This window comes from Musca vetustissima, unplaced genomic scaffold (genome assembly GCF_032173495.1).
Source record: "Musca vetustissima isolate MV318-11 ecotype Yass unplaced genomic scaffold, APGP_CSIRO_Mvet_v1 utg14204, whole genome shotgun sequence".
NCBI lineage: Eukaryota > Metazoa > Arthropoda > Insecta > Diptera > Muscidae > Musca > Musca vetustissima.
Window position 1 is genome coordinate 44,850 of NW_026882906.1, and position 72,089 is coordinate 116,938.

Consider the following 72,089-nt stretch of genomic DNA (forward strand, 5'->3'; position numbering starts at 1 on the left):
ATATGGCTTATAGGAACTGAACGTACTGAAATTAGTATAACTTAACCTGTGACAAGTTTCGTTGAAGTCGTTTCATATTTGGGTATAGCTTCTGTATATACTTTTGTCCGATTTTAATTAAATTGTAAATCAAACTCCTCATGTTTGTCAGATTGACATCAAATTGTGCACAACGTACAAAATTGAGCCTAGAATAACGTAGTTAAGTTTTCTAGAAGTACAGACAAAGCCCAAAGGATGACCTATTGATATTTGTTTGGAGTCGATTTTCATACTTGGGTCCCAAACGAATGACATGTTTATGGATAGATCTAGTCCGATTCACATTTAGATAAATATCACATATTTTATTTCATCCAATTTCATGTTAATAATGCTATTTAATATACCCATAGTGGTGAAGGGTATCATATAGTCGGCCCCGTCCGACTTTACTACTTTCCTTACTGGTTTTCTTTTTCTTTTGTAAATAAAGCATATTTAAATACCCAACAATTTTAGAACTCCAAACATATGTTTTTTGACGAATTCTGTCCAATTTTTGAATTTCAAACATCTTTTTAAATTTGTTCAGAAGAATTCTATCCATTTTTTGACACAAAATAAACTTCTTCTAAAAACATGTTGGCCTGATCTGAACAATTCTGAAGGCCCTTTACTACCTTCTCCCTCTTGGAAAACTCCCACCCCGCCAATTTTGTTTTAATTTCCATTATCTTCCTTTAAGTATTACGAACTTTATGCACACATGTCTCCTACGTGTAAGACACCTTCATCAAACGAAGAGGGAGTTATGACCAACAGCCCGGAACTTTAATTACCAGACTAATGATCGACATGCACCGGTCGCATGTGACCTTTTAGAGCAAGAAAACTTCAAGACACATGTCTACGTTTATCATAAGCAAATTTCTTTCCTTCCTCACCTTTTCTTAGAAAAGTGAACATATGTCTTTGAAAAGCATGAACCACCACCAACCAACATCACCCACTTTCTTAAGTTGCAATTGCAACCACCTTTTTAACTCCCCTCCTTAAGAAACACCTTGAGTTTAATTTGAATATGAACCTTGCCTGCAATAATATTATTAACTAATTTTATGTTCACCCCCCAAACCTACCCAACTGGCCTGTCCTCAAATCGAAAAATTCAAATTTGTGGACAACTGACAAAAAGGGACAGACGGACAAATGGACGGACGGGTGGGCAGACGGAAGAAGTTATACACATAATTACTACAAATAAAAATATTAAAAAACGAAATAATAAAAAAATTGTTGTTTAACGGCTGATCGTTAGCTCGTGGACACATCTGATATGAATAATCGGGTGGCTAATGTAACACAGTGGGTTGAGGCGGTATAAGGCAAGAAATATTGAGCATTTATATTTCTCACCATGTTAAATAAGATGTCTTAAAAATAATTGAAAAAAAATATACAATTAAGTCTTCATAAAAGAATTTTAAAAATTCAGCAGGAAATCGTCAACAATATGACCTTTCCAAAAGTTTTAAAAAATCTCAAAAAATGAAATATGTACACTTGCATGTAAAAAAATTCTTAATCTTAATCAAATCTCAATCAAGGGGTTGATTGGATGCATAGGAACATTTAAACGAATACAGTATTTAAAACTTACAAAATTTAAAGCCAAAATTTCTTAAAAATGTTCGATTGCATCTTATAAAAATTATTTACAAATCTATCGTTGGACCTTACACAAACCTTATTGACCATTACATTTTTTTAATCAACCAGTTTCAAAAATCCGCTAAAAAAATTAAAAAAATTTACATAAATCCCATAGGTTGTTAAAAAAAAGTCCATAAATGGACCTCCCAAAATTCATTAAAAATGCTCGATGGAACTTCTGAATAAATCACTAAAAGTCCTCAATTGAACTGAAAATTATGTAGCGGAATATACAATTTTTCAAAAATTCATTAAAATATTCATTAAATAATTGTATTAAATTTCAATGTACAAAATAAAAGTTTGAGTCCCACAATACGACCTCTTGATTCTAAAATCGAAACCATTTAATTCTCCTGAAAAAATTAGCTCTCCCAAAATAAAACTCTCTTAACCCACTGTCCGTATCACCTAAAGAAGGCACAACATTCAAATGGATGTGCCACGAAGTGTTTGTATATATGTGTGTGTACTTAGGTTTATGTTAACAACACCCATCTGTGAGTGGGTTCAAAACGGTGTACCTATGTGTTTTTTTTTCGATCGAGTTGCTCTTCTCTACTTCATGGCAGGTATGGAATGTGCCTTTACAGATCACAGAAAATTGTCGCATACGTACAACCTATTTGGCATGTGTTACAACAGCAACATGCATAAGCCCTATGTAAGCAAACAGGGAGGGTGCCCCCACCCTCCCTATCTATACCAACATTAAAGCCAGTGTCATCATTATTACAAATGAAAAAATGCATTTTACAAAAATAATGTCCATCAGGTTTATTAGCTTGCTACTTGATGTGCTAGAGAAGAGCTCACCTAACACGAATATACGTTTTAAGCCAAAGCACGAGTTGTGTGTCATCATTGAAACATGTGCTGGTATTTTTTGAAGTTTTGTTGTTGTTTTAGATTTTTGTTCTGGGCGTTTTGGTGGTAAACAAGTGCTTCGTAGTAGTGGTTGTAAGTACTTTGTGTTATATGTAGGCACGAGTTATGTTGCTTGGACGATCGTAGTGAGTTTAATCTGCCCTTTTTAGATCGTAGATGTATTTTTAATGTTGTTGTCACGTTGATATGATTTTTGTTTCATCGTCATGGTCAAGTTGGATTAAATTCCGTTACATTTTATTTAGTTTTTTTTTTTTGTTTTTTAATGAATTTTTAGAGTGACATGTGAGTTTAATTTTTAGCTCAAATCAAATTTTAGATGTTATTTGTATTTTCAAAATATTGAATTTTTTAGACTTTGAAAAAATTTAACATGAGATTATTCTTTATAGATAATTGTCATATAAAGTGTCCCAATCACAGATATGAAAAACTGACCGGCATCCGGAAATGATTTGGACGAAATTAGTCTTCATATCAAATATCGAAAATTTTTAAAACTTTTTTGAATATTAAAAAAACTCAAAATCAAATACTTCTACTACCAGTCAAAATATAATTTTCGATCAATGTTTCTTCACTGAACCAATTATTGTATTGATGCACAAAATTTGGGTCCTTAAAATAACCATTAATTTGATAAATAATTTCATCGTATAAAAGATTATTTGTATAGGGCTTCGGGTTTTGACAAAGACAGGTTTAGTCAATCCAATGAAGATTTTTATAGTTCTTCAACTAATAAAAAAATAATAAATTCTTCCAATAAATTTTTATGAAAGGAAATATGTTCTTCACAAAAAAAAACGTTATAATATGCTTCGTAGAAGAAAAACTCCCTAGACCGTGGACTTTTCTATAAACTTAGTGTTTAAGTATGTATCTATATGTCGAAGTTTTTCGAAATTTTTAATGTCTTCTAATAAAGGACCCTGTATTATACACTCAGCCATTATATCACATAAAGTAGAGAGTGTTAAGTTTAATATATCTTCCTATTTCTCAACATCCTTCAATTGAGTACATATTTAAAGAAAAAATAAAAAAAAGCAACGTAATTTTTGATTTGATTACTTTGGCCACAAAAAATTGTCATAAAAATTCACACATTGAAAGCAATAGCATTTCTTCCTTAAAATCCTTAAGCACGACATGAAAATAATGGCAATAAAAAATCAAAAACAACAATGTAAACTTTACAGGACAATTGTCAAATATGTTTGTGTGTAACATAAAACATACAATGTAACGACGTTGTTTTCTATGGTGTAAACATGTTCTAATAATTCTATGGCTTTGGCAAAGTTATTTCAAATAAAATTTTGGGAAAAAAGAAATTATACCGAGAATATTGAGGAAAATTGTTGTAAGATTTTTTACGATTATAGGAAAAGTTTGTCGTATGGCCAAAACATTTTAAAGTGGAAAAAGAAAAGAAGATTATGAGAAGATGATAATGTTTTGCTGTGGCCTTATGAAAGGAATCAACAAGGATATGCAAGTGTGTGGATGTGTATTTATTCTAATGTGGATATGGGCAATTGCCAGTATAACAATGAAGACAAAAGGCATTATGCTAAATAGCCAAGCTCTAAGTAAGTGCAATTATTGTAAAGTTTTCTTTAGATTGTTGTTGTTGTTTTTGTTTTTCTTTTAATAATAGGCATATTCATATGTAACGAAAGTAGTTTGGCTTGTTAACATATAGCAAACAAAAGTTTTGTATGCGATAATGCAAATGGCAGGAAACGGGATATCTACAATTAGTAATAGAATCTTTTATTAACTACATACTAATGGAAGGATTATCAATGTTATAAGAAATGGCCATAAATATTTAAAAAAATTAAAATTAAAGATTATGGCAGGAATCTCTCCTTTATAAATCAAGAAATTTTAAAATTATGAATTTCATAAAATACAGTGCACATTTGAAACTACTAGCAATATTATCAACCACTATAAAATGTCAGGCTTCTAACAAATTTAAGATAAAGAACAAAATTCGGAATTTTACTAAGCTCAAGAGTTATAATGACTCACATTCAACTAAGTTACATATAATGAATATTCCAAATTTAAATTAACGAAGTATTAAATAAAAATTACAGTAGAAATCGCTAATACCGACAGTTCGTATAATATTTCACCTCATGACACTTCGTATAACAACATTTCGGTTATAACGACGAAATTCCAAGCTTCCAGGAAAACTTCTGTTTTTCTCTATACCTTATACTGGCAAATTTTTTGACCCATTGTCCATCCTTATAACAAATTTCGAATTTAAAATTCCTTGACAAACATTAATCGATCTACAAAACTTCCTTTCACATTTCCTTGTATATTTCAAAACTTATTTAACACCTTCAAAACGCCTATTACCGCTACTGCAATTTGTGGCATCATGACCAGCCTTGATTGACAAAACAAATGTCCAACCAAATCTGCGGGTATCAGGTAAAAAATCATAGTTAATACCAGTTAGTTGTAGTTATTGTTATTACTTCGCGTTCATTTAACGACCCTTAACACCAACAACATGCAACAAACACACCCATACAAACACCAAGGCAGCGACACACACTACAAACAATTTTACACTCGAGACTTCGGAGTTCAACAGAAATTGTTTCATACTGTCCTCATACCACACCATCGTCATCAACATCTTCTTTGTGATGATCATCATCATCATTATTATGTTAAGCGAGACAATGTTCTTTAAATTGTTGTTGTTATTGTCGCTGCTATTACCAGTTGATGAAACACCACAATTTGAAAAAAATTGTCCAGGTGTGCAACATAACTTGTGGCACGCACCGTCGTCACACAACAACTATAAAGATGGGGATGAAATGAGGAGACGAAAAGGAATTAAACATATTTTATTGTTCAGCTAATGTTAAAAATCTGAACATTATTTTTGTTTCAGAATGCTAAAAAACGATTAAGATTTATTTTGGACTTGAATAATGTTTTAAAACTTATAAAAAAAATAGCTAAATAAATTACTTATCAGAATTTTCTAATTTATTTCGTGATTTTTTATACTTTTTTAAATCATAAGACCTTATAAACATTCAGAAACAAAAAGTTCAAATAAAAAATATAGTTCAGATTTTCAAAAATTTTCAGAAAAAAGGATACTTTGGGGATTCTAGAACATTATATTGGTATATTCATGGCATATCCTAAAAACGGAACTATGTAGAATCATATCTGCAGGATTTGTGGAACGAATTGACCATTCGTACCTTTTTAACTATTACAAAAATTATATTTTTTATTACGTTGGGGAAGAAGAAATCTATTATTTTTTTATATGAACTAAAGGATTTTATTTTACATGTTTCGGAATGTTCGATTTGGACCACATAGACACCGTTTTGCTGTATGATTTGTTGGCATTTAAAAGGTAACTTCATAATGCCTCTTTCATAGAAGTCCTGCTCTCCATCTGCAAAAAACTCTAGTAGTCAATTTTCATAATCCTCCCTAGATACCTATTTTTGATATTTAAAGAAATTTTGTAATGCCAGAAATATGTGATAATAGCTTGGTGTCAAGTTCGCAGTGTATTGCGGATGCATTAAAACTTGCCAACCAAGCTCCCGAAGTTTCTGGTGAGTCACTGTAGGTATGTGTGGCCTAGCGTTGTCCTGGTGGAACACAACACCTCTTCTGTGGGCCAATTCTTGCCGTTTCAGGTTAATTGCTATCTTCAAACGGTCCATTTGTTGACTGTATAGCTCTGAATTTAGCGTTTGACATATGGAAGCAACTCATAATAAATAATCCCCTTTCAGTTCCACCAAATGCATAGCAGAACCTTCCTGGCCGTTAGTCATGATTTTGCCACCGTTTGAGTTGATTCACTGCTCTTTGACCACGATCGTTATTGTATGTGATCCATTTTCATCGGCAGTCAGCATCTGTTTAAGAAATGGGCCTATCTCATTCCGTTTGGTCAAGGCTTCGCAGATGGAAATTCGATCCATCATTTTTTCTGTTAATTGGTGTGACACCCAAACATCGAGCTTCTTTTTGTGTCCAGCTTAGTGTAAATGGTTTAAAACAGTTTTATAGTCGATCAACTTCGATCGTTTCTTCGATTTTATCAACATTTCGATTTTATCAACATTTTTCCCCAACCTAATATTTCCTGCCTAGGTCTAACTACGGCCGTGAGATAGAAGCATCCTAGAGCATTTCTACTACCAGCAATTTTTCAATATCACATATACACCTCGCCCAAAAAAGTTTGTTTTTATAGGATCCTGTATTATCTGGTGCAATGGAATTGTGAAAAAATATGATCAAGGGACTTCAAAATAACTTTAAAATATAGTATGAGGTGTTTAATGAAATTAATGTATATCTCAAATATATACTTACCATTAGTTTAAAAAAGGCACAGCAGCGGAATATCCGGATCTAAAATAAATTAAGAAAAATTATGTTTTTTCATTGTTTTTTACATGTTTTGTGAATATAAAAAACTAAATGAATATTAATAAAAAATACTAAATAAGTTGCCTTGCTTTCATTTTACAGAATTCCAACCTCAATTTATAACATTTAAAATAATAAATTTTTGTCTTTTCTATTTTCAGGAGGATTAACGATGGACGACAGAGCTAATAACGCTTTGTTTGTGGTAATTGATTGTTTTTTTATTTATTATTAAGCTATAATTATTATTCATTATATGTGTACTTATCGTAAATAATACAAAAACAAAACACTTACTTTGTTAAACATTAAATGGAAATTTTGTTTTGAACAATTGAGAATTATTAGGTAAATATTACGGATTCAAAGACAAATTAAGGCAGGGTTTGTCCCCCTATTATACACTTCCTCGTGTCTATTAAAACTTTAATAAATGCCACATGAAATACTTCTTTGTCCAACAAAAATATAACAAGGAGAGCTACTGATATATGGGATCTCTAAAATGTGGTAGACTATTCTGCCCCGCTTTCAGTATCAACCATCGTAGCAGAAACTTCAACGTATATGCAAAAAGCAACTAATTATTTGTTTTATAAAATTGTAGCTCTATCAAAATTTTAACCGACAAAGAATTCTTTTCAAAAATAGGAAAATGTCGGAGGATAAAATCTGACATCAGAAACCTTGGCTAAAATTGTTAGCCTGCATATTATGGCGGTTCCACACCGAATATTTGACTAATGAACTTCCAGAGCCTGAAAACATCATTAAGTATAAAAGTGCTCTCAAATAGAACAGATTTTTTAAATACAGAAAAATTAATTAGATTTAATATTTAAGAAAAAAATTACGGGAAGGAGAGCACTTTACTTATCCCTAAAAGATAAGTATTCGATTTTTGTACATCACAAGATCATTTTATTTTATTCAAGATTATAAGACTTTAAGAGTAAACATTACAGTACTCTCAGTTTCTTAGAAAGTATTAAATTCCTCATAGTACAAAAGAAATGTTAACTCCTGTAAGTACCCGATGACCAATTAATTTCTCCTAAATATTGGTTGCCAAGACAACTTTTATGACTTGTTGGCTTTATTTTTTGACATTTTTCAAAAGAAGAGCATAAAAAACTATATTTTTACTAAAGGAATGTTCCCTTTTTTTTCAAATGTTTAGTAATGCATTTTTATGCAGCCACACAATGTCCTTGTTTGTTATCCTTTTTTTGTGAAATGTTCAAGGGGTGGTAGTGGTAGTTTCTTGCCTATGTCAATATTTTTGAGAAGCTAAACTTTGTTCAATAACGTTAAAAAATGTTGATGAGGTCGATGGTGGTGGTTACAAAACTATTACCCTCTTGGTCATTGTCCTTATTCATCGATTTGTGTTTGATGATGACGATGATGAAAATGCAACAGCATTATTTTTTTAATGAGGACATAGGGTGGTAAACGGAACAGCGGAAACTGTACTGCACACATTCCATTACATTGGTAGAAAAAAACTAAGTTTTCTGTTCCGCACTCTCTTTCCATTGTTTTTAGGGGATAGAATTGTTGCAATGCATTTCTGGCTTACTGGCCTTACGCAAATGCCTATGCAGGGAACCTTGGTTGGATGTAAAGGAATTTTCATTTGTTTTAGAGTTTTATTTTTTTCTTCGATGTTCATTGTTAGGTAGTAAGTTCCATTCGTGGTGGTAGTTGCTTCAATATAATTTAATTTGTTAAGAAATCATTTTGGATTTTCTTCAAGGGAAAACAAGTTTTATTTGAAGTTCTACGATGTCTTAAGATTTTCTTTTTATTTCCTTCTTTTATTAAGATGATTTTAATTTTCTTGGGAAAATCCTCAAGGATTGAACTAGTTTTGTGTGTGTTCTGGCGACTGATGGGAAAATCTTGGCTTTGCTTAAGCATATTAATTTAATAGCTGACAATAGTTTGTGGCAAACGGGTAATGTGGGAAATTGTTTTAAACTTGAACTTATTAGCATTTGTTATGAAGGTCGAAGTGGCTTTTCTTAGACCATAACAATGAAAAAAAAGGAAACACGATCAACATATTTCGGATTATTGGGGAACCTATGGCTATTAGAGGTTTTGATTGGGATTTAAATTAATAAATATAACTAGTAAAAACGATGTTAAGTTCGACCCGGCCCAATTTTTTATATGAGGATGACAATCAACATATTTAAATTTAAAGTTGGGGGCTCCTAGCAGATATCTCATGTTATGATTGGACCTTGAACATACCGAAAATACGTGAGGAAAAGATGATTGAAATTTTCAAAATATCTAATAGTGGGGCTACCGTTATATTGCAGCTATAATAAAACGAGGATCAATATGGATATTTTTGGTAGTGAGATCTGACAGCCAATAAGAATACAAAATACCAAATTACAGCTAATCCGGTTGAACAACGTGTCAAAAATTCTCAAAATACAAACTTGGGGCAATATTAATAATTTATTGTGCGGAGATGTGGTGTGATTGAAAAACGTTTCAAAAATCCCCATTTTGAGGGCATATTATGGGGGGGTCCTGCTCTATTATTATTAGCAAAATAACTCTAGTAGTCGATTTTCACAATCCACAATAAATACCAATTTTGTATCATTAAATAAATTGTGCAATACAAGAAAAATATGATATTCGCTTGGTGCCAAGTCCGGACTGTATAGCGGATACATCAAAACTGGCCAGCAATTTATCGTTTGGCCATATGAAAGCAACTATAATCCCCTTCCAGTTCCACCAAATGGATAGCAGAAACTTCCCGGTCGTTAGTCCTGATTGGGTCACCGTTTGAGGTGCATCACCGCTCTTTGATCACAATCGTTTTCGCGCAGGTTTTTCGTTTAACAAATGGGTATATCTCATTCCGTTTGGCCAAGGCTTCGAAGATGGAAATTTGATCCATCATATTATTTCTGTTAATTGATGTGGCACCCATATATCGAGCTTCTTTTTGAATCCTGCTTTATGTAAATGGTTTAAAACAGTTTTATGGTCGATTTTTAGTTCCTGGGCGATGTTACGACTGCTAACATGCCGGTCAACTTTGATCATTTCTCCAATTTTATCGACATTTTCGACGACCGGCCTAATGGATTTTTTCCACAAACTATTATTTGTACGGTTGTATGTTATACACTGAAAACCCAATTGCCAAATTACTGTCAATTCGGTTGGAAAATCTGTCTAAAGTTACCAAAATACCGAGTACCGTTGCATGGTGTCTACCCTTGAACTTTGGTCAATAATAATAACTTTTGGTACGGAGAGGTTAAACGTGCATTTCTTTCTTAGCGTGCTGAAATAAAGCCATTACTACATTAGGGCTGTAAGACAAATTACCCACCAATCCACGTTTTGGCCAGCTCTGATTTCAATCAAATTTTCAAGGTACACAATTATTTGTCTTTTATTATTCGACTTTCGAATATCTCCGAAGACCCTAGATAAAATATTTTTTACTAATAGAACTTGTTAAAAACGTTTTGATTTTTTTATGAATTCTAAATATATGTTTTGTGGCCTAAAAGTGTAACTGTTTATCATCCACATTTTATCCAAAACCCTTAATATCTAGGCTTAAATATTAGCCTATTAATTCTATGGGTTTCTTTATTTATTTATTTTAATTCTGTCCATATTAGTAAATTTGGTCACCACAAGAGTCGTCAGATGTTGAAGCTTTCCATTCAACTTTTAAATGTGATGATAAAAATATAAGGCCACCAATTTTAAGGACTACTTTAAGTTAAATAAGTCACAATAAGTCAAATTTTAAATAAGTCACATTTTCAACAATATTTTTTTTTGACCTATATTTCCGTGAAGTAACAACTCTAACCATAGCAACGAGAAGATAAATTGAAAATTTTAAATTTCGAATATATACATTGGAAAATTCTAAACTCCCTTAGCTTTTGTCTTCGGTCTACATGAGTAGAATTTAGGTTAAATCCCAATTCACTCTGCGAAGCTTTAAAAAACTCAAAAATTTTAAGTGAAAGTTAAAATTTCCAACATTACATGGCATCCCACTCTCTCACTACCAAGTTTATTTAAAAAGGGTTAGAAATAAGGATGAGTATCTAAAAATGTTAACATAACACAACCTGTGTAAATAAAGGGTGAATAGAATTATCTATGTTAGGGCTTCTCCTTCCTTTTGACATCTTCTGAATAAAAAAGAAGAGCAAAACAAAATATACCCCTTTTTTCTAAATGAAATTTAGCAAAAAGGATAAAATCCTTATGTAAATTATCTAAAGGGGAATTTCATTTACATACAAAATCTGACAACATACAAACACCCACCCAAACAATATATTTTTTATGTTTAGATGAGTGTAAAATAAAACTCATTCACTTGAAATATTTCCAAATAACATTTCCTTTTCTTTTTTGTCTATTTTTTTTCTATACTTACAGAGAGACTTTTAAGCGCGCGTAAAAAAGGAGAGAGTTAAACAAAACAAAATACAAACTTTTGAAATTAAAAAACAAAACTAAATAAAAAAACATTTAATACCAAAAAAATCCAAATTTTTAAAGAAAAATCATTGAGAAAATTAAAACAAAACGCATAATTTTTCTTTATAAAAAACCAAACAAAATTTGGAATCAACCAAACAAATTACCAATCAATTTGAATGTATCAACTAAACGTAAAACAATACCCAAACAGAGACAAACTGCAAATTCAACCGAAAAAGCACAAACAAATTAATTTTTATTAAAAATTAAATGCAAAAGACATTCGCATGTGTGTGGTGGTGGAAAGAATTAATAAAACAAAATTTACAATTAGAAAAAGGAAAAAACGTAAACGTCACATTTTGAAACGGAAGGCTAAAACTAAAGAGAAAACTCAAAACTTAACATTCCGAACCAATCAAAATTTCTAAGTTTGGCGAAATAATTAACAAGCTAAAGGAAGCGTCAGGATATCAGCGAGAACCAGAACACCACAAAGAAAGGCTTAACCAACTAAGTCAATCTCTATTTTTTTAAACAGAACGCCAAAAGAAAACAAAACCAAAAAGCAAAGGACGTGAAACACGCACACACACACAAAGTAACGAAATTTCCCTCTACTAGACTGATAACAACAAAAATTAAATCGAGTCAAAAACAAAAGTACCCAACAAGTCGCCAAGGCTGAAGTCTTCATTCAAATTCATATCAAACTTTTTTAAAAGAGAATAAAGAATTCCATAGATTTTCATTGCCACAACAAGACAAAGGAGAATCAACCGACCGACCAACCAAACCAACCCACATCGTGTTGAGTTAAATTTGGCCCCACTCCCATCATCAAACGACCCCTTCAAACAAATACCAAAAAAATCCATTTTGAAAACGCATTTTACGTGAATATATTTTTTGGATTTGTTTTTGTGTGTGTGTTCGTATTTTTTAGGTGGGGGAGACAACCACCGACCAACCAACCAAACAATCTAACAAAGACGGCGAATTTTCTCTAATTTGTTATTGTTGTTGGCGTGTATTTCCTCCACAGCAGTGTTTTGATTTTTTTGGGGGGCAACCAAGTGAGACCAAGCGAAACCAGTGAGTGAGTAAGTGAGTGAGTGAAATTGTCTGCCTGTCTGCCACCAATAGAAGTTTCAACAAACAAACAAACACACGCACACACACACACAGAAAACCAGCGGAGACGACTTCTTGGCTCTTTCTCTCAGTACACAACACAGCACTGCACAAGATTAAGTCAAACTCAGAGAAACGGCGAATTACTCTGAGTAACAAAACGAGTGTTTGTGTGAGAGTGTGTTTTGAAACGCTAAGGAGAAATTATAACGGCGAATTCATTAACTTCACCTGAGGAGTTATTTCTTAAAAAAATCCCCAACAGCAAGTGAGAGCCAGGCAGAGAGAAAAATATTACTGCTCTCTGTTTACCTCTTCAGGAATTGAAAATACAAAAACAAAAACCGAACATCATCAAGACAACGTGTTGAAGGGTGATTTCTACTCCCCCGCCCCAACAACAGCTGCGCCTTCGTCTTCGTCCTTCCGAATACAACTGGTGGTGCTGCTGCTGTTGCTGCTGTGGTGGTTCCATCGCCCCCATACCCCATCACCGCAACAATCCAACCATCCACTACTCTCCAGTAACGAGTGGTAGTGGGTGGCATCTGATGATGTCATCAGAGGAGGACACAGATTGTTTTGGTTTGTTCACCGATGATAAGTCTTTGCTTAAGGCAACCTTAACAAATTCGCACTCAGCTTTGACCAACAACACTACCACCGGCACAACGGCGGATATCTATGAAGCGGCGAATAACGACAACAATAGCTTCGACGAATGCTCCAAGTCACAGCTAACAGCCACACTGACAAATCTTAAAACGGAAGCGGAAACACACAGCAACGGTCACTGTTCGCCCCAGCTAACAACTCTGCACAGTAATCTAGTGGGTGCCGGGGACCAGAACCAGAAACCCGAGCCACAAGAGGAGGAGGAGGCAGAAGGGCAAAAACACAACTCCAAGCAAAAGGAGAAACAAACAGAAAACCCAGTTGCCAGTAGTGGAAAACGGCGGTCACAAGCCAACAACGGCAACACTGACGGAAAACTCAAACGCAAAGGCGAAGGCGAAAATTCTTCTCTAAACAACTCAAACAAAACGAAAGGCAACAAAAAACAACAGCACACAACGGCAACTAAGCAAGAGCAGCCCAGCAAAGAAGAGCAGGCAATAAACGACAACAACAACGACGACGACGGCACAGACGACAACGTAGGGGAGCCCACTACAAAGGCAACATCCTCTACTACGGCACAGAACGAAGAAGACGACGAAGTTATATTTCTCTTCGCCGGTAATTCTCTTAATAACAGCCCTAAACGCTGTGGCCGTAGTGGTGGTAGTGGTGGCACAACCAACACAAAAACACCACCAAACGTAGCTGGCACAGCCACAGTCACAACAACAGCAAACACTAACACAGCCACAAACACACTCATTACAACAACACCACCAACCTTAACAGAGACTCAGACTTCGTCGTTGTCTACGACTCAACAGAATACAACCACGGCTGCCACGACGTCGTTGACAACGGCCGTAGACAACATCCACGGTAAACAACAAGTCGTCCAAGTCGTTGAAACATTTTCTGAAAGTAGTCATAGTGGTGCCGTCAGTAAGACAACAACGTCAGCTCCGTTAGCTCTCGCATCGACCACAGCCACGTCTTTGTCGAGCACCTCGTCGAGAAAATTTACGGAACTTAAACAAAATTCGAACGCGACCCAACAAAGTAAATCAAATAAAAATTCAAAGTTACAAACGAACTCGTCTCGAGCCAATAAAACGAATAATGTGCAAAGTGCTTCTTCTTCTACATCGTCCTTAAATCAAAATCAGAATAATAATACGAGTAGTAGTAGTAATAACAAAAAGAATAAGAATAATTCGCTAAGGACGACAACAACATCGCGTTCAAGTGATAATTTTGTGAATGAAAACAATAATACAAACAACAACAATACCAGTTCGAATCAAACATTTTCTAATGATTTCGAAGATTTTGACAAAAGTGATTTGAATATTTTCGCATCATTGCCAAATTTTATACAACAATTAACTCAGCAACAACAACAACAGCACCAACAAAATTCAGCCAGTCCCTCATCATCGTCAGCGACAACAGCGGCCCTTACGCCACCCACCCTATTGACGCCGTCAACAGCTGCTGCCTTAATGAGTAGTGCTGCTGCGGCTGCCGCGGGTGCCGCTGGAGGAGCTCTATATGGGGCCTTACTGAATCAAACCACATCATCATCGTCCACTTCACAATCGCCCACTGCCCAGCATTGTTCTGCAGCATCGAAAAACTTTCCCCAGAATTCACCCAGTTCCTCGACAACATCGCCCACCGCCTCCCTGCTGACCGGCCAGTTTACGGCAGCTCTAGGTAATTTTTTCGGGGCCAACGGTTTTGGTTCGGCCAAAATGTTGAACGAACTATTCGGCCGTCAAATGAAGCAGGCCCAGGATGCTACCAGTGGTCTACCCACAAATTTGGATAATGCCATGTTGGCCGCAGCCATGGAATCGGCCACCAGTGCCGATCTGCTCAGTGCTGCCGGACTTGTCAATTCGCTTGGTCTGAACACAAACAGTAAATTGCTCAACAACAATTCCATATCCAGTGACCAACAGATATCCTCCTCACAATCGCCCAAAAATCGTCGCATCAGCAACTGCAGTGAACGTTCCCTGGAAGAGAACACCAATGCCCAGCGCAATGGTTCGGGTACACCACCCCGTGCTCCATCGGTGGGCAATAACAATTCCAATAATGCCAACAGCAACAATGTTGGCTCCACCAACAACACACAATCCACCTCACCCAGTTTGCAACAACAACAAAACGATTTGGCCCATCACATGCTGCGCAATATTCTGCAAGGCAAAAAGGAGCTAATGCAGCTGGATCAGGAACTGCGCTCGGTTATGAATCAGCAACAGCAACACAAAGATAATCAGGACTCGTTAAAATTGAACAACAATAACAATAATGCCTCAGCCAATAACAATAATAACAACAACAATGTCACCGATTCAAAATCGGACAATTCGAATGTGATAAACCTCATTGAGGACTCACTGTCGGAAATCAAAATTAAAAGTGAACCCAATATGCCCACATCATCCATGGAATTGATGAATGGCTCAGTGGAGCGTCGCAAATCATCCGATTCAGATTGTGGAGGCATGAATTCGCCACACAACTCTCAGCACGAGGACCAACAGTCGGAACTCGATGGCCAGGATTCCCAGCATGGCCAGGAACAGGTCGACAATGAACAAATTGATATGTCCGGTGTTGTGACGAAAAAGGAAGCCGATGACATCCTCGAGGATGTGGAACTGATGGGTCTGAATTCCCGTTCCGATCTCGAGTCACTGGCATCTCCCTCGCAATCGGATATGATGCTCTTGGATAACAGCAAAGATGATATGGATGAGGATTTGGACAAGGACATGTCCTCAGGTATGCCCAAGAAATCCGATTTGAAACGCGCCCGTGTCGAGAACATTGTGTCCAGTATGCGTTCCAGTCCCTCGGCCTCCAACCAGGCCCATCTGCAGGTCAACGGCTGCAAGAAACGCAAGCTGTACCAACCTCAACAGCACGCCATGGAACGATATGTGGCCGCTGCTGCCGGTCTAAATTTCGGCTTGAATCTGCAATCGATGATGCTCAACGATGCCGATGACTCCGACGAAAATGAGTCGCCACAACTGCAACAAAAACGCAATGAGAAAAATGCCCTCAAATCCCAGTTGCGCTCCATGCAGGAACAATTGGCCGAAATGCAGCAGAAATATGTGCAATTATGCTCACGCATGGAACAGGAGTCGGAGTGCCAGGAAGTCGAAGATAATGTCAGCGATTGCATGGAACAGGAGGACAATAACGGTGATCTCTCACCCTCACCACCGCTCATGAATGAAGAAGCTTTGCAGGAGGACAAAAGTTCGGGTCAAGAAAATGAACGGCCCAATTCGGCCTCACCGTTGCCCATGAAAAATGGTAAGCTTGTGAGCAATCCCAATTCTACCGCACTCACCTCCATGGAAAACGCTCCCAATATGCTATCGCAAATGATGAGCAAAATGATGTCGGGTAAGCTACACAACCCCTTGGTGAGTCATCCTCATATGCAACAATCATTCAACGGACCATTGCCACTGTTGCAACATATGCCACAGTTGCAGACCGGAGAGGGTGGCCTACCTCATCCAGCAATCAGTAATGCTGCCGCCATGTACTTGGGCCAACAGTTCTTCTTCGAACAGGAGGCCCGTATGGCCAAGGAAGCTGCCGAACAGCAGGAACGCCAACAGCAGCAGCAACAACAACAATTGCAACAACAGCAAGCTCAGGAACAACAAGAACAACAACGTCGTTTCGAACAAGAGCAACAACAGAGACGCAAGGAGGAACAACAACAGCAGCAGGCTGCCCAACAACAGCAGGCCGCTCAACAACAACAGCAGCAGCAACAATTGCGCCAACAACAAATGCAACAGCTGAAACATGAGCAGCAAAGCTTGCAACAGCAACCCACACGTCCCCAGCTGCATCACAACAGCAATCGTGTCAGTCTACGCCACAACACTGCTCTGAAGAGCGAACTATCTGAAAAATTCAATATGTTGCGCTCCAGCTCAAGCTCCATCATGCGCATGTCCGGCGCCGATCTTGAAGGCCTTGCCGATGTGCTCAAGTCGGAAATTACAACCTCACTATCGGCCCTGGTCGATACAATTGTCACACGCTTCGTACACCAACGCCGTCTGTTCAGCAAACAATCCGATTCGGTGGCCGCCGCTGCCGAACAGCTCAACAAGGATCTCTTGCTTGCCTCCCAAATCCTCGATCGTAAATCGCCACGCACCAAAGTTGCCGACCGTTCCAACGCGAACAGCACCAGCAGCTCAGCATCCGCCCAATCGAATGGACACTCCGCCGTAGCCGCCGCCGTCGTCAATCAAGCAGGTAATAATACTGGTAACCTCCTCTTAGTTAATAACAATAACTCTAGCTCAACGAATAGTCTAAATAATCCATTGAATCCACAAAATACTAACCCATCTAATGCCCTGCAAGCAACGCAGCAAGCTGTCGCCCAAATGGGCGGCCACTTGCCCAACGTTGTGAGTAGCAGCGGTCCCCAGGTGAATGCCATGCCCATGGCCAGTAACCAAAACCCCAATGCTACGCCAGCTAGTATGGCGGCAGCACTGAATGCCCAACAGTGTCAAAGTCTCATAGCTGCACCACGCCTTAACGGCAATCAGTTGTCATTTCCCTCACCCGCAGCCGCTGCGGCTGCGGCAATGGGCTTACAAATGCATCATGCTGCGGCAGCGGCTGCTATGTCAGCGGCGGCCGCTGCCTCTGGTCAACAGCAGCAGCAACAGCAACAACAAAACCTTAACAATAATCAACACCCAACCCACCTCGGCCAAGATGGTGTCGTCAATGGTGGTATGGTGGGTATTGGTGGTGGAGCCACCCAGCTCAATAGTTTGAATGGTTCCAATTCGAATATGACCCTCAATCTTAATGCCCCAACAAATAATACTAACAACAACAACAATAGTTTAAGTACAATAAATATACCACCACCTCATATTCGACCTTCGCCCACAGCGGCAGCAATGTTTCAGGCACCGAAGACACCTCAGGGCATGAACCCGGTGGCAGCAGCTGCCCTCTACAATTCGATGACATCGTCCGGACCGCAACAGATGAATCCCTTCTGTATGCCCGAGCCTCGCGATCAACAGCAGCAACAACAACAGCAGCAGCAACAACACCAGCAACAGCAACAACAGTTGCAACAGCAGCAGCAACAACAACTGGAACAAAACGAGGCATTGAGTTTGGTGGTGACACCGAAAAAGAAACGCCATAAGGTCACGGATACCCGTATCACGCCACGCACCGTTAGCCGGATCTTGGCTCAAGATGGCCTGGTGCCACCCAGTCCCGTCAATGGCATGACCCAAAATGGACAACAGATGCAATCCCAAATGAATGGCCCCTGCAATACCAACGGTCAGAATCCTATGAATCCCGCCTCGCTGAACAGTCTCAATCAGAATACCGGCAATACGAATCAAGGCAATAGCAATAACAACAACGGTTGCAACAACAATCCGTCAGCCGCGAACAACAGCAACAACAACCAACAAGGCAACAATTCGAACAGCAATACCACACCCGCCCAGAGTCCATCGCCGCGTAGCCAGGCGCCGCCAGCATTCCATGCGAATGCGGGACCACCGCCACCACCACCCATGTTGCCCGTGTCGTTGCCCACCTCGGTCGCCATACCCAATCCTTCGTTACACGAATCGCAAGTCTTCTCACCCTACAGTCCATTCTTTAATCCGCATGCACCGCCGCCGCATGGACCTCACGCCCCGCCCACAGCCGCCCAAATGCATCACATCAAAATGTCCTCAAGTCCGCCAGGCGGTTTGGGCAGTCTGATGGATGGTTCGCGTGATGGTTCTCCGCCACTGCCACCACATCCCTCAACCATGTTACATCCTGCGCTGTTGGCTGCCGCCCACCACGGTGGCTCACCCGATTACAGTGCACACTTGCGTGCTGCCATGGACGCTCAAGATCGTAATTCGGATTGCAATTCGGCTGATATGCAATTCGATGGAATGCAACCGACCATATCGTTTTTGAAACAACAAATGATGTGAGTATGAGAAATGCATATTTTTATTTAAAACAATTTTTTTGCATGTTTTGAAATTTTGTGTATGAAAAAAAAGGAATTAATCAAATGGGGAAGAGGTGAAGTGCCTTAAATTAAAATTATTTTTATAAAGTAATCAATTTCCTACTTTGTGTTAATTTGAAAATTTTCTTTTATTTTCCATTATTTTCAACTGGAAATAACTAAGAGGAAGTGGTCTAGTGTTACTTCCCCACCTACCTTTTATACCTTCTTAAGCTTAAGACCAAATCACATTCCTGAGTATATATCATGTTTATTATGTAGGAAACCAATCAAGTGTCTTTAGTTTTTTTTTTTTTAAATACAAAAACTTGCTGCCTTAAGTAGTTGCCACAGAATAAAATACGAAAAAAACAAATACCGTACAAGCCAAATCGTCCAATGAATGAATGAAAAGAACAACAAGCCGAACAATCTCTTATAAATAAGTAGCAGTGAAATCAAAACCTTATTTCAACAGCCCCAATCACTTAACTATTAAAATCAAAATACCATTCCCCCAGCCCCAACATCTCCACACGCACACACACACACACACTGCAAGAACACAAACCCAAAGCGAAGCAGTGAAATAAAAATCGAAGAAACTTAAGAATTTCTGCTAAAGAATCAACAACCCATTGATTACAAAATGCTTCAACAAATCTTTAAGCCCAAACGAACTACAACAACATGGAACTACATCCCCCACTAGACCCAGTCAAATGCAGTGCATGAGGGGCCAACAACCGTCAGCACCTTGTTTTTCAAAACCCAACCAACCACCCATGCATCCATTCATTCCCTCACCTGGTTTCCTTAACAAATCTTCTGCTTTGGCAACTCGACTCAATCAAGGTGCATTGCATTCAAAATCAATCAATGCACTCTCTCAGTCAGGTTCTGTTCACAGTGGGTGTATTGGGTGTGTGTTTTTATTTTTAATTTTTCTTACCTTTCTTTTTAACGAAGAGAAGAGAAAAATTGCAACAACAACAACAACGATCAAATGGCAAAGTTCTTGTGGTTGTTGTTGTTGCTGTTAAGTTACATTGATGACTATTGGAAAAAATGATTTTTTGTATAGAAATTGCTTTCAATCAAACTAGGGAAGGAGGAAATATAGTCTTCTTCACCTTTTCCCCATTCAAATAATGAAAAAAGAACAAAAAATAAACTGCATGCAATCAATATGAATATTTTTTGTAATATAAATAAAACCTATACATATATATTTTTTTCTTATACAATTTTTATATAATATTTTTTTGTTTTCTTTTTTTCTTCCTTTTCCTCCTTTTTCTACTTTTTACAACTTTGTGTGTTTTGTTGTTATGTTTACGTTGGGAATGCAATTTTTGTGGTTCAAAAAAAAATATTTTTTTATTAAAAAAAAAAAACGCTTACAATGAAAATACTGAAATGTACAATTTCTATTTTCATTTCCACAAAAATAAACGTAAACACCCAAAACTCTTTCCAATGATACACGAACATTTTAGCAAAAATAGCGATTCATTGACCACCTCGCATTCATCGACACTGACGCCAATGCATTTGCGCAAAGCGAAACTGATGTTCTTCTGGGTGCGCTATCCATCATCATCAGTATTGAAAATGTATTTCCCCGATATTAAATTCAATAAGAATAATACAGCACAATTGGTGAAATGGTTCTCGAATTTCCGGTAAGTACAAGAAAAAATTTAATTTTTATAAATAAATTTATGTACCAAAAAATAGGAAATGAGAAAATTAGGGAAAAATATTTTAGTAATTTGTTGTAAAAAATTTGGAAATGTTTTTCTAAAAAAATATTTTAAATGTTCTTATTTAGTCATTTTTAGAATTTTTTGTTTATTTTTTACATTTTTATATTTCAAACTCCTCATATGTAAGGAAAAAATGCGTTTTTTCATGTGTGTGTGTGATTTCTGCCAACAAAAAAAGCACAACCTATTCTAACCCCAACATTTGTTGGTGTGTGGCAAAGCTAATTAGCATTTTCCGTTCGTTTCTTTTATTTATGATGATTTCCAGGCATTCATTTACCCATTCATCTCTTGCTGTGCACCCATCACACATGTGAGCATGAGTGTGTGTGTGTTGCACCAAGAATAGCTGAAGGTGTCAAAAGCCTAATAGAATTTCTGCATTATATTATGCTAGAAAAAAGCACAGATCCCTTTTGTGTTTCTTGTTGGTTGCGTTTTGTTTTTTCTTTCTTTTTTATTAGGACAGCAACAACAATTTTAAGTGACTAAACACAAGCATTTTGAATACTTTGAATACGCACAGTCAGTCAGTCACATTTGCAGTTATATGCCATGTGTGTGTTTACTCATACACCTGTTAGCACCCCCATCCCCCCTCACTACACCCCATAACAAATAAAATCCTTTTTCCGTTGAAAAGTGCATAAAATAATGTTTAGAACAGACTCAGAGACGTCGACACACACACATGTTTTGTTGCCAAACATACGGGAGATTGATTTATAATGTGCTCCACATTCTCCCTCTCAATTCAATTTTTGTATGAGACAATCATATTGGGGGCTTAGAAATACTCAGAGACGTATGCAATTGTGTTTTTTCGGGAAGACACATATTTGTTTGAGATTGCTTCATGTTTATGCTCCCTCTCAGCCTCTCCCCATTAACAGTTTTGTTTTTTCTCCATAGGTGACAATTGTATTAGGTTCTTTTGTATAAATCTTACACACACACACACTCATCAATGGCTGTGAGTGAATAGTGGGTGGGTGGCTGTTTGGTTGTTTGGCTGAGTAGAGAGTGTGGGGTTGTTGTTTTTGGAGAGCAGAGTATGGGAGTGTAAGGTATTTGGCTTTGCTTAGATGGCATTGGTTGGTCGCTTGCCTGCCTGCTTCGTTAAAGTGAGAAGAATAATATTCATTGGGTGGGTGGTGTGTAATATTGTTGGTCTTTATGTTTGGTTGGTTGCTTGACTGGTGTGGGTGGTTGGCTGTGTGTGAGAAAACCTGTTAAATCTTAGAGAGTTTGGGGCCTTTTTGTATTGTTGTTATTGTCATCATCGTTTTTTGAGTGGTTAAAGTGGCTTTGTATATTTAATAATAATAACTTTTTGCATAATATGCAAATTGTTAATTGCTTCTTTATTATTATCCTTGATAATTGCATCAAGTGGCAGAGCATATGAGGTGTTCTTATTCTTTGTATGAATGCAAGCAGCCATATGGAGTTATTGTCTTAATGTTCACTTTTTGTGCATTTCACTCAATGCCTTTCAATTAGGAATTCTTGAGGAATTGTTAACAAGTGCTGCTTAAGTGACAAAAATACACAATTGACAAAATAATAATAAAGAAAGAAAGTGACTTATAATTAAGGAGCCTCATATGAGCAAATATATATTTTATATATTTTTAAATTTAATGGAAATAAGGAACAAAAATATTATTTATTTTTATAAAAAAATCAAATAATAAATATAAAATTTTAGTAAAACTGGGGAAAAAATTGGAACATATGACAAAATGTAATTAATGATTTCTGTAGTTTATTTTTTATTAAAAAAAATAACCCAACAGCTGTGCAATAATCAACCTTTAATGACCCCCCTTAATAATGTCAAATGTCTTAGACTAATTACAACGAAAACGAACTGAAGCCCATTCAATGAAAATTAAAGGAAACTACTACCTTTCCAAAAACAATATTATAAATTGATTAAATAAATAAAAGAAAAAAAACAACTTTTAACCCTACAATTAGCTTCATGATCAAAATAAAATTAGTCCTTCAGAAAAAACAAAAATTTCCGTTACTTTTTTCTCACAACCGGAAGACATTTAACTTTGCCACACCAAAGAAAGAAAAACAGAAAACATATAATAATGAGTTTCATTGAAAACTTGGAAACGTAATGCCAACGAAATTCCCACCCATTTTAACTTATATAAGCCACATAAGGCAAACAACTAAAAACTAACCCTCTCTCTATCTCGGTGGTGCCCAGAAATTCCCATGCACATTGGCATAACATTACATTACACAAAAACAACCCCATTTAACGGCAAATGTTAAGAAATCTTAAGAAAGTCCTTCCTTAGTAAATAAATATTAAACTACCCTACTTGCGTAAATGCGCAAAATCCTTAAGGAAAACCCAAGACACGCACACACACCCAAAATCTCTTTATGGCAAAACGAAAAAATCCTTAAAGGAAAGGTGCAAATTCACACGGACTACACAAACAACAAAACTGGGTAACAATGAATCTCTGCATAACGGCGTAACAAAAACCCAAGTCAGTCATTGAAAGGTATTGTCCTTTTGTTTTCATGTTCAAACGTCTTGCAAGACGTTAAGGAGGAAAAGGTGTTTAACGGCAGCTGTTCTTAGGGGTGTGTGTGTGCAGGGCTAAATTTACGTGACACACATAAGCCAGGGAATCTCAGTCAATCCAGGTGATTTCAATTCCTCTTTTTTTACTGGCACACTTTAATGTTTCAGGGTTTTCCTCCATTTGTCAGTGCAAGGAGACCAGCTGTCACTTTTAAGAAAGAAATTGAAAACATTTTTGGCGGGTTGTTTTTTGTTGTTGTTTTTGTTAAGCAAATGATTGCCCAATATAAGGGCTGTCTATAGATAATATTTTTAAGCAGACTTTTACTTTTGTTTTTGATGTTGTTGTCATCTACTGTGTAGGGGAAAAACTGAGGGTATCAAATATAGAACACAAAATCGTTTCATTGCAATGCGGGTTCTTAGTAATTCAAAATTGTAGTTATTTTTCCAAAGACAAGCCAGACTTTGGAAAATGCCAAAGAAAAACGAGATGAAGTAAGGAAAGGGAAGAGAGAGGGAAAACTGTTTTTAAAGTTTTAGAAAAAAATAGGTTTAAGTTTCAATATTTTCTAAACTATTAATTATAGGAAATATCTATTTCAAGCTTCTTATGCGTACTTTCCATTGCAACATTATTGCTCTGAATAATTCTCAAGTTTTTTTTTTTAATAGCAAAAAAAAACACTTGAAAAATCTTCAACTTTTGCCAATAATATTTATTAATAAGCTTGTCAAACCCCCTGTCAATGGTATATTTCCCCCACACTCTCTCACCCTTTTCTTCGAATTTCATTCATAAAACAAGAAAAACAAACCGAATCTTCATGTTAATGAAAGAGAAAGAAACAAAAACTATATTTGTAGTCTGGATAAAAAGAGAGGGCCAGGGGAGGTAGTGGTTGCCATACTAGGTGGCTTATGAAGATTGTTGCAAAAGTACACTTAACCTCAAAAAAATGGAATGAACAACCCAACCAACCAACCAAACATTTTACTAAATATACACTACAAGACATAGCAGCAATATGCCGTTATATTATAGCGTGAAAGGCGAAAGATTGGTTGGGAAGGGTGGCATATAGGCTTAAGGACCCATGAATATGTTATGTAAATGCTTAAGTATCCTTTAGACTATCTAACACTATGATGACGACTATAGCTGCACTTTTATAAGCCTTTCCTTTCAATTCCTTTTTTGTTGGCAATAACATATGAGTGGGACACACCCGCACCCCTCCTCCTCCTCCCCCTCGCCTCCTTGCCTAACTGGTGTTGTGTTGATGCAATTTTCTTTCTTTGAGGGTGTTTTGTAAGTGGCCATGTTAGCTCAGCGCGCATCCTTGAGTGTGTTTGTTTTAGAAGAGTCTCCAAGTATGTGGCTGGCTGGTTAAATGGGTGGGTGTGTGTGTATGTTTATTTTTAATATAATTATAACCCAACTCTGTAGTGTTGCTAGTATATATTTGTTGTTGTTGTGCTTGTATCCTATTTTTAATTGCAAGAAGCTCTCTTGAAAAATACACAAAATTTTCCACCATCTTAAATAAACTAATTAGCTTGTCAACGGTCTCTTATGTGTGTTGACATTTTGTATACATATATGTATGTATATATATAAAATACAAGGACCTGTGTATAGAAATCTAAAGGCATTCATATGTCAACCTAAACGGCTGACTGCATATGTATGAAATATACATATATGTAAATATATATACAAAGGCGGTCTGGCATACATTTACATAGTGTATAAGAAGCCAGTGAAGGATCTTTGTTAGTACTTAAAATGCACTTAAGCATTTCATTTCAATAAAGGTGCCCCTCCTCAAAACACACATACACAATGTCACATACATATTGTGGCAAATGTTTTGCCTAAGTGGCATTTCTTTGCAAACGTGGCCGTATTGTAGTTGTAGGAAAAATGGCTTTATATTACAACAATAATGGCAATGTCCTTTGCTTTCTTTCTAAAAAATGTCACTTGTCTCAATTATAATTGTCGTTTCTTTAAAATTACTTTACACCACTTAGCTTTGGTGTTAGAAAAAAGGGACTTGAATTTCCACTGTAGATTGTTCATTTTGTTAGGGTAACAATTAAAACCATTTCCTTATATTAATATGTGTGAATTGCCTCAAAAAAATTTGTAGAATGCAAAAATTTAAATTAAAATAAATTATAGTTTTCTTACAATTAGTTTCTATAAAATAATCATAAAAATAAAACAATTCCCTAATTTTTTGTCTGTTTCTTTTCGTATAAAAATTTAATAAAATTGTATTAATATTCCATGGCATACTTCAAGGCATAAATGCAATAGAGACTCATTATCTCCTTAATTCTAATGCAACCATCCACAATTGTCTTTATTTACTTCTCTTCATGCCCCCCCAACCCCTAAACCCCATTAATATCTTGGGATATTGTTGTCCTTGCCTTGCATCTATGGAAAATTAAGTCCCTTTTTGCAATTTATTAAATCCTTTATGTATTCTAGATTCTGTTTAGGGTATTACTTTCTTTGTCTTTGGCAAAAGGCAGTCGACGGACGGACCGATGTATGTACCGATTGCATTTGTCTCTTTTAGTATCTAAAGAATTTTTAATAAATCTCAAATGTGCAAGAGCACAAAAAAAGAAATTATTAATAATATACAACCACACACACACATACATACTAAAGAACATTTCTACTAATATTTATATCAACGTCATTGTCGTCTGTGTGTAGAACACACAGGACAAAAAAAGCAAACTGATTGCAGTTCTTAAGGGGGTTTCTTATGCCATTGTGCATAGCTCATTTCTCAGAGTGTGCGACTGTGTGTGTCGTTGTGTTTGTTTGTGGGAGTGCACACCCACACACACTGACACACAGAGAAAAGACACCCCTGCAAGCATTTGGAAGTGAGTTTCTCACTTCCTCGCCCAAGAAGTCACTTCCGCGTCACTTCTTTTCGGATAAAAGGCGATAGTTTGTATAATTACAATAACAAAACTGTTCTTGTCTACTTTATATCGCCTTTGAGTTACTTCTGAGTGACGCCTGGGAAGACAAAAGAAGATTGATCAAATGCTACAAAAACAATTTGCTTTCTTTCAAAATTGTCTCTTATCTGCTTGTAAAAACAGTTAGAGGAGAAAACATATAAATCAACTCAGTTAATGTTAATTTTTCAAAGTGATCTGTGTGTATCAATAGTGTGATATTTAAAAAAGCGTAAACAAAAAAAAAAACAGAAATTTTTATTTATATTGTGATTGTTAAAAGTTTGTATTTTATAATGTTTTGAATGTGAGTGTGTGAAAAAATAAATAAAATAATTTGAAACATGTTGCGAAGTAACGTCAAGGCGATAGAAACAGTCGCGGAAGATAGTCGCATTATCGCGGAAGTCACCTCCTTCGGGAAGAAATGAACCACGTCCGCGTCACTTCCAAGAAGTAACTTCTGCGTGTCATATGCGTAGTATCGCGGAAGTTACTTCTAGACGTTACGCAGAAGTTACTTATTGGAAGTGACGCGGACGTGGTTCATTTCTTCCCGAAGGAGGTGACACACATCTTCCGCGACTGTTTCTATCGCCTTGACGTTACTTCGACGTAACTTCCGCGATAGATTTTGCTTGCAGGGACAGAAGAAATGGCAACAATACAGAAAACATCGCCAACCTCCCCTGACTTATATTTCAAAATCCACAAAAGTATGCAACAATATTTGCAGTATTCTTATTAACTCTTGCCATGCCACTAGTATTGCCAACCCTAACCACACTGGAGACTGAGACTTAATACTGGGTTTGGGACTGGGACATGACGGCTGGATGGCGATGGTGGTGGCGATGCTGTTGATTGAGGCGCTTGCCAGAGCGAAGGGATTTAATTAGTAAAAGCTTTAGGCATAGATTAGCTTATAAGTTGCTATTGCTGCCATTTTTTGCTCGCCTGCTTGCTCCCACCGAGCCGAGGAGAAGAAGATGAAGAATATTAATTAAAATTATGAAGAAGCCCCTGCTGCAGCAACAACAACAGCCAGCCAGCCAACCAACAAAGAAATATCATCATTATTTGTTTTCTTTGCTTTATGCAAGCAGGCGAGCAAGCAAGCAGGCATCGTACACAAAAGTAGGCTTGAAAGAATTCAATTGAGATTGAATAACGAAGAGATAGCAGATAGCTATGATGATGCTGCTGATGCACATAACCATAATAGTATGTGTATGTGGGTGTGCGCCTAAGCCTTTATGTTGTTTTTGTTGTTTTTTTAGTATTCCCTCCTATTGCAAGTGCCTACTTTGTGGTTAAATTATCAAATTGAAAGAAATTGAAGCCGTCTTTTAGGCATAGCAATTAGGCAAATGGATAATGATTGTGATGGCAAGGAAGTAAACAACAACAAAAAATAAATATTTAATATTTTTTTAATTTAAAGAAGAATTTTAATTTAAGAATAATCTCTTAAAAAGTTTCATTTAAACATTTTAATTTTGAGTTAAAACCCGCCAAAAAATAAATTTATATTAGTTTCTAAAAAATAATTATAAAATTAAAACAATTGCCTAATTCTAGGGTTCAATTTTAATTTGTAACCCCTGAAAAAAATTATTTACAATTGCCTACTTTTGGGCACCACTGTTATTTGATTTTTCTTCTCACTAACATACCGCAAATAGCTCTCTCTCTCTCTCTCTCTCACACACACATATCATTAAACTGTTCAGTTCAATTTATGACACACATGATTTCTTTTCAATTCTTTCTCTTTGGTTGTTCTTGTTTTCCCCCATATTGACATAGCAATAGACTCTTAATCGTGCTAATTTCAAGATTTCCCTAAGCTCACTTGCTCACTGACATAACAAATAGAAATTCAAAAGATTGTTTCTTGTGACAACAATACAAACAAAACAAAAAAAAATTTGTTGTTCACACATAGAAAACTGCAATCGTTGGCGCTGTTGTTGTTGTTATCACACCAAATCCTTTGCAGTCCTTGTTGTTGTTGGTTTTTGTCTTTCTCATGCCCATGCCTGACAACTTGCTAGATGTCAAATTATAAACGCGCTAAATAACAAATTCCCCCGTGGTACAAAAAAACACATTTCTACGACAAGGACTGATGCTGATACTACTGCAGCTAACGTTTATTGTTGATTGCACCTAAAAGTAGGCAGCAGCATCAGAAAAAACAAACAATACACAAACAAGAAATGATTAAAAACAATGACAACTACAGCAGATACAGCAGCACATTGGCGCAAAAGAACTGCGATTGCAGATGTTGGCGTTGATTTTTTCTTATTGAACATTGGGTTCGTGTAAAACAAGCACAAGACTCTGGGGGAATTAGAGGACAAAATAAAAATCACACCCAGCTTTGGTAAAGTTTAAGATGAGCATACAATAACATTACAATCTATTGGAGGGAAAGGGGGAAATATTCTTGAAATATTTGCAAAGGATTTTTCTTAATTATTAAGTAAATTGATTTTAAAGAAGTGTTGCATACTTTTGGGAGGGTGTATGACAACCTTGCAAGATACACAACCCCAGGGAAATAGGAGGACATTTGTAGCATACAATTAGGAGGATAATACTTGCAACTTTTATAAAGGAAGATTTTCTAGCAAAATATTTTATATTAAAAAACTGTAGAATTATTGAAACTGTAGAATTATTGAAATATTGAAAGTTATTTTCTTTAAATAAAAAACATTTTTTATTAATTTGTGCTCTTATTTCCTTTTGCTTTCTACAGAGAATTCTACTATATACAAATGGAGAAATATGCCCGTCAAGCTGTTACCGAAGGTGTTAAATGTGCCGAAGATTTGCACATTAGTGGCGATAGTGAACTCTACCGTGTATTGAATTTACACTACAATCGCAATAACCATATCGAGGTAATTATCCAAAACAAAATATACCATTCTCTTAAAAAAATATTTCCCCTCAACAACAAAAGTTCCTTTATTAATTTCAATATTTTTTATTTTTTCTATTATTTTTTTCATTTGAAAAACAAAAGGTTCCCCAAAATTTCCGTTTTGTGGTGGAGCAAACATTACGTGAATTTTTCCGCGCTATACAAGGTGGCAAAGATACAGAACAATCGTGGAAGAAATCAATCTATAAAATAATCTCACGTCTCGACGATCCAGTACCCGAATATTTTAAATCTCCAAATTTTTTGGAACAATTGGAGTAAATGTGAAACACATGAAAACACGACTACCAACCAGGATCAAACAAAAATGATACCCAAACACACACTCGCACACAGAACATACACACACCCACAAAAGTCCTACACAACCATCCAAGGAAGGATATAAGAGAAAATTGAATTCCTTTAAAAATAAAATAGGAAGGAAGAATTCAAGCCAAACATAATATTAGCAAGGATATCAGAAAAAATAATAATAACAACAACAAGGAAATCTAAACTAAATGTTAAGGCAATGCAAAGTTTTCTGTGTTACAAGCCATTGATTAAACAAAGAAAAACCAAATCATGGTCCTTGCTAAGGAAAACTGCATAAGAAAAAATTTTCTTTGACCCCTCAAACTCACACATACAAACACACACACATACTTCGTAGCTTATAGGACTATACAAGCCTAGTGTAAACTGTATTACCGACCTCATAACGCAACCCAGCATACAAAGCAAAGCATAGTTGAAATATTTATACATAGACAAAGTTTTCCTGTTATAAAAAAAAATCACCAAGAAGATGAAGAAAAAATAATATTTTTTAAACAGAGTTTTTAATGCTATACAAACAAGAAAAAATAAAAACAAATATTATTAGGCCTAGCTCAAGAAAAGCAAGATTTTTTCAAAAGGCAATTCTAGGTTAGGTCTTGAAGTTTTTTTGCACCACAACCACAACACAAATCATTTACACATACACACAAGGTTGCAACAAAAAAGTATACAATATTTTTCAAAAAACAAAAAAACACATTTTTAAAACAAAACAAAAAATATTTAAAAACAAAAACATAATTTGTGTCTATGTGTAATTTTTTTATGATTTTTATAAGTTCCAAAAAATTGTTTTACAAAAAAAAATGAAAAAAAAACTAAAAAACAAAAGTATTTCTACAATATTGAGCGTATGTTTTTTTAAAAAACCAAAGTTTATTGTTTAAGTTATGTTTTTTGTATAAGCTATTGTTATATATACAATTTAAGTTACTAATTGATTTATGATTTTCCTTTGCACCACTATTTTTTAGTTTTGTAAAAAATAATTTTTAAATGTCACCCACTAGTCTTTGGTTAGTTATAATTATTTTTATTCTCTCATTAAACAAAAAGAAAAACAAAAGAAATGTATATATAATTTTACCATAAAAATATATGGTTTTTCCTTTTATTTAAATATTATTTTTAATTGTTAAGTCTCTTTAAAATTTTAAGAATTTATATATGAAATATATACTAAACTATTATAGGTTTTTTTTTTTTTTAATATGAATTTAGTTAATTTTTTATGATTTAGAAAAATAATATTTTTAGATTTCATTTTATTTACAAAATATGCCTTAAGTTTTTATTTTTAAATTGTAATTTATGTTAACTATAAAAATCACATTTTCCCTACAAAACAAGCAAACAAACACCAACACAAACACACCTATACTATATATATTATTGATAATAATAATAATCAAAAATAATTTCACCAATTTGAGTTCTTTTGTTTTTATTTAATTTCATTTATACTTCAAAAAAATTTAAGGAGAAAATCGATAGTTGCATTAACAAAAGTCACTTTCTAGGCGGCATTTTTCAACTTCAAGAATACGGGGAATATTACAGAAGATTGTCAAATTCTTTTCTATTTCCCAACATTCTTCTGAGGAATTTGAGAAATCTCCTCTGAGACACTGACATACAAATACGTTCAGTTCATCTCTCCCATAATAAAACTTTAAGAGAGGGATTTAAGCTTGTCTCTGTAATATTGAGAGATCTCTTGAAAACAAGTCTAAAACTCTGAAACAAAACAGCAAGTCAGATATGGGTGTTTTTATTTGTTTGTTAGCAAATCTTTGTCAATGACTAATTTTTTTCTGAGACACCAGAACGTTTTGACCACCTCTCCCATATCAAATCGTTAAGAGAGCGATTAAAGCTTGTCTCCGTAATATTGAGAGATCTCTTGAAATTATCTGATAGGGGATTTTTCTAAGTTGAGATCAACTCTGATTTCCAATACGGTTAGCCTATTTGATTCTTATTGGATTTAATAGACATAAGGCAGAGATGGGAGTTTTAATTTGTTTGTCAGCAAATAAATAATAGGTTTTTTCTTTCCAGAAATATGTCTACAGACCAATTGGAATATTTCCTTTTAAAAAGGAAAATGTGTCATATTAGATATTCATTTGAAATTTAAGATTGTCTCCGTAGAATTGAGAGATCTTTTGAAATTATCTGATGGGAAATTTTTAAAAGTTGAGATCAACTCTGAAATTGCAAAAGGGTTAGCCTATTTGATTCTTATTGGACATAAAAGACAAAAGGCAGATATGGGAGTTTTAATTTGTTAGGAATTCGATGTCACACCTTACAGAAAACAGAGGAACTTCTATAGCTTCTCAATCAGTGTCTGAAAGAGATATTCATCTGAATTTTTTAAACAAGATGAAGTCTGATCACTATTTTTGATTTATGCCGGTCTTGCAGCAAATGCTCGATGTTAGAACTTCACTTGGAAGAAGATCTTGGATCACATATCTTCCATTACATTCTTTAGAAATCTTTGCCAGAAGAAGACTCATTGTATTCCACAAGAATAGATAGAGTGATATAAGACAACAGTCTGTTGGGCTCTAATCGACTGTAAAAAAGAACTCCAACTTTTTATAGATAAATAGGCTTTTCGGAAAGGATGCATTCGTTATATGTTATTGAGGAGAAAAAATCCAGTCATAAAACATAAGAAAAACATTCTTGGCACCTTTCTCCTTTAGATAATGCCTTTGGTAGAGGGAGAAACATTTCCAATAATGACGCATTCAAAAGATTGTTTGGAGTAGCAAATCTATAGTATTGAAAAATAGCACCTCCTGACCTTCGAAAAGAAGCTGCTTTGGTTTAGGAAAATATATTCGGGTAGATATTTTGTCAATTCCTAGAAGACACATTCGGAACTTTAAAACTACGAACTTCTGGCGTTTGAGGAGAAGATATACAGACGTTTTATGAAAATCGAAAATTTTCCTTCGAGAGATCGTTATCTATGCAAGTAATTTCGCCGAAAACTCTTTGGTAACATTATAAAATATTTTCTGGGCTGCTATGGGAAGACCATTGAAGGTCTCATCAAAATACCTTCTGGCCTTCCTTTAAGCGTTCATTTTTGAATTTTATTAAAAGATCTTTTGGCCTCTTGAAGGTCATTGTATTAGTAGTCGGTGGTGGTTTCCCATAGGAAGAAATTTTGTACTTTCTGGTAGGAAACTGATGACGAGATTTTATTTTCTATGAGAAGTTATTATAAGAGGATTCTAATAGCTAATAATTAGAAATGTTTTTTCTTTTATAAGAAAATATTTCATAATATTGAAATTATTTATTTTTTCATTTACATTCTTTTAAAAATCATTCACCGTTCAACAACAATTTAACATATATTTTTTTTAACATACAAAAAAAAATTAAACCTCCCAAAAACAGACAGACAAACAAAACATTTCTTAAAATATTCCCTATCAATTATCGATGACGATGATGACTATTTAAACGACTCTATATTTGCCATTATTGTGTAGCCGTAGATGTCGTCTGATGGAGGTCTATGGCATAATTTTCGATTCAGTTGGCCCTCAAACAAATAAAGAAAAACTGAAGGTTAAAATACAAAAAAGAAAAGAAATACGATGAAATATGATTTCTTTTCAGAAAAATTGCGCATAATGTTTGCTTACTTCGAAGCCAAAGGTGAAAAAAAAACAAAACAAGAAGAAGAAAAAGAAAAAAATCAAAACTTTCTTAACTTTCATTAACAATGAATGTTAAGAAATCCTTAGAAATTTTCTGGGAATCGTTGAAAATTTTTAAGATATATTCTAATTCTATATGTTTTATTGTTACTATTTTACTATCGATTTATTTCCAGTTTTAAATATTTTTCAAGATTTTTTTTGTGAATTATTGTATTTATTTCAAATATGGGCAATTGAATTATTAATCAAATATAAAGGAGAGTTGCTGATGTAAGTAAGAATATATAATTGAAAGAAAAAATGATTCAAAATCACACTAAATTAAAATTCCCATCTCTGTGTACTAACGTTCATTGAGTACTAAAAATAATAAGGAATCATTAAACTGATGTCGCCTAAAAATATGCTATAGAAATAAATATTTCGATGTCACAATCAGTGATGAGAAAAGTGGCCATAGGTAACGTTACTTAATTAAGGGGAAATTAAATGTATTATCCAAACCTAAACCAGGGAGGTTTAGAGGATAAAATTCGCATCATTGCAATTTACACTCCACAAAAAAATATTTGATTAACAATTCGAGAGCCCTTGAAATCACGACTTTAATTTACTCTTGGAATGTGGGAGGGTTCAGAGGGATATGTTTGCCTACATTTTAGTTTCGGATCCAAATCCGATCCAACTAACAATGTAGGCAAACTGAAAAAGTTTTAAGCAATTTTTTCAGGATGTTTGATATTTTTTCCAATATCAAACAGCCAATCAAAATTGTTTAAGACTTTTACAAAAAAATAATATTTTTTTTAAATAACAACAACATCATTACATCAAGCACATCCACATGCCTAATAAGTATGAAATATACTTTGTTATAAATATTTTTTAAATTTACCAAAAACAAAAAACTAACAACAAAATCCAAAAAGAAAAGGAAAAGCACACAAAAACATGCTTATTTATTTCAAGCAAAAAATGGAACAATATTTTGCAAAATCAAAAAAATATCCTTCGAAACCTTTGCGGGACAAAATTAACAACATTTTTGGTAGAACAAAATCCAGAGACACATTTCGGAGTTTTTTCTTAGAATTTAGTACAAAACATCAATCAATCACAACACAGGTATTTCATTTATTTAGTTAAAATTACTATTTTTTATTGCAAAGAAGAAAAAAACATGCGCTCATCCTTTGAGGAAAACTTTTTTAAAATTGGCTCAACTAAAAACGAATACTTTCGGCTTATTGAATAAAAAACAAAATTAGATTAAGAAAATACCGTTGTTTTTGTAGAAACCCACATAAACAAAATTCCCATTACAACAACCACAAAAATGTTTGGCATCTTTTTCAAATAATTCAAAATTTTAACAATAGTACAATTTAGGCTATAATTAAAAGTCTAGGCTTATAACCACAAAGATAAACAAAAAATGTAGTCTCCACGAAAAAACGGTGAGTTTCCTAATCTAATCGAAATGAAACTAAAAAAAATATTTGGTCGACAAAATTATCTTTAGGTACACATTAGTAGTAAGTAAGAATTCTTTTTTTGGAAACAAATTACATATTTTGAAACCCCTTTATTTTTTTTTCCTTTCCAATTTCAAAAAACCAAACAACAACTCGCTAAAATACAGCAAAAAGTTTGTCAAAAATGAAAAGAAAACAAAATTGAAAAATTTGAAACAAAAAAAAATCCTTCAAAATTTATGTTAATTGTTAATGCCTTGTCAAAATTTTTGATATCTAAATTTATGTTAAACGAAATTATACAAATGTAACTGATATTTTTGTGATAAGTAAAAGTAAACAACTCAAAATTGTAAATTTATTATTTCCCTTTCGGCTTTATTGTAAATTTGTTTTCGTTTTTATTTTTTATGCGGCCCCTCCACACACTCGACGTTCCACTTTTGCTAATCTTTTGGCCTGTTCTTTAGTTAAAAGTGGAACGTTTTCTTGAACCCCCCAAAAATACAAAATTTTTAAGTGTTAAGTTTCTTTTTAAGTTAACTCTTAGTTTGTATAAAAAAATATTTGGATTAAAACAAAATAGTTAAATTACTTGCAAAACGTTTAGGCAATTTACCAAAAAGGCATCTTAACAATAAACTGTCTATATTTAAAAAAAATATAAAACAAAAACTTTTGGAAAACCCTTTGGATTAAAAAAAAACAAACTAAAATATTTAGGCAAAATTTTAAAATTTAAGAGCGAAAAAGGAAAGCGAAAAACACACACAAAAAGAAAAATTAATTAATCAGAGAATAATTTTTGTTTTAAATGTTTGGAAAAAGAAAATATTTTTTATATTTTATTTAGTTATGATTTATTTAAGTTAATATCTGGCATTTTCGTCTCAGAGGACAAATGAAGCAGATTTGTGTGTATTGGAAAAAGTGGTTATCGATTTGGTGTTTAGAAACCCTAAAATAACTTAGAAATATAGTCCACAAAATTGTTTGGACAATTCTTCAGAAGTTCTCATGCGATACGTACCATTTTTAGGATTTGCCACCTCTGATGTAATTCACGAATATTCGTTGAGTAATTTAGTGACGACATTAAAGTACAATTTTTAGGATTTGTCATCTCTGATCTAATTTACGAATTCACGTTAAGTACTAAAATGGCATGTTATGGCAAAAAAATATAACAGCCCAAAAATATGCTTTAAATTTAGTATTTATCTTCCATATAAATTATTATTTTGAGTTGTGAATATTTTGGCCTTATCATAGGTTCAATTTCAAAAGATAATTTAGCGAAGACTTCTAAGTACCATTTTCAGGACTTGCCATCTCTGATCTAATTCACGAACATTCGTTGAATACTAAGATGTCATGTGATGGCAAAAAATATAACAGCCTAAAAATATGCTTTGAATTTAGTATTGGCAAGTGTTTTAAGAAATCCCTTTATTATCCATTAAATTTATCAAATGTCATCCATATAAATTATTATTTTGAGTTGCGAATATTTTGGCCTTACAGTCGGAAGATCATAGGTTCAATCCCAAAAGGGAATTTAGCGAAGACTTCTAAGTACCATTTTTAGGACTTGCCATCTAAAATGTCATGCGATGGCAAAAAAATATAACAGCCTAAAAATATGCTTTAAATTTAGTAGGATAACTTAGAGTAATAAATTGAATTAACCCATTACGAGATTTTTGAAAAAAAAATCATTTAAAATAATTGTAATAAGAATTCCATAAATATTTAATTTGTTGATTATATTTTTTTAATTTCTTAAAATTTCAAAATTTTCAAAAACAAAAAATAATAAAGAATATTCGTAAAAAATTTCCATTGCAACAAACGGGAATCTCTTCACATTTTCCAAATTTATTCAATTTCAAATGGTATAAATTTCAGTTTTGATTAGAATACAAAATTTCTAATGTTAATTCCTTAAACTTCCTAAATGGAAATAAAAAAGTAAATTTGGACAATTTCGTTTTTTAGGGCTTTTAAATGTAGTACCCTGAGAATATTCAAAAAATTGGATAAAATTTTCACTTTTTCCCCCAATACACACACTGCCAAAAAAAAAACTATGCAACCTTAATTTTTTTAAGCATCACATGTACCAATATTTCCTAACAAGTTCAAATAAAAACCTCATTTTCACAAAGCAACAATATAATAATAAAAATAATGCAACAATATTCAATACAATTTAAAAAAACACCATAAATAATAAAAGTGAATAAACCAAAAACAATTTCCCCCAAACAAAAATGGCGGAAAATATTTCAAGCCTGTCTGGCTTAAAATCAAAAATTCCCTGCTCACAATTCACTTAAAACAATAAAATAAAAAAAAACATGCAGTACAAATCCTTTACAAAAGAACAAATTCTCATTTAGAGAATTTCCATTTTTTTCCAATAATTGTTCAAACTCAATATTTTATTATTTGTGTTTAGATTTTTTTCTCTATTAATTTTGATATATATTTTATTTAAAACTAAAACTCTTTTTTATCGTTAAAATACATTTAACGTTTAAGCTATACCCAAACAAACAAAACAAAAAAAAACAAATTTATTTATAATCTATATTACACAAAATAATTGGATTTATAAGCAACCAAAAAAAAAACAAAACAAATTCATACATACATTCATATACTCATAATGAAAATAATAATTGGAAGAAAACAAAAACAAAAAATAACAATAAAACATATTTTAAAAAACAAAACAAAATTTCTCCAATTGGTTTTAATTGGTTTCACTTTCTTTGGTTTTATTTTTTAACAGATTTTTGTAGAACAAAATTAAACAACAAATTTGGGTAAGATAAGCGATTTCTAAAAAAAAATCTATTCGGCACAAAAAGGCTAACAAAAATCTGTTCAAAATTTAAAAAAAAAAATCTCAAAATTTCAAAAATCTCCTTTATTTTTTACCTTTCTTTGGCAAGTACTTTTTGGTGTAATTCCTCAAAATTTAAACTATTTTATTTTTCATTTCCTTCAAATCAATCACACTCATAATCACCTTTCATCATTACACTTCATTATCTGAAATTATTTTGGAAATATTTCCTTAGAATTGCTTTAACAAAAATCTAGGCAACAATTTTCTTTGGCATTCCAGACTTGCTTTCGAAAACAACAAATTAATGAATTTTTTTTACTCTTCCCATATATATATTTTTTTTCTTATATATAGGTACAGCACGGTAAAGTATTCCATATATATATATATATTAAAATGTCTTTATATACATATATACTCATCACAATAATATATGTGTATTTAATTGTTACATATTTTTTATATAACAAACTACAACAACTTTGGCTTAAATCTTTTGGATAATCAGACAAAATTTGCAAGATTTAAGTTTATCCATACATAAAGAATTTTCGATATACAGAAAAATTCAAAATTTCCAGAAAGAGATCAAACCAAGTTGTGTAGAAAGGAAGTGGAAATGTGTGGGGACAAATAATTCGTCAAATATTTAATATTAAATTGCTTGGCAACTCTAATAAAAAGCTTTCAAACGTGAAACAAACAAATAAAAGCTTTTAATGCAGTTAGAGAAATTTGTAAAGTGTTAAATGTTTTATTTTATTGTAAAGCTTAGTTTAGCCAATCTTATATAAATTTATTTTTATATTTCTAGCATGTGAGCCAAATTAAAAATTTCCTCCACACTTTATGAAAATGTTGTGCTAAAAATTAAGAAATAATCCGAAACCAAATATACAAATTTAAATACTAAAAATTTCTTTAAAATATTTTTAATAGGGTGGAGATTTCATTAATGAGTGGATTTCTGGAATATTTTTGGTTTGTAGTATTAAAAAATTCTAAAGGGAATTTTTCTCTCTACCACAAAAATATTTCGTTCAAAGAAAATAAATACTTTGGCAACCCTCAAACGGCGTTTAAAATGATAAAACTTCAAAAGCTTTTATACACTGAAAAAAATTTAGAAGTTACGTAGAAGAATACTTTTTATAGAAAAAAATTCAAGAATTATATGATTGGTCTGTTCCCGTACTGCAAGAATATATTAGTTCTTACTATTTTTGTCGATATCATAAAGGAAAATGTATTATCGTAGTAAGAAGTGGTAGATTCTTGCAGTACGGGAACAGACCAAAATATTTTTAATATATTCCTAAATATTCGTGTTATGATACACATATCTCTCTGTCCATTTGAAACTTGTTTCAGTGGAGAATTCAAAACACTCTGGAAAATTCGGTATGAAAAAAAAAATCTTTCCTAAATATGAAGCATATTCTCCAGTCGCAGATAATTTCTCAATAAATACATTCCAAAAATGTTTTGTACAATTACTTTTGTGTGGACCGAGTCTTAAAAAGTTATATATATATGATATATTATAGAAATCAGAAACTTCGGAAACCACTCTTGAGATTTTGGAACATTTCCATTGGAATACAATTTCAAACACATAGTTTTTTTAAAAGATCTGCAAAAGGTATTAGAAACTATTTGGACTTTTGGAAGGCTTTTGGAAAATTACTTTAAAAAAAGTCGCAATTCATTTTCTACCAAAACGTGAAATGAAATTTAAGAAATTACCACCTTAAATATAATATTTCACATCAGCCTTTTCTTTGTAGAAAGTTTACTTAAAAAGTGGAGACTCAGAATTTCTCCTCCTGTGAAGTTTTTTTTACAACCTTTAAGGCTTATAAAATTCAAATCACAAACCTTCTTGACTTAATGGCAATATGTCGAAAATGATTGATTTCTGTTATTGCGATCATAAAGTTTCCACTTCTGTCCACAAACAAAAACAAATATATAAGGCTAATTCAACTCACAATCCTTCTTGACTTTTTGGCAATACGTCAAAAAACGATTGATTTCTGTTATTGCCATCATAAAATGTCCACTTCTTTCCACAAACAAAAACAAAAAACAATCTTGGTTTGATCTTAACAATAGCCCAATATAACATTTTTAAATAATTTTTTCAACAAAATAACCGATCGAAACATTTCAAAATCAGAAAAAATAAATATTTTATCCTTGTGTTGACGAGACAAGGTAATGCAGTTTATACTTTGGATTGAACCCGGAACAACAACAACAACCGCTACATAAGGACAATTGTACACAAAACAAAAAACAGCTAGACAAACCAAAAAAAAAATAAAATTTTGTGACCAAAAAACAAAGCCACATTTTTAGAGCCGAAAAGTAACAACACCCAACAGACAAACAAACGAACAGTTACTCCATTTGTTAAACAAAAAATCTTAAAAAAAACATCTACCAAAAAATAGCCACAAAACAACAGTTTTTTAAACCGAACCGAATAAAAAACAATAATAGGACAACAGCAATTGACAGAATTAATCAACCAACCAAGCAAACAGCAAAGACAAGCTAGTATTTCCGTCTTCATTACACAGTAAAAACAAACAAATAACATTAAAATCAAACCAAAATAACAAAACAAAAATAAAAATCCAGAAAAATATTTACAAAATACAAAAATTTAAAGAAAACCAAAAACAAAGTATACGTATATAAATACAATTAATTTTAATTAAATGTCTTATTAACATAACAACAAAACAGATAACAGATAATATTTAAACAAAACCAAAAACAAATTAAAAAAATAGACAGTTTTAATGAAAGTTGATACAAGTTTTCCATTTAAAGCAAATTTGAAAAAAAAAGAAATACAACAACAACATGATATATATGTACTATATATGTACTATATTCCACACATTGAAAATATAGAAAAAATAAAACTCTCTCTCAGCAGAAACCCAACCGGAAATATGTCCCCCAGCCAAGTAATAACGGAATACAAAAATCAGGTAAGGGCCAGCAACATTCTGAGCCAGCAGCAACAGCTTGATCATCAAAAATACAGCAGCATATTACCATTTACCTAAAACAAAAAACAACAAATATATTAACAATAAGCCAAGTGCATAAAGAACGAGGAGCAGTGATATTACCAGTTGGAAAAATAACTTGAACACTGGTAACCCCCCTTCCCAAAAAAATTACCACCACATTTGCTTGGTGTAATTGAATTGGCAGGAATATCTACCCCGCAGCTCTCATCATAAGATAAATACCAAACCAACAACTTTTGTATATATACACTTAAATGAAATATTCTTAACAAATATATAATCATTAATCTATATTATTATTATCATTCTAATTATAATTAACACATTACCACACATATTACCACAGAATCAAAAAACCAAACTTAAAGTAATTAATTATTGAACCAAAACCAGAGAGAAGAAAAAAACCAAAACAAAACATAAAACCCAATCAACAATTTCCTAAAGAGGTTCTTAAATTCGTTGAGAACTTCCGCTGATAGTACAAATTATGATCGAAATCATGGCCTTATTGTGAGTTAGTATTTACCTCCAGCAGGGATCCGAAATGGGTTAATATTAAAAAAGTTCGTAAGATATAAATGAAAATGATCTTACCAAACAGACATATATATCAAAACCCAAAACAAGTGGAAGGGGAAAGGAATATTTTTCCCGTACACTGGTTTTTTTCCTGAATAAAATAACGCATTTTAGGCTTTTGGCAAACTAAAGTAACATTTCGCAGAACAAAATTTTTCAAATAAATATATTTCAGGCTTTACAAATTTAAAAAATTAATATAAAAAAATAAAAATAATAATTTCACATTAAACATCCTTAGTTGTATTTTTCAAACCCTTCTTAAATATAAAACAAAAAATATGATATTATTCCTTTTTAAAATTAAACACAAAAAACAAAAAACGTCTGATCACAAAAATTACTTGATAAAAACAAAAATAAAAAGTAAAGAAAAATCACAGCAAAAAATATCTAAAAAGCAGTTTTGAAATAATCAAAAAGAAATCTCAAAGTTTTGAACATCACTTTCGAAGAAGAAAAAAAAACTAAAATGTTGTAGTTAGTGGCTAAAACCAACATCCATTTTAGCCAATCGAATAACATCAATGCAACAATGCAACATTATGAAAAAAAAAAACAAACCACAATACAAAAAAAAATAATTGCGTTTTTTTAGTAGCAAAACGCGATTCAAAATTCAAATTCTTTAACGTTTATTGCAATTTGGCCATCGCAAACAAAATCCAAAAATGAACATTCCAAATTTCACGTTTTGAACACAACAAAATCGTAATCGAAGAAAAAAACAAATTTTTTATCACTTATTTGGATCTAAACGAAAACGAAAAAATCAAACAAAAGTCAGAAAACTAAATAAAATATTTAGAATTTATGTTTCAACTGCAATAGTGGATATAGTGGCTAATAATCATTTTGGCTCCAAACGACCGCTATATCCAACCAGGTTTTTATTTTATCAAAACAAAATTCAATTCAATTTTTTGCAAATTTTTTAGTTGAAAAAATCACATTAACCATCCTTATTTATAAAAGTTTTAGTAAAAAAATAATTTTTAGTTTCATAAAATTTAACAACCAAAAAAAAATAATAATATTTAATGATATGGTAAACATTGTATCGTGTCGAATTGTGATAACATTATTTTTCTCACTGTGTACACACAAAAGCTTTCAGACGTTACAAAAGCCCTTCAACATTAAGCAATAAAAGCTTTTGTGTAATACAAGGACTTCGTGTATACAACAAAAGCTGTTTTTCAGCTTTACTAAAACATGTTGCCAGATTTATGGGGATGTTTGAGGCATTTGTGAAATGCCCGTGAATTCAATGGATGTAAATTTCAATGAAAATCAATTGTTAAGAAATGTAATAGAAAATGGTATCATTTCCATAAATTTCTTGCAATATCGTAACACTATTCATTTAAAAAAATTGATGTAAATTTCCAATCATTACAAAATGATGTGATGATGTGTATATTGTTAAAAAATATTGACAAAATCCTTCTCCATGTCTTCTTTAATTGGAACTCTGAAATACAACGAATAAATATTTCAGAGTGATTTTGAGAGCTTAATCACAAGGATATTTTAAAAAATATTCTTTAACTTAACTTTTAACTTTGGGATTCCCTGATCCAACCAAAATCATTCGACAAATATGTCAGTAGAACGTTTCAATGTTGTTGGAACTTAAATTCAATATATTCTACGCAAATATATGTATTCTGCCGCAATCTACATGAATTTTCTTGTTTCAGAGCTCTCCAGGCATCAAATGAATGGTCTATACATCTACAAAATATACAAATAATTACGTCAAATCTTACGGAGTTCTCAGAAATCTTACATATCTCTATGTAAATAAAATTATAATGATATATTTGATCTCAGTTTTGTTATCAATGTATTACAAAATATCAAATTTCTCTCTTAAATTTTTCTAGAAGATTCCACAGACTTCATATATTTTTTTCAAAATAGCACCAAAATTCCTAGGATGATATTCAAATGATCAAAGTGTACACAATATTAAATGTTTTCATCATTCAACATGATTTGTTTACTATTGAGAAAATATAAAAAATGAGATATTTGGCTTCAAAATTCTAAAACAAAAAAAAAACGAAAATAATAAAAATTTATTGATATATATGCATTATATAAATAATATATAATGATGAACTTACAAACAAAATCTAATGAAAGTTGCATTACAAAAAACACACACTCACCCATTTACACACACACACATGAAACTCCACTCCATCTAACAATATAAATAATAACAATTACAACAAAATAACCTTAACAATTTTTGAATTTAGTTCAATAAAAAAAACAAACAACAATAGCCAGGGAAACATTCGCAACTCGAATGTGATATTTTTTATTTTAAACAGCAACAACAACAAGAATATTTTTTATATTTATACAACAGCAACAAACCAACTGAGATTTTTATAAGAATTTTAATTTTTGAGTTTCACTTGTACCATACCAAATAAAAAACCAACAACAACAACAAGACAAAATCCTCTAACATAACTGCCAATAAAACTTTCAAAAAGTCTGAGGTAAAACCAAGAGGGTTGTCTTTAAAATATCAACAACAAATCATAACAACAAATACCTATTTAGTTAAATATTAACCATCCTTAGTTCAACCAGTTTTATACTAAATCAAATTTATATAAAAACAATAATAATAATAATAATACGAAACAACAACAACAACCAAATCAAACCATACACCATAATACACCTTAACCAAATTTTTAGTTTTTGAAGTTTTTCCACAAAACATTGGATTTGTCAGGGAGAATTCAATTCCAGTTCAACTTGATAAATCGGATTAATAAACAAATTTATGTTGCAATAGTTAAAACAAATGTGTGAATTTTATATTCATACATTTAAAAACCGGAATAATTTATAGTACAATTTTTATAAAAACAAAAACAAACAAACGAAAAAAAACAAAACTCAACACAAAAACAATTTATAGTTAATTGAAAAAAAAAAACAGAAAAACAAAATCACCACAGAAAATTTACTATAAACAAAATAAAAATATATTTTTATATCAAAAAATATATGCCGCCAATGAAGTAGAGAGAAGAGCAAAGGAATAGGAAAAACAAAGCCAAACAAACAGCAACAACAACAACAACAAAATAATCGAATTCAATTGGTTTATTGAAAAACAAAAAAATGTATAATTTTCTTTTTAAGTTCGTTAAATTTTGTGTTCTTTATTAAAATATCACACACAATGTTCTTTTTATTATTTTAATTTATCTCTCAGTCCATCAGGGGGGATCCTCACATCGTGAGGTCCCTCACGGACCAATGAAAGAAAGTTTTTGACATTTTCGAGAGCCATAAAATAAGATCCACCCAACCAATTGGCCTTCAAGTGGAAAACTTTCTGGAAAAATAAGTGATAAAAATAAATTTTAATTATAAAAACAACGATTGATTTAAATCATTCTCCAAAACAAAAACGAAGAAATCAACATAAAACGCGTCTCATTGATTTTCTGTTTCATTAACGGATAATTAAATTGAAAAGCAAAAAATAAATAAAATCAATAAAAAATTGCGTTAAAGATTTTCCCATAAATGTTTGGTAAAGAAATCTTTTCTCTGATGCAATTTGTGGGAAGGGAAGGAAAATTCTAATGGTCATGTGGAGAATTTCTTTAGTTATTATTAATACCAATGTTGCCTGAATTTTATACAATATGGCAACATTCACAAACCATTAAGGAGACGTTATTTTTTATTTTCCGTTAAAAAGCTTTTTTGGTTTAAACTACCACTAAGTGGAGACACAAAGCGAAGAGGACAGCTGTTAACACAACAAGAGAGCAAACAAGTACAGAGTGGATATAAAGAGAGATACAGAGAGAGATAGCAAACCGGAAGAGAACAAAACCCAGCTTCTTAAGGGTCGCCACAAATTGTCCAGGGAAAGAACAAACTTTTGGTTACCACATACACTCAAAAAAAAAACTACAATAGCCAGATTTTAGTTCTCCACAGAGGGATGAACTAAAATCACAACCAATATAAATAAAAAAAATAACAATGCAATAGCCCAGTGAATTATGAATTTTTTTTAATTAATCAGTGTGTATTTTTGAATCACTTGCGTGAGTGATTAAAATACACCAAAAACAAACCCAGTAAATAGTACAAATACAAACCAAACAGATTGGCTTAAAGATAATTTTTGTGTTACAACTCATCACTACCTGGCAATTTGAAAAGCCGCCCCTACCACCGAGAAGCTGACAAAGGGCTCTTTCCATTCTCTAAAGCAAACTCAAAGATTTTTGGCCTAATACCATGACTACATAAAAATTGAACGCCATAGCATATAAACGAGATTTTTACAAAAATCACACAGCAATAGCCCAATAAATATTAAAAAAAAATAAAATTTTTAAGTTTTTATTACAAAATACCACATATCAATTAGGGTTTTTTTTCAAAATCCGTCTCAAAACAAGTTGTAGCAGATGGGAAACATTTAAACAAACATTTATTTTGGAAAATACCTACAATAATTCTAAAGCTCTGCTAAAGAGAAAAAATGAAAACAAAAAAAATACAAAGCAAACGAAAAACGCAATTTACTCTGATGAAAGAAAAACAACAACAATATCACAACGAGTAAACAAAGCGCCATTAACATTTTATGATTTACCCTACACCCACCCCCAGCATCAAATCAATTTTTTTCAGTTTTTCCATTCTTTTCCTCACCCATCATTATCATCAACTCCCACAACATCATAGTTAAATTTCCCCCCAAAAAACAATAAAAATTAAATTTAAAAATAAAATCAAAACATTTTTTGCAAAAAATCCCCAAAAAGCAAAATTTTTGGGTATTTTTTCAAAAAATGAAAAATAAGAAAAAAAAACACACAAAACAGAGACTGCAAACCAAATGTGATCAGATATTTTAATAGATATATAGGTTTATCATATAAAAAAAATAAATAAATACAAAAAACACAATATATACATATTAAAGAATAACAACAACAATAAACTCAATTGTAATAAAAATAAGAAAAAATACACAACCGAAAAAAAATAAAACCAAACACAAAATAAAAATAATGTAAAAAACCTACCAGCCATTTTAAAATATTAACATATAAAACAGAAAAGAAAAACAAAACAAAAGCCTTAGGTATTTTATATTTTACAATAGTCTATATATACATATATAACAGAAAAAAATTAAAAAAAAAAACAATAACAAACAATCATTACAGCCAATTCATTTGCAATAGACCAAGGAACCTATGTGCCTTTTTAACCATAAACAACAAAAACAATTAAAACAAACAACAACAACACGAAGAAAAAATAAATTGCAACAACCAAAGCATGTAATAGCAGAAGAAGAAGATGATGAAAAACCAATAGACGAAGAATACGAAAATGAATTACAACAAAAACAAACGATAAAAAAACGGTGGGGTTCCAAAAACCAAAAGTTCCACAACATTCGGCGGTCTTGGCCAGATCAGCTGTTCGCCTTGCCGGGTCAACAATACACTTTAAGTACTGCTGCCATTCCCGTTGCCCCAGCTATGGGTCTTTCAGCGTGGTCTGACCACGGCCACCGAATGTTGCAGAACAAATTTACCAAGTTTTATGTTCAGAACAAATTTTTAGTTCATTTTAATACACACAACCGATTTAGTTAAAATGTTAAATACAAAATGTTTATTATGTTGATCAATAAAAAAAAACAATAATAATAATAACAATAACAATGAACAAACAAATAACAACAACAAAGAAAATAAAATCAAAAAGATAAGCAAACCAACCATAAATAAATACAAAAGAATATGTTAATATTTTTCCAAACCAGCAAATGGGGAATGTTAATGATATATTTTGGGAATTTTCATAAAAATCTAAACAAATATTTTTATTAAAAAAATATCATTATCAGTAATATTCTGCCACTGTACCATGGCCGTGTTTACACCGGAGAAATAGCAACGCCTATTGCTATTCAATCATTCTCTTCATTTAACTCTCCCAACTACTCTCTCATATGGCAACTGTTTGTTACCGGAGATGCAAGTCCACAACCATACACACAGTATGGAAAGGGAGATTATTTGATGTGAATTGAAACTTCTTGGAATTTCCTAGAAATATATTGACATTTATCGTCATGAAAAAGTTCATTAATTAATGAAATGACAAATTTTATATTATCAGCAATATTCTGCCACTGTACCATGGTCGTGTTTACACTGGAGAAATAGTAACGCCTATTGCTATGCAATCGTTTTCTTCATTTAACTCTGCCAACTACTCTCTCATATGGCAACTGTTTGTTGCCAGAGATGGAAGTCTCCAACCAACCACACAGTATGGAAAGATTATTATTATGTTGTTGGTAGTTATCGATAATCGTCGGTCATTTTGTCATTAAACTTATTTGGATGTGATATTCGCTTTAGATTTCGATTCCAAAGAAAACTTAAAAAGGATTTCCCACGAAGCCCATATAAAGTCTTCGGAAACTTGTCTATGAATATGCTCGAAGGACCATTTTGTCGTTTAAAACATAATATAAACTACTAAATCCGATATTTTATTTTTAAAAATAAATGATATTCAAATTTTGAACAAATTTCAAAATGTATGCACATTTTGTAAAACAATGTTTTGCAAAAATTTATTTTTTTAAGATTTTAAAATAGACATTTTAAAGTAACTGATTTCGTGCTTCAGATTTGAAATTAAATTTTAAGGTATTTCCTCAAAATTAAATTTTAAAGAAAATCAAATTTTCAAATAGAAAATCTATGAAATCAATTTTAAATCTCAAAATATTTTTCCAAGGAAAAATTAAAAATTTTCCTCTGAAAAATCAAAAAAAAAAATTGACTGTACAAATAAATCATTAACATTACTCCAAAAATAGAAATTAAATTCCTTCAAAAAATGAAAAACCAACAAAAATAAAACACAAATTACATACTTGTTAAAGTAAAATCAAAAAAACCAAAAAAAAACCTTCAACTTTTAGGAAAATATTTCAACTTTTATAAAAAAAATCTTATAAACAAACAATTTAAGTTCTCTGAGTTAGTTATGCTTTTGTTTATCAACCAACAACAAATTTTGGCTAATTTTTATGCAAATAATTTTATTTGGAAAACCAAGTTTTTAAGAAAAAAAAAACAGAAACAACCAAATTAAAAAAATCAACCTAAGTTGTCAACAATAGTGCCAGTAACATTTTTAATAATAAAACTCAATAATAATAATAAAAAACAAGAAGAAGAAAAAACAAAACATGAAATGTAAGCCCAAAAACCGAACTCACTTTTTTTAAAACAAGAAAAAAATCAATCATAAAAAAACTAATGCAACAATTCGTATATAGAAACCCATTAAAGATCTGACTACTCAAAAGGCCCAACACCAAATACCCCCAATAGATTTATCATAATTTGTAAATCACACAACAAACGGAAGCTGCGAATGTTTTGAATCAAAGGAAATTGTTGAATATTGATATTCATATATAAAAAAATACAAATTAATAATATAAAAAAAAACCAACAACTAGCTGATAATTTAAGTATAAATTTAAAGAACAAAAAATCCAAAAGGAAGATTGATAAAGAAGTTGAAGAAAAAATCCCCTATATAAAAATAAATTAAATTTTAATACAACATAGTCATATTAAGCAGCTTTTTTAAATGTAAGTTTAAAACAAACACTCACACTCAAACACACACACACATAACATGGAAACACTAACACTGAAATCCAATTCATAATCAGAAAAAAATTAATTATCTCTTAAAAAAACTATTATAAAATCCCCCAAAAAATAAACATTTTGTAATAAGTTCCAAAAAACCAACAAATAAACATTATTTTATTACCAAAAAAAAAAAAAAAATGTTGACAAATCAACATTACAACAACCACCATCATTGAAAAAGAAAACAAAAATAACAACTGGAAACAAACCACAAACCAATGACGCTCTCGAAAATTTCTTTTAAATGGAAAACTTTTATTGAATTTATTAAATTACATCAAGAACAACAACAACAAGACAACCAAAATGGAAATCCTTCCTCAGATCCTCCCCCCGCAGAATAACAACAAACAAGAGAACCATGCAAAAAAAAACATATGTTTTGAATCAAGTCCTTTTTTTTCTTTTCAAATATTAAACAGAAAAAAATATTCATACCACAGACAGACAGAATATCAATCACAAGAACAACAATAACAGCAAAAAAAATCACTTCATCAGAACAATTAAAAGAAAACCAATTAAGAAGAACAACAAAAATAATTATTATTATATCAAAAAATCATATATATCTTTAATTTTCTTCCCCTCACCACATTCAACAAAATATGTATACGCCAAATCAAAAACAAAAATACCAGTAAATATTATCACTACAGAGATCAGTAAGAATTTTTATAATTAGAAGATAAAATATTTTTAAAATTTATAATTTGAAAAAAATGGAAATTATTTGAAAAAATATAAATTTTTACCAAAATTAGAATCTTTTGAAAGGGAAAGTTGTTAGGCAGATTTTTTTCGGTGTAAACCTTGTATTCTCAATTAATCAATTTCCGTCTCTATGAATGAGAGAGATAGAGAGAAAACCAACTGAACAATGTAGTCACGCCCAATGAAAAAATACCAGGGTTGGAAAATTTGATATATCACATTGACATATAAAAGAAAGTTGACTTAGCTCTCATAATGAAAGAGTGAGAGATATGAAGTGTAATCACGCCCTATTTATCCTAAAATAGCAGAGTTGGAAAATCTGAATTTGTCAATTATATTACTGTGTAATTTAATGTTGACGAGTATTGAAGTAGCTGCAGGTTCCCCAATATCACAACCTTCTAAGATGTAGTTCTCATTAAGAGCGAGAGATTGAGAGAACTATAAACCCCGCACCGTAAGACGCCCTATTAATACTGACAAATGTCAGGGATGGAAAATCAAAAGATAGAAATAACATTACCACAAAAAAGATGAATTTTGAACAAACCTCACATTCAGGTTTTAAAATACTGTAATTTCTACCGCAGGGGTTCTTGTCATTTAAATCAAAATCTAGTAATGTTTTAATTGAGATCGTTCTGGTGGTCTTCCAAATTCTTAGGTCCTTCGACTGCATACATCATGGAATCGCATCTTTTATTGCATTCAGTCCATAGAGGTTATATAAAATGAGACCAAAAGAACCTTAGAAGCTCTTCTGTACATAGACGACCTTTTAAAAGTCTACAGAACACTATGGCAGAGTTTAAGAAGATGTACTGCTGCCTACAAAAAGCTCTTAGTTGGTTTTATGGACTTTAGAAGGCCTTTTTTCTCTAAGAGACCTTTAGGGTGTATAGAAAAGGTATACAAAAAGCATACTGAAGAGCCTAATATTCTGTCTGTAGACGAACTCCGGTATACAGAACATCATTTTAAAGTATTTTTACATTGGTCGAGCTATGTAATGGTATTCTGTATTTAGAAAAAAGCATTAGGGGTCCTCTGTCTACCGTAGAATTTATGATGGTATACTGTCCACAGAAGGTTGTCAGAAGAAGAAGGTCTACAGAATATCATTTACAAATCCTCGGAGAATTAAATACATTTAGAAGATCTCTGGTCTATAGAAATCCAATGTTTTAAAGGCCTTTGTTCTATAGGAGACCTTTAGAAAGTACTCCTCTAGGAAACCTCGCACTCTCTCTTTAAAAAAATATGCAGAAAAATGTGGTTTAAAAATATATTAAATTTTAAAAAATCTATAACAACTTTCCATTTCAAAATTCAAATTCCAAAAATCAAAATTCTTTATTTTTACTTTACAAAAACCAACAATAACATAGAATGCACAAGAGAAAAATTTATATAAAAAAAAAAAACAATTTTTAATTTTCCAAGATTTTTTTTAACAATGAGTTAAAAAAGAAAACAAGCAAATTATAATTGGTTTAATTAATTTTGAGACTAGTAAATCTTTATGGCAAAACGTAAATGAAAAAAGAAATCAAACCTGAGATAAAAAAGTTTCGATATAAAACTTTTCGGCTTTATAAATAATATAATGAATAAAACATTTTTGGCTCAAATAATTTTATGTTAAACAAAAAAATCGAAAAACCCCAACACCCAAAAGACCAAATTACAAGCCCAAGAGACAACAAATGGGCTACATTTTTTGGCACAATCTTTGGAGAACAACTAACCAATTTATGAAAAAATCTTAAAAAGAAAAACAAATCAATGTTTCGGTCACATATTTTTGGACTAAACATTTCGGCTATAACCAATTTTAAATGACAACTCAAGGCAAAACAATTACTTAAACAAAAAAACAAACAAATACGACGAGAAGAGCGCCCCCTGAATGGGAAAATTTGAAAGCCCAGTAATTGCGAATAAACCAAATTCTTAGTTTAGTTAAAACGGGGAAAAAACTAAATTAGGTTTAAGAAACAAAAAAAAATTAAAATTAAATTTTGTAAAAACAAAACATAAACTTTCGGTAATGTTCCTATATATTATAACAAAAAAATGAAAAAAAAAAAATAATAATGGCAACAAACAAACAAAAATTAAGGTTTAGGCTTAAATCATTTTGGTGTAAACAAAAACAAAACAAAAATACAAAATTAGAAACCCTTTTTCCTACAACTAAACTAAGAATTTTTTATTCAAATTAGGAATTTGAGTTTTCAAATTCAACACCATCCCCCATGGGCGCCTTTTTCTTGCAAAGAATGAATGAATGAATTATTAAAAACCAACTCTAATGAAAATAAAACCAAGGAACAATTTATAATTTACAGGCAGTATTTTTGTAAAACAAAGAAAACTAAACAATGAATAAAAACGTCTTAATATTTTGTTACAACAACAAAAAATGTATTTTTCCAAAAAAACATTTTGTGAAAACCAAAAACCATTTCGGCAATAACTCAAAACAAATGTTTTCCATAGTTTGAATTTTTACCAAACATGTTTTGATTTTGATTTTTTCTGTTTCCAAAAACAAACCACAAATTGTACTTAGAAGAAGAAGAAAAAACACAAAACCAACAAGAATAACAGCAGTAACAACAACAACAACAAAATTGCTACAAAATTCAAAAATTTTGAAACAAAAACAAAAAACTTTTTGGATATCAAAACAAAACAAAAAAAATACAAAATTTAGACAAAAACTCTCGGCCATGTTTGGATAATTATCTCTCGGTGTAGTCCAGGACAAAAAACTCAAAAACAAAAACCAAAAAAAAACTCAAAAATGAAAAAACGCAAAATTTCAAAATTTTTAACAAAATTTAAAATTTTGGCAAACAACTCAAAAACTCACACAAAAACAACAACAGCAAAATTAACGTAACGTAAAACAAGTGAACTAGGAAACCCCGGTGGTCAGCAAGAATACGTGACGACAACAACAAAAACGGTAGAACAATTATGGAAAACATGAAATTATATCACTAAAAAAAGTACAAGCTTATTTTAAGCACCTTCGCGCCTTATCTTTAAGATTAACAATGAAAACTTAATAATAATAATAAATAAATAATAATGAAAGCAACAACAAAAATCATGAATAATAAATAATAACAACAATTCCGTAAAGGTTTAATAATAATAACAGCAACACAACAACAACAACATCAATGTAATTTAAACAAAAAAAATGAAAGAAATTCAAAATTACAACAAAAACACGAAAATATTTTAGTTCAACCCCCCTCTACTTTTAAGTCAGTCACCTTTTTGGCTATTTAATATTATAGAAAAATATATATGATTTCTTATATTTTTTTAATAATTTAATTTTGATTTAAAAAATAACTAAAAAAACAACAACAATGAAAACAAAATCTGCCTTAAATTATAGTAAACAGTGGACATTCTTTACTTTGCCAAACAAAGTAAAGTCTGTTTTGTAAACCATCAATAACAAAAGCAACCAAAACAAAAGAAATTTTTGATTTTAATCCCAAAATGTTTGGAAAAACTAAGGAATTTTTTTAATATGGCAACACTTTAAAATTTGTTTAATATGGCAACATTGTGACGAAACTCAGAGAGTAACGGAAACTCTCATTATCGTAATTACACTACTGTTTAATGTATGCTCGTTTGTGCGGTTATTACACATCATAGGAATGCTGCCATTTGCTGTTGGTCTGGCCATGAAGTATCTCATTATCGTAATTACACTACTTTTCAATGTAATCCCATTTGTGCCGTTATTATATCACATTATATACAAGAATCTACTACTTTGTACTACGATAACGAATTCTACTTTATGATATCGAAACAGTAAAATCTAGTAGATACTTGCAGTACGGGCAGTGCAGACCAAATAGTTCATTAATTCTATGTTAGGTAATTGAAAGGATTCCTTTAAAAGTCATCCAAAAGGTGTTCGGAATGCAGGAAATTAAACGATATTGAATGCAAATTTATTTGTAATTCATTTTTAACTCTTGGCCTAAGGCTTAACAAAAAATGAAGCCAATTATTCAGAAGTACCGACATACATAAATAAGGCAAGCATAATCTCAGCACAATCGCCTCGTATAAGCATCTACGATAATGTATTCAAATTAATATTGTATTTCTATCTCAGTGTAGTTAAAAAATACGCCCCTTTTAACTTTGTTCAAACGTTAAAACAAAACCTCAAAACCGACGTTTCTACACCGTCAGAAACAACTGATCAGACCGAAAATTCTCTTTTAATATTGTTCAAACGCCCAAAGCGACGTTCCTTAGGCATGCAATTTCTCAGCAAAATAATCAGGAATACTTCGGCCATTGGAACACCTTCTAGCGAAATAAGTTCTAATCAATTTGTCTACCGAAAAATTCAGTTTCATATGTGGCAGGCTTAAAATTAAAAATTAAAATAATCTCTATAAAATAATCAAAGATTTTATATATCTTCTCACATAATCAATCTGACTATAAATTCCTTAATTATTTGAGTGGCGTTGTTACACCACGCCAGCCGCCCAATTTGCGATACGCGATATTTTTATTTAATGATCGCAAAGATTTTATATATCAAGAATTACTCTCACATAATCAATCTGACTATAAATTCCTTAATTATTTGAGTGGCGTTGTTACACCACGCCAGCCGCCCAATTTGATGATATATTCCCTCATGCCTCTATAATATATTGCTTCTGCAGCACTAATACAATACAAACATTTCATATAATTCAAATTTTATATATTTCCCACATAAAGAAGAAATACAAATTGGCGTTATTACACCAATACTTTATTGACTTTCAGCTGATATCATTATGAACCATTTCATTAAGCTACACGGCCACAGATCAATTAGTATCTAAATCTCTCGAGATTTTTAACTGAGAATGAAAAATGTTTTAAACATAAAATCTGAGAATTTTGTTTCAGCTTCGTTGCCATATATTTTCAAAACGCAAAAAAATGTCTGCTAATTTTCACCAAAATGTTTCCTTAGTCCACAAAAAAACACGTCTTTGGGATTAAATCAAATCAACCAAAAAAGAAATTCAAAAAATAATAACAATGCAAACAAACCAATGAGACAACAACAACAGCAATAACTACAACAAAACTCAAAAAAAGCAAAAAATCCCCAAATTCAAATACAACAAAATTCAAAAGTCAAATTAACAAAAAACGAACAGAAAAAAATCTAAACCATTTATTTCAGTTAAAAAACAAAAAAACTATTTTTTTGGTTTCAAAAAAACAAAATTCAAAATTTCAAAAAATGTCTTTTAATAAAAACAAATGTGAGAAAAAAAAACAGTGTATTCTACGTTATTAACAAAAAAATCATGTACTTTAAAAGAAAAGGTATGATAAAATTTTTTGATTTTATATTTTATTTTATTTAAAATTAAAAACAAAATTCAGGAGAAGAAGACAGCAACAATGTGTATGTATTAAAATGACTGTAGGGCATTTATATGAATAATAATAAAAAAAAACACACGAAAAAATTAAATAGTTTAAAGCATCCTATCTTTTCCCTATCCCTTAAAGTGAAAACTTAACTATTATTATCAAAACAACCAAATTATATTATTATCATTACTATTATGATTATTATATCATTGTCATTATAAAAAGAAAATACCAAAAACACAAGACATACATAAGTATTATTAGAAATGTGTATATTTATATGTAAAACAAGTAAGCGTAAAATAAAAAAAATATCATTATAAAAAAAATATTTAAAACAAATGGCTCATATCTAGAAATTCCCAATTTTAAGTACTAGTTTGCCCCCCTCAACACCAAAAATAACAACGCTTACAGTGAACTCCAAAGCAAAAAAGTAACCTCCACCTTTCAGGTTTCATTTAATATTTCATGGAATATTTGGAAAATGTTCAGTTCAAAATATAACTCAAAATTAACCGGTTTTCAGTTAGTTATAAACATTTTCAGGACAGTATATTGTGTTCAGTATTTTAGTTACAGGATGGCACATGCAATGATTTCATTCAATGAAATCATTTATTTTTTTAAGGAAATTTAAGTTAAGAATTTTTTGTTCCATTTGAAAAATATGATTTTCATATTTAAGCAAATCCAAACAGCTAGTTTGGAAAGAACCAACAAAGTTTTAGTTTTAATATGGACATTTTATGTATTTCCCTGATTCTCAAACTGAATGAAATAATATAGGGGATTGTTTTGAGTTGTTAATTGTTTATAAAAAAAATATAAACTAAAAAATTTTAAAATATTCTTAAAATAAAAAAGAACAATTCAAAATCGTTGTTTTTGAGTGACAAAAAATGAGTAAAACTTTTTAGAACTTCCATCTCTGTCTAACAGATGTTTATATTAATGTGGCCGTTTTTACACAACACAAAGGTCTAATATCAGTGTTGAGAAAAATCCTCACACATGCTCTCAGTGACTAGCTTAAATTCGAATTAAATTCAATATATTGTAATACCACATTTTAAAGCTAGAATACATTTCAGCTGCTTAAATAAGGCTGGCCGGGTTTTGCACAACACAGAGGCCTCATATCAGTATGCAGAAATATCCTCACATATGCTCTCAGTGACTAGCTTAAATTCGAATGCAATATAACTCCATTCGAAATGTTTATCTTGAATACATTTCGGAGGCATCCAATAAATTGAAGAACTTTTTACAAATTACTTCTATAGGTTCAAGTCCATCCAAAACCCTTTAAACCTTTAAGTCATTTTACAAGATTCAGATGACAAGTGCTACTTATTTGACTCTCCGTAATTGTATTCCAATGAATATTGCATTCCCATCTCTGTGTTGGTAAAAAACCGTACACATCGACGATTCTACACCGCCAGAAACAGCATTAGACAATAAATTATCTTTTAACTTTGTTCAAACGCCCACAGAGCCATTTTTACACCGCCAAATATCAGCATCAGCTGATTCGTAGAAAAATTCGATTTTACATTTTCCACAACATCAAAACAATCCCCGTAATCTAACCATTTTTAACATCCAAAACAGTTTTGGCAATAGCAACGAAGGCAACACACACAATAACAAAATAAAATATTCTCTGAAATAACCGGCACAATTGAAATAAAACTCTAGACAAGTAAATTTTTTGTTATCAATTTTTAGATCATGGAAGAAACACAAAACCATTTCGAATAACTTTTCGGCTAAATAAAAACAGGCATTTCGGAAAAAAGCAAATTTTCGGCAATAATTATCTCTTCAGTTCTTGCTCAGTTAGATAAACAGTTTCGATCCAAAAAATTTACCTACAAAAGACAAATCCAAAGAATCTCAAAAAAAAAAACGGGGGCCGCCAACGTCCGATCTAAAGTGCCTTCAAAACAAAAATGAAAACCAATATTAAAAATTAAAAAACAAAAAAAAGAAATACTAAATTATTTTTACGAAAAAAATGAAACGTATATATAAAACTAAAAACTAAATAAAAAAATGTTTATAAATTAAATTTAACAAAAAGAAAAATTGTATAAATTATTAATTAAAACGTGAGAAAAAACGGGCCCTAAATAGACCAAATCAAGGAAACCCATTTATAAATCAGGGAAATACAAAAAATGATTGCCACAAAAGAAATTATTAGGAAAAAACTTTTAGTTAAAAACAAACAACAAAAAATAAACCAAATTAGTTTTGCGGAAAAAACATTTTTGGTTGGCAGGTTATATAGTTGGAGTAAGCGTAACCCCTCCCTCCCCCTTACCCTTTCTTAAACAAAAGAAAATCTAAATATATGTAAAAAGTATACCCAACCCTGGCAAAATAAAAATGACAAGCATTAAGGTTAAAACTGGTTTAGAAATTAAAATTTAGCTATTAAAAAAAGGACACAATGAAAAACAAAAAAAAAATCAAATCTTTTTAACATTTAAGGAAGAACACAAAAATTTAGTGAAAGCAAAAAAAAAAACAAAACTCTGATGAAGCATAAACATAAATAAATGATGATACTAATTTATGAGTTTTTTGTAAGGAATATTTTTTATGAAAACCAACAACAAACTCTGATGAAACTGAGAAAATGAAATCATGGTTTATACCCCGACGACACACTGCATACACTCGAGGAAAAATGGTATATCCCTCAAGTGACACACACACACAATACTACACGCGTACAATAACGGAAGTAAAGAATATATACTTTAGACTTTAGGAAGGAAAACAAAACAAAAAATGAAAAGAAAATCACACATGTGGACAGACTTCATTCACATTTACACACACTAAACATAACCTAATTTAAGTCAAAGAAAATTTAAACTAAACAAAAAAACAAAAGAAATAATTTAAATAAAAAAAATTAAAATCATTTTTCAAGCGAGAAAAAAAAATCATTGAAAAAAAGATTCTTGGGAAAACAAACCACAAACGAAAAGAAAACCCTTTTTTCCTTTTCCAAAGGAAATTTAAGCGTTCAAGGAAGCAAACGTTCCTGGCATTTAGTTTTTTTTAAAGAAGACAAAAAAACTCTCTCTCACACACACATACACATTCTTAATAATTTTCTAAGTTTTAAGTTTGGCCTAAAAGTGAAAAGAAAGAAGAAGAAAACGAAAAACAAAACAACTAGTGAAAATTAGCAAAATTATTAAACAAAAAAACAAATCGAAAAAGGAGAACCCAACTAAAAAACAAAAATAATGAATGCCACATATTTGTAAAAAATAATAATTTTAGGTAATATTTGGCTATTTTTAGAGAAAACATTGGCTCAAAATATTTTTATGATTTAAAAGAAAAAAATAAAGAAAACCAACACATGATGAAAACTATCAGGGAATTCCAACAAAACATTTCCCAAACCAGACAACAAAACTGTCTCTCTCCTCCCCCAACCCAAAAGAAATCTCTCTCAAGCAAAATGCAAGACAAACATGGGTTTTGAATCGGCAATAAAATACCAAAACCCGAAACAACAACAAACTATGATTATTAATTATTATTAAAGACAAACAAAAACAATTGTGGACCGTTTGGAATATTCCCGCCTACACCTCCCCCAATAAAAAATCAATGTTTGGCATAACTCAAAAACAAAAGTAATTATTATTAAACTGTAATTATATATACAGAAATTATATACAACAAAATTATAAACATTGGTAGTTTTATGAATATATTGAGAAACAAGCAACAACAGCAAAAATTATTAAATATTTATAAAATGAATGAATAAATAAATATCAAAATTACAATACTCTATATTTGGCATTTTAGAGTATTGCTTATATAATTTAATTATTATTCTTATATAAGATTTCGGCTTACCAACAAAATTGTAAATCACCGATCCCCCCACAAAATTCTGAAAAAAAAGAAAGAGAAAAAATGATTATTTTTATTATTAGTTTGTTTGTGTTTTGTTAACTTTATGTAATGTATAACAAAAAAAGAAAATTTTTTAGTTATCTGCAATAGACCGGAATTATTTCCATACAAGAGTACAAACAACTTTTTAGGATAAACAAGTTTTTTATATAAATAAATGAAAACAAAGAAAATATTAAAGAAAAACAAAAAAAAAACAATTTAAACAAATTGCCATAAAAATGTTAAAAAAAATATACAGAAATATTGCCACAGTGTTGTGAAAGAAATTTCAATTGTTTTTAAATATTTTTAAGAGTTTAAGAAGATTGGAAATGGAACAGAAAGGTCAATTTCAAAAATACACCCATAAGCCTACCAAGATTCGAGATGAAGCAGAAATGTAAATTTCGAAAATACACCCACAACCCTACCAAAACTACAAGACTTTTCCCCGGCTCAGGAGTTAATCGCTTCTCTTGGGCCTTTCAGAAAATGTATTGAAATTAATATTACATCATCTTAGTGTTGGTAAAAACGCCAAAATTATACGTTTTTACATAACCAAATATCGGCATCAGCTGATTTTCGCTGTTCAAACGGCCAAAAGGACGTTGTTACACCATCAAATATCAGCATCAGCTGATGTTCGCTGTTCAAACGGCCAAATTCACGTTTTACACCAACAAATACCAGAATCAGCTGATTCGAATGAACTTAATTTTTATATTTCGCTCAACATTAAAAAAATTCCCAAAATCTAACCATTATTAGCTTCAAAATAATTTTCTTTGGTTTATAGAAAACAACTTGAATATGTTTCAATATAAATAAATAATGCATTTGTGCACAAAGATAAAAGCCGCGTGTGTTCAAAAAGCCTTCCTACATGCAATTTCTTCCTCATTGAAAAATAATATTTGGCACTCACTTCAAGCACCAAAAACAAGCGAGAATATAAAGAAAATATGAAACGGCCAAAAAGACGTTTTTACACCAACAAAAATTATCATCAGCTGATTAAAATGAATTAAATTTTTATATTTTGCTCAACATGAAAAAAAAATCCAACTATATGCAATTTCTTCTTCGTTGAATATGTTTAATGAATAAATTCTGTGTCATTTAAGCACTTCGCGTCTCTAAAAATAATATTTGGTCCTTCAAGCAGCATATAAAGAAAAGCAATTCACATACGTCTCTCTTGAATATATGTCAAGTTTTTAATTATTATCCTGTAAATTATTCCTCAATCAGCAGATACTTCCGTATACAATTTTTTAATTCACGGATATAGAGAAAATATATTAGCATATATTTTTTCATACGTATAATTTTTAAATTCACATAAAACGAAACATTTTTTTTCCCCCTAAATTTTTCCTCACAACACTGGGCAACCAAAAAAATGAAAAAATTATTTATAAAGAAAAAAATATATACAAAAAAAATAAATAAATGAAAATATATATTTACTAAGATGAAAATATATTATTGATGATAATAAATAATATGACAACAGAAGGAAGACAGAGAAGAAAATAACAATAACATTTAAAAATCCTTAGTTCAGTATTTTTCTTGTAACACACTTTATGTTCATGTTATATACTTTATGTTAAATAAAATCAATACCAAAACAAAAAACTCAAAATTAATGCAAATTTGAGAGACAATCCCCTCAAAGATAGAGAAACTGGAACAACAACAACCACAACTGGAAGTTTAAAAACTTTTTGGCATAATATTTCAGAAACAAAAACCCAATTTCGAACCAGAAAAACCCATGCAAAATACAAATCGAAATAATTTCGAAATTCCAAACAATGATTTTTTTAAGACGCTAATTTCCTAAGATCATGACAAACCAAACTTTGCAAGAACAACAACTTTGTGTTTTTCAAAAAACCCAAAACATTTCAATTCTTTAAAAAATATAATTTTTACAATCATTAATTTCCAATAAATCAGATATACAAATCAACAGTATAAGAAATATTTAAACAAATACATTTATACCCAAAAACACAAACACACACAGAGACACACATACACTACTGAGCTCCACCAGAATCAGTGGACGACAAGCCATACAAACAAAAAAATCACATATATACAATTTATAAAATAAAAATAATATTAATTATATTATATAATATTTATATGTCATAAACAATAGCGAAAACCAAACAAAACAAAAAAACTAACAAACCAAAACTTGAAGGAAATAAACCCAGCAAAGAAGAATGAATCCAAAGAAGTCAAGCTGAAAGGCAAACTGAAAATAAAAATAAAAACTACTAAACTCTCTTATTTCCTTTTATCATCACAGAAGAAGAAGAACATCAACAAACAACAAAATAAAACAAAACAAAAAACCAACAATATAAATGTATACTCAATATTCTCAAGTAAATAAGCAAAAAAAAATTATAAAAAATAAAATAACAAAAAAAAATTATTATCAAAAATCAATAAAAAACAATCTACTGGCATATTACAGCTTCAAAAACCAAAATTTTATTTACAGTTTGGATAAACAAAGAAATCTACAGTTTTGGAATTTTCGAAAAAAATCAAATCAAATGTTGTCCGGTTGTATTAAAGAAAAAAAAAACAAAACAAAAATATTAATTTTGAGTTCCTCAAGAAAATACTTTTTGATAAAAATTAAATATATAAGTTAAACAAAATTTTATATTTTTTAATTTTCATTTCCAACAAAATCTCATCAAACATCTGGCATCCGAAAAGAAAACACATCCCAAGAAAATAAAATCAACATAAAGACAAACTATTTGTATGTAAACCAAAAAACCATTTTTAAAAAACACATAAACAAAAAACATTTGGTATTAAAAATAAATTATGGTATTTATAACGAAAGTAAATATAACATGAAAAACCAAAAACAAACAAAAAATCATATATGACGAGAAAAAAAAACAAAAATTATTAAAAAAACAAAAAAAAACTTTAAAAAAATATTGAAAACACAAAATCTCCAGAAAAAAAAAACAAAACAAGTAAGCTATAATATGTCATTTTTAATCGTAAATATTTTATTGAAATTATGTAAAATTAAATGAAAAAAAAAAACAGAAAAAACCAAAACACAACAACAACAGAAAAAAGACAACAACAACAAACAAACAAAAAATTATATTGTTTATTTTCATCTTGAAAAATAAAGTTTTAAAATCATATAAAAATAGTAATTCGTAAATGGTCGTTTTTATTTGAAAATTTAAAATGGGTGAAGCTACGGCCACCATGGAGGGCGTATTTACATTATTCAGGCCGTTGCAAATGTGTGAGGTAAGTTAATATATTTTCAAAATTCTGGTGCCAAGAACGAAGTCAGTTTTCAAATAACAAGGTATTTTTTTTTAAATTGGAAGGTAATGGTTTCAGTATGAACCAGTAAGGAAAGGTGAGACGGAGCCGACTCTATGATTTGGGAACATACATTGACAGTTTAGGACACCATGCACATAAAATCGGTTAAAATTCTATATCACAACTATATCTAAATCTTATCTGGTTTTAACAAAATTCAGCATACGTCATTCTAGATTCAATTCAGAGCTCTATGCTAAATTTCGTCTCAACCAAAGAAACATGATGCTATGTCTAAACCTGGACCGATTTCAACTAAACTTTATACATTTCATTCTTAATCTAATTCGATGTGCAAAATTCCGTCTTAATCCGACAAATATTGGAAGTTAAGTGCACCAGTTTTATTAAATAGGAACAAACTGTATATGGGAGTTATATCTGAACCTGACCAGATTTCAACAAAACTCAGCATCATTGTAGCCTCAATCCCGTACGTTATGTAAAAAATTGTATCAATCGAACAACAATTGGGCGTTTGGTGTACCAGTTATATTGAATCGAACGAAAATATATATGGGAGCTATATCTAAATCAGGACTGATTTTCGCAAATTTCCTTAGGCCAATAAATGAGCTGTGCCAGATTTCATCCAATTTCGGTCATAAATGTGACCTGTACTTTTTTACAATTTCACTTGAACAAATGGACGGACTGAAGGGATCATATTGTCAAAAGTAAGAATGGGTCTATCTCGTTTCCTTTTGCATGTTACAAACATATCGGCAAAGACATAATACCCTGTACAACAGTGTGGTGGAGGGTGTTAATAGTGAAGTCTCTGTTCTATTAGACAGTATTGCCAGTTGCAGACCTTTGGTATGGAAAGGAATTAAATCCACAAGATCCACGCAAAGATTTTTGAAAAAAAGTCATAACCCTAGTACACACAAATATTTTTCTAAACAAGGATCCGTTAAAAGTGCAAAAGGACGATGAAAACATCATAGCAGGGACATTTTTGTCACCCACTTCTTATGGTATTTAGATTACGGTTCAATTTAATAACGACGAAAAAACATAGAGGAATCGACATAGAAAGTTTTGCCTCAAGACAAGTCTCACAAATAATATACATGAGTTTAGGTACCAAATATATCCCAGAAAACCATGAATATTTTCAATATACAAGCCCTATTCTTTGCGACATTTTTTCATCTTTACTCCTCCTCCAACTAGTCCACTTTGTATTTAGTATAGAAGGTATAGGACTATATATCATGCGTAGACAAAGTCTAAAACTCTTAAAAAAACGAGTTCAGCTTCAATAAGTTGTTATTTCGTGACTTGATAGGTTATCCTTATTCGAAGAATTTCGTCTAATTTGATAAACACGTGTTAGTTAAGCGAAGTCTTATCAAATCGCCATTTTGTAAAATTTTATTTTTTAAGCCCGTGGGCGTATTATACTTTTTAATTGCGTCCTTCTTGTGAGCCGTCCGAAGACGAACTGCTTTGCGACTTTTAATAGACAAAACGAAGAAGCACGGGCGGCAGAATAGGTCCAATGAAGTGACACCTACCAATGAACGATTGAACTGAAAATAACTATGGAACTATTAAAAAATCAATGCAAATTTTCTCGAATAGTTCCAAATTTATAAACCTTGTTTGCCATTTTTTTCTCCCTACGAAAATAACGGAACTATGTTACGGTTCGTGGCTTCAATGTTGTAATTTGACGCCTTTTCCATTCTTAGAACCCAAATTAAACCAATATTTTTATACATTGGGACGTCACAAAGGAAGTATTGTCACAATGGCCAACCGAATTCATAACAGGCCAAATAAACATAAATTCGGTTAACCACGTAATTCAAAATACTGGTTTGTTCCCTTGCTATGTTAAGCGAAAGGTTTGTGACGCTACTACACAAATCGCTTGTCATTGTTAGTAATTTAATATTCGGTCACGGTACGAATAATTTCAAATTCGGCCATATAAATAAATAAAAATTAAATATACGTCCTAAATTATTAAATAAATGACACAGGTCTTTGTCTCAACTAAATCATTTATTTAACTGGGTAACTTGTAATTTGTGGAATTAATATTCACATTTTAGGCAATCGAAAATTAGTATATTGGAATTTGTTAAATCCCAAAACGGGCATTTTAGTACAGTCATTGAATCCTCAAACAAATTTATTACATCGGAACTACAAAGAATATATTATCAGCAGGGCACTTATTTTTTTATTCCCTCCAACATAAGATAGCGATGCCCTGGACATTCAAGGATATTTATACGCCCAGTATACATTCGATAAAAAGGGCTTGTTCTAGTTCGAATTGTGGAATATATATGTTTCAGAAGACAATTATGAGATCATAAATTATCATTGACCTAGTGGCAAATATTCCGCTCGAAGAACGTATGATGGTAAATTCTAAGTGACATACTACAGTTGTGCTCCATAAGATGCTGTTGAAGGCTTCAAATACTATGTTTTGAAGGTGATTCGACAATCGGTTGGATCTCATGAAAAAAATATGACGATATAAAAAAATTGTGAGTCGACCGACTACCACGGAACTCATGCTTTCTGCGGATCTATATTCCGAGCCTGGGCATTATTTCGCTCCTCTTTCTTGCCCTGGCATATTTTCCGAACCTAGATTTCCCTCGGTGAACATTGACGCCATAACGTGAATTTTACATAGAATGATTTGATCCACTCAATAATGACCGATTGTGGTCTATAGAGAGGCGTGATAAACACACACAAATTAAATATTAGGAACATTTCATCCACTAAGCGTCGCCTTGACCATAACTTCATGATAAATTTCCTAGCCATCATCACGATATTTCTTCCCTCTAGTGTGGTAATTGTCATACTAACTCCCATATCCGAGCACATACACACACATAATTGGTATCCAAACTCAACCACTCCTCTTGGATATACTATCAACTTATGGAGTCTATGTCCTTCAGACGTAAATATATCATTTATCACACAAAAGTCTGGCCACTTTGACCCATTAAACAGACAAACATAAAGTTGTTGGTCTATTTCATCCCCAAAATATTAACCGATCATTACCAAAAAAAATAAGGATCTTCTTTGGTCAGAACTTGTCCTACATGCAAAATTTCATCGCGATTGGTCCATAACTATGTCCTGTTTTGTTTTTACAAACGGACGAACACATTCACAAACGGACGGGCACACATGTCTAAAGGAGGAGTTGGTCTAGGACCAATATTTCGCTGCGTTACAAACTCTTGGGCCACACAAACCTAGAATATCCTGACAATATAGTTGTGTAGGGTATAAAAATGACTTAAAATCATTCAATGATAATATACCTTAAAGGCAAAAACTCACAAATATATAAAAAATAAATATGTCTTTATAAATATGTCGGTTCTCTAATAATTCAAGTACCAGAGCATTTTATCACCTATTTTCCAACCCTGTGAACAAGAGTTCACTTGGCAAACATGGCGTTTTTACACAATGGTTTCTCTTTGTTTCACCCTTTTTCCCCAATACCATTCGTAAATAAAGCTTATTTTGAAGTTGGCAATGCAACAACGTAAAAATACTATTGGCAATTCAGCGGAAGCAAATCAGCCGATAGTAGCAACAGCGCACAAGAGTTGCTTTGAGCGAGCAACAAACAGAAATCGAGAGATTGTCGAACGCGACGGATGAAATTTAACGGTAGTGTCGCAGTGCTTCTAACGGCCGAGTTCTTTATTCTTTTGTGTGAAGTGGTGTTTGCAAATTTGTTCAAAGAAAATAAAAAATCGTTCAAGTGTAATGAATTAAACTAAAATTAAAAAACATAAAGAGAGAAAAATAAAAATTGAATAAATTAAAAAAAAATGTGGCACTTTAAGTGACAAGTGGAAATAAATGTGTTTTGGTGTTTTTTGCATTAAGTAATAATAAAAACATACAAATGCATGCTACGCTTTGTTGTTTGTTGACATCTAAACCAGTTTTCCTTTTGGCCGACTAACAGCCATTCCACTCCGTTGTGGTGATTCAGTGTCAGCAGAGTGAGTTGTTTTATAAATTTATTAACAAAACAATTATTGTTTACTGATTCTCTCGCAAGCTTAAAGTCTCTTTGAGAAATATTTCTCTCCCTCTCTCATTTGGGTATGAAAAACATATGTGTATGTACCCACATGTTTTGAATAATAACAATAATAAACAATAACAAACAACAAACACGTTGAAATTTTTATTAACTGCAATGAGTTGTTGTCGGTTAAATGTGGGGGGGATAATGAAGAGAAGAGAAGAGCGTACACAGCAGTGGGAGTATAAACAAAGTTTAATAATTTGTTTTTTATGTATCCGTATAGGAAGAATAGAACAAAAACAAAGTGTAAACAAAATTCATTGTCATTTCACTTGGCCGTCAAAAGAAGAACTTCACTGACGTTAAGTGTTGTCGAAAGGAATTACATCTGTGATTTTATTCTGGTAAAGGAACGTGATTTTCATCCTGTTGGAATTAAAACGTAAATTTGATAAATGTCTTAACACATTACATTGCATCACTTTGCTCTCCCTCCCCCAAATCTTCCACACGCACTGTGTACACGAGTTAATGTTGAACGAAGTGTTGCCATTTCTGTCCAAAAGTTCTTTTGGTCAAATACAATTTGATCGATTTGATATCTGTATGTTGGTGGGGTGAAAAAACCTAGAGCTTCGTGTTTATATAGGAAACATTCAGAGTCTTTTATGGATAAGTGACATGAAGGGATTTTTGTCGATTAAGGTTTTGAGAAGTTTTATATATTTAAAAAATTTTAAGAATATTCTATACTTCGAAATTTTCATATAAGAAGACTTCTTTTATTGAGAAGATTATAAACTGTATTCAGATGTCAAGGATATTCTATATTTGAATGTTCTCAAATTGCCTACTAAATTTCGAAGATACGGAGGGATTTTATGTAGAAGACTTCAATGGATCTGTTATAGCAATAATAGTCATATGTACGTATTTTGTAGAGTGTAGACTTTACGAAATCTTTTATTCATGAGTTAGCAAGAGGTGCTCTATCGATTGAAATCTTTTCGCAAGACATATTTTAAAGAGAATTCTTCTATAATGACGAATTTTTTGAGGATACATTTTTTGGATTTTTGGTAAATATTATTAAATATTTTTTTATAAAAATAACATTAAGCGTCTGTTTTTAACGGACACATTTAAAGTATCGATTTTTTAAAACATTTGATTTAAACATGGATTACAAGAAATATATTTAGCTTGTATTAAAAAACAATAGATTTTTTATCGGGGATTTTTTAATAAAAAATTTAAAAATATGGATTTAAAAAACTATTTTATGCCTAAAATAAAAAATAGCATTTTCTGATAAAAAATTAAGTGTGATTTTTTAATTTATTTATAATGGTCTCTCCAATTGGTACAGCACTTGGGTGCTGGTGTGCGTAATTCCGTTTGTGACTCAGCCATTGTGAGGTAGGCCAAATGGCAGGTACTCACATTAATTTATCTAGATACTGTCCGTCTGTCTATCTCAAAGGGAGTAACCGATAACGTCTAAACTTTTCACAACCTATTGTCTTCACTAAGCCTATATCAATTTTGAAGATGGGACCCATTGGTCTACTCCTTCTGGTACCTTTTTAATAAAAATGTATATAAAACGAATAATAAAACCTGCAATTCGAAGACCTCCCCAAACCATAGACTGTATAACTGTCGATAACACCGATTGACAGATTTTTATAAATAATTTGTAAATTTGGGGTTTTAATAAAAATAGTTTAGGCTTCAATTGTTAATCGAGGAATTTTTAATAAAAAAAATATGAGCATATATAAATAAAACCAGTAAGCGGAGCAATGTAGTCGAACATTTCCGCCCTCTAGTAAACAAAATCATAACACATAGAAACCTTTAACTATTTACATATAACTCCCACATCCGAATACATACATCAGCATAATTGGTATCGCTTTAAAGGTTAACCCTTTCAGTGTCAAAAAAAATTTTTGTCGGAATAAAAATCTATAATTTTGTACTTAAAATTATATGAAGGCACAGACTTTAGAAAAAAAGCAATTCTTATTTTAACCCTCTGTCTTTCAGCAAAAACAAAGACATCAATTGTAACGGTACATAGGATAACCGAAAATTTGCAAAGGAAGAGAATAATTTTAAATGTCGAATATATTCGACAAAAACACTGAAAGGGTTAACCACTCCTGTTGGATATACCATTAACTTATCGGGCCTATGTCCTTCAGGAGTAAATATATATGCCCCAGAATACAAATTTTGTCATTTTCACACAAAAGTCCTACCTCTAAATATTGACCGATCCTCATCAAAATAGTTATGCTTATTCTTTGGCCAGATTCCCTTCCTGGTGTAAAATTTCGTGATGTTTGTGTCATAATTGTGCCCTCTAGAGGCACTAGACAAAATTAATGTTTTTGGACCATTTCATCCCCGAAAAAACAATAGGAGTCTCCTGTGGCCAGCACAATTCGTGTCGATTGGTCCACAACAGTAGCCTGCATCGTGTTTACAAATTATAATGGACAGACGGATGGACACACAGGTCAACATCGACTCAACTAGTCGAGATATTACGATCGGTATACTAAAAGCTGGGTCTAGGACCAATATTTCGCAAGGACACTTTTGGAAGAAAGTGATAATCTAAATAAATGGCAACACTGGCTAGGAATTCCCTTCCACATTTCTCTTGTTATGTTTGATGTTATTGATTATTTTTTATGTAGCGTGGTGGGGAAGGCGCGGAGACGGCAGCAGTGGTGGTGATGTTGGCGGCGGTTTCGGCAGCAATTGTGTGGTGATGAAACTTGTCATGGTGGTAGCTTTTTTTGAAGCTCAGCATGAATCAACCATCCCAGCCAACTAACCAGCACGAACGCACGCACGTTCTTTAAAAAAACACATGGTTTTTGTTGTAGTTTTTTTACGTCGACTTGTGTTGTTGTTTCAAGTTTATTAGCATTTCCATTTCTTTCTTTTCGTTTGCTATTTTTGTTGTTGTTTTTTTGCTTTTCACCAAAGTTTAAATGTCAGCAGATACAGTTTTTTTTCTATTTTATTTTTATTTCCTCTTTACTCTTTTTGGGGGTTTTCTTGTGATTATGTTGTTATCGTCTCTGTTTATTTTTATGTTTTGTTATTTTTTGTTGTTGTTTTCATTTTGGCATTGTAATTCTACTGGAGCGTGGAAAATACTACAACATAGCTGTTAATTATGTCACCTATTGGCCTAATGGTTTTATTAATGAGTATGTGGGCATTCAATATGTCCATTGGGTATTGAAATGCTACACTGAGCAAAACATAAAACAGACATATTTTGTGGTGAGGGTTTAGTTGAGGTTTGACAGCAAAGGGGTGTAATTTTTAAAGTAGGCAATTACCTCATAGCTCTCATAACAGTTTTTTCCAAGATGTTAGACTAAATCCATTGTCTCTAAATTATAACAAATCATAATTTTGAATTAGGCCCATACAAATGCTGCTCAAAATCATTCACGACAAATCCATTAACATTTCAAAACAGAAGATTAAGGTCATGTCATTTGGATAATAAATTACCCATATGAACGAAAGACTAAGAAATAAAACAGGTTTATTTATTTAGCAAATTTCAAATCCAACCAAAGTAAAAATACATATTTTTGAATACCTCACTACTAATAATAAATAAAACATGTACATGAATTTACTAACAAAATTTAAAAATTGTTTTCGCTGATAACATTGCCCCTGTCAATCAGCTTTTGTTTCCAATTATAAAACAAAAACACATTACTTTTGCAAACCATATCAATATCTGACAATTGAGTCAATAATATCAGCAAACGTTCCACTTTTTCTTCTTCTTCCTGAGTTGCAGTTGGAAATAAAACTGGAAAAGAAAACATCTGCATCGCCAAACAATAACAAATAAAGGCATAACAAGCAATCAAAAAATAAAATAAAACCATAACCAGAAGGCAACCAGGGAAAGCTTCCTCGAAGCATCTACATATAGTCATTCAGCCAGCCGGCATAAAATGATAACCATCATCAGCACCAGTAATGGTCAGATGGCTAAAAGCGACATGCATTTTTGTTTTGTATATCAATTCAGACACCAGCCAGTGAATAAATATATATTAAAAAATGCGACTGCATGTGTGCTGGTGATGGCGCTTAATTTGGCCGCACTGAATCGTTTTATGATGCGATTATCTTCTCTTTTTAAGGATTTAATTTCATTCGTTAATTTCATGGAACCATTGACAATATACTGAAGGGAAATAAATTATAATATTTTTCCAGTGATTATATGAATGTGTAATAAGAGATCTAGAATCGAAACCGCATATACTAGAAGGGTTTATTTTCAATTATTCAAAATGTTGTATATTTTTCGGAGCCCATGAAAATATCTGATGCCCATATATGCCCAATAATATTTCAGTATATTTCCTAAGGCCAAATACTACTACTAAGTGGTAAACTGGAAATTCGTCATAATAAATATAGTTTCATTTTTTAACTTTACCATGCTATTTCTACATCTATTCTACATTTTTCCTTTGGTTAAAAGAAGGCATCATTTTCGGCGAACATTTTTTTTTTTTTTTTTTTGATTCGACATACTTTCCTTAACATGGTCATTCTTTTCAGATGTGAGAATAGACATAACTCTTGAAAGATATTAAAAAAAAATTAACGGCTATCCGTAGCGGGATTTTGTTTAGAATATTTTTTCACAAAAGTTTGGATTTCAGGGACCAACAGAATTTAAAAACTTATTTTTCTAAATCAGATCAATAAAGACCAACAGAAAGATTGGTTTAATATAATATAAACTCAATGACCTTGGATTTTTTGGTATATTCTACAGGGACTAACAGACAGATTCCTAAGACAAAATCTTCAGGTACTTTTTTTGATCAAACAGGACTATTTTTAGAAAATATATATTAAAATATTTTTCAAGACTTCTTTGTTTTTGCAAAATAGTTAGGCGTAATCCCAGTGTGTTGCTTTTTTTTAAAACGACTATTTTTTAGTTGGGAAAATATGGTATTGTGCCACCAAGTGATAAGGCCGTGAAAACTATAGTTTACAGTTTTTCAAGACTCCACAGAGTAAATAAGGGTGGACTTTTAAGAATATTATTAATTGACTAACAGACAATTTTTTAAGACCAACATTTCTAGGATCTACAA

General features: G+C 31.9%; 2 protein-coding genes across 3 annotated transcripts; both read left to right on the plus strand.

Annotated features, from left to right (window-relative positions):
• Positions 1-13,223: 13,223 nt before the first annotated feature.
• Positions 13,224-14,637, plus strand: LOC133329623 (probable serine/threonine-protein kinase DDB_G0282963). Its single transcript, XM_061538099.1, has 2 exons — positions 13,224-14,583; positions 14,630-14,637. Exons 1-2 carry the CDS (start codon positions 13,224-13,226, stop codon positions 14,635-14,637), a joined length of 1,368 nt encoding a protein of 455 aa, XP_061394083.1.
• Positions 14,535-29,952, plus strand: LOC133329638 (homeobox protein prospero). 2 transcript variants are annotated; one of them, XM_061538114.1, is made up of 5 exons: positions 14,535-17,601; positions 18,259-19,324; positions 20,848-21,033; positions 29,439-29,583; positions 29,709-29,952. In XM_061538114.1, the coding sequence occupies exons 1-5, from the start codon at positions 14,793-14,795 to the stop codon at positions 29,886-29,888; spliced, it is 4,386 nt and encodes a 1,461-aa protein (XP_061394098.1). In that variant the 5' UTR covers positions 14,535-14,792; the 3' UTR covers positions 29,889-29,952. The 2 variants fall into 2 exon arrangements, with proteins under 2 accessions (XP_061394098.1, XP_061394099.1); XM_061538115.1 differs by having other exon boundaries at positions 20,857-21,033.
• Positions 29,953-72,089: the final 42,137 nt, after the last annotated feature.

Coding starts and splice junctions, on each gene's coding strand:
- LOC133329623 (XM_061538099.1), top strand. CDS start 13,224: ATGTCATCAGAGGAGGACACAGATTGTTTTGGTTTGTTCACCGATGAT.
- LOC133329638 (XM_061538114.1), top strand. CDS start 14,793: ATGAGTAGTGCTGCTGCGGCTGCCGCGGGTGCCGCTGGAGGAGCTCTA. Junction 17,602..18,258: donor CGCCGTCGTCAATCAAGCAG/GTAATAATACTG, acceptor CTTCGCCCACAG/CGGCAGCAATGTTTCAGGCA. Junction 29,584..29,708: donor ATCGCAATAACCATATCGAG/GTAATTATCCAA, acceptor GAAAAACAAAAG/GTTCCCCAAAATTTCCGTTT.